This window comes from Oncorhynchus masou, chromosome 32, assembly GCF_036934945.1.
Source record: "Oncorhynchus masou masou isolate Uvic2021 chromosome 32, UVic_Omas_1.1, whole genome shotgun sequence".
Taxonomy (NCBI): domain Eukaryota; kingdom Metazoa; phylum Chordata; class Actinopteri; order Salmoniformes; family Salmonidae; genus Oncorhynchus; species Oncorhynchus masou.
The window spans coordinates 22,150,334-22,222,422 of NC_088243.1; the positions used below are offsets into that span (position 1 = coordinate 22,150,334).

General features: G+C 42.0%; 1 protein-coding gene across 1 annotated transcript; it reads left to right on the forward strand.

Moving 5' to 3' along the window:
- Nucleotides 1–14,475: 14,475 nt before the first annotated feature.
- On the forward strand, nt 14,476–34,733 carry LOC135526937 (protein TUNAR-like). Its single transcript, XM_064955604.1, has 2 exons — nt 14,476–14,530; nt 34,398–34,733. Exons 1-2 carry the CDS (start codon nt 14,495–14,497, stop codon nt 34,581–34,583), a joined length of 222 nt encoding a protein of 73 aa, XP_064811676.1. The 5' UTR covers nt 14,476–14,494; the 3' UTR covers nt 34,584–34,733.
- The last annotated feature ends 37,356 nt before the right edge of the window (nt 34,734–72,089 follow it).

Below are 72,089 nucleotides of genomic sequence, written 5' to 3' on the forward strand. Positions count from 1 at the left end.
AGCGCCGCCAGTCTGCCCAGCGCCGCCAGTCTGCCCAGCGCCGCCAGTGCCGCCAGTCTGCCCAGCGCCGCCAGATCCGCCATTCAGCCAGGATCTGCCAGAACTGCCAGTCAGCCAGGATCCACCAGTCTGCCAGGATCTGCCAGAACTGCCAGTCTGCCAGGATCCACCAGTCAGCCAGGATCTTCCAGATCCGCCATTCAGCCAGGATCCGCCAGTCAGCCAGGATCCGCCAGTCAGCCAGGATCCGCCATTCAGCCAGGATCTGCCGGAACCGCCATTCAGCCAGGATCTGCCGGAACCGCCAGTCAGTCAGGATCTGCCGGAACCGCCAGTCAGCCAGTCAGCCAGGATCTGCCGGAACCGCCAGTCAGCCAGGATCTGCTCGATTCATCAACCTGCCTGAGCTTCCTCTCAGTCCTGAGCTTCTTCTCAGTCCCGAGCTGCCCCTCAGTCCAGAGCTGCCCCTCAGTCCAGTGTGGCCCGTTTTTAGGGTTCCTAGGCCAAGGTTAGCGGCGAGGGTCGCCACTCAAGGGACGCTAAGGAGGGGGATTCAGACAATTATGGAGTGGGGTCCACGTCCAGCGCCAGAGCCGCCACCGCGGACAGATGCCCACCCAGACCCTCCCCTATAGGTTTAGGTTGTGCGTTCGGAGTCCGCACCTTGGGGGGGGGGGTACTGTCACGTTCTGACCATCATTCGTGTGTGTTTTCCTTGTTCTAGTGTTGGTCAGGACGTGAGCTGGGTGGGCATTCTATGTTGTGTGTCTGGTTTGTCCATTTCTATGTTAGGCCTGATATGGTTCTCAATCAGAGGCAGTGTTAGTCATCGTCTCTGATTGGGAACCATATTTAGGTAGCCTGTTTTGTGTTGGGTTTTGTGGGTGATTGTTCCTGTCTTTGTGTTTGTGGCACCAGATAGGACTGTTTTGGTTTTTGCACTTTTCTTATTTTGTAGATTGTAGTACTTTCATCTTAATTACAGATACACACAACTAACCACGCTGCATTTTGGTCCGCCTCTCTTTCCCCACAAGAAAACCATTACATAGAATGCATGAACAGAAATGACTGTAACCCAACAAACATTGTAGATGAGAAATTATGGTAATTAACGGTAAATTGTGTACTACTGGTGACACTGGTGTGCCATCCCCATGGCCTCCGGCAATGGATTAGTCCACTCAGGCAAGAGCGAATCAGACCAAACAATTGACCAGTCAACTAAATGGGGTCAGCCCTAATATGCATATACATTTTCTTGCACTACAAGATACTTTAGATCAGCTTTTGTCATTCTGATAGACCAATAGGAGCTGTAGTTTACAGCGGGGATGGAGTACTGCAGGTGCACCCATGACACAGACCATGTAAAACTCTTCTTTGACATCAGACTTAATGGCATATCCTCATGCATGAGCTATTATATTACCAGAGGAGAAATTCAGTGACATTTCGTTTTAGATGATTCCATTGATTCCATTGAAAACAGTAAGAGTTTCATTAACCAATGAGAAAGTGGTTGAAAATACTGTAGATTAACACTCCTAATGGGGCTCCAAAAATGAGTAGAGTAGGACATGACAGTCAATGTGACCCAAGGATCTTAATGAATTCTTAAAATCTGCTGATGAGAACTTTTAGCAGATAGAAAGTTGCGCTTCAAGACTGAGAAGCTCTGCACTGATAGGGAGAGAGAAGACGTGGGAAGAATTTCAACCTCCCAGTTTTTAATGCCACTGGAGATAATTCAAACTTTCTGGAAATATTAGAGATTAATTATATTTTAAGGGAGAATAAAGATATTTCCTCATCAATTAGCTGAAGCAATACATTATGCTGAGGCAATATAAACAATTCAAAATACAGTTTAGAATTATGTTTCAATTGTGCCGTCAAACAACACTGTTTGGGTAGGGACTGGTAAGGATTACAATGATAAGTAGTCAAAATATCACCATTTAAGTGCTCTCCCAACTTTGACAACTTGCTGAATATATTCAACACTGCATTTAACATATACAATATTAATCACTTTAAGCTTTTATAACAGTTTACTAACATGAGTACACTGGTAATAACTAGTTTATCATCTCAAAACGGACACATTCTATATCAGGCTTTGTTATGAAGCATCCTATAGATGGTGATTCCATTTCTGCCTTTCAGGGAGACCCCTAAAATCATTCTCAAGTTAGTGTCTATTAAAACAAATATGATAATGTACGAGTTCTCACATTTTTTAAACTCAAACAGTGAGGTGTTAATTACTGTGTATTTTTGAACATTTTCATAGAACTTGTTTTATTTCAGTTGCTGTAAATTCAGAGTGAACTGTAAAGGCAGAGTCTTCTCTCAATGGCAGGTCAATATTTTTATTCGCCATTTTTTAGAGATTTGATGAGGGATGACTCCATCTACCATGCAGTCTCAAACTACCAAATTATCCACCGGCTAAACACAAACAGCCACTCTCTAGTGCCAAAGTCGATACTCCACCTACAGAGGTATTGATGGGATGGAGATCTGGATGAGAGGCTTGAACTATTGCCAAACCTACAGTCTGTAATGAGAGAGAGAGAGAGAGAGAGAGAGAGAGAGAGAGAGAGAGAGAATATATATAATATGTGTATGTCTCTTTGTTAAACTCCCTAAATCATCTGCCATGGGCGGACCAGAGCAGTCCACTCACAGACATAGATATCTTATTTCATTTGTAATACTTAATTAATAACCCATCTAGGATGGTGTTGCTGTAACCCCACTGCTAGATATTCCCTATGCTCAATATGTTTATATCTCCCACCAGATGGATCATTCGTCTTGGGGTTTGCATCCATTTGTATCCAAGTCAGATGTACCAACACGTGTGTTCCCCTCCTCTGTGCATTTCAATGGTTGATTTGCCATGCATTTTGTTTGGAAAAAATATCTGTGTTAGATTATAAAAAGTTCATACGTAAATCCAATGAACATATATACTGAACAAAAACATAAATGCAACATGCAAGAATTTAAAAGATTTGACTGAGTTACAGTTTATATGAGGAAATCAGCCAATTTAAATAAATTCATTAGGCCCTAATCTATGGATTTCACATGACTGGGAAGACAGACACGCATATGTTGGTCACAGATACCTTAATAAAAGTTAAGGTGTCACAATGGGCATCGGGTACTCGTCACTGTATTTCTGTGCATTCAAATTGCCATCGGTAAAATGCAATCAAATTGTATTAGTCACATACACATGGTTAGCAGATGTTATTGCGTGTGTAGTGAAATGCTTGTGCTTCTAGTTCCGACAGTGCAGTAATATCTAACAAGTAATTTCACAATTCCACAACAACTACCTAATACACACAAATCTAAGTAAATGGATGGAATAAGAATCTATATATTGCATAGGCAATGATGTTATAAAATTGCATACAAATACAGTATATACATATGGGATGTGTAATGCAAGATATGTAAACAATATTAAAGTGACTAGTGATCTATAAATTGAAGTGGCCAATGATTTCAAGTCTGTATGTAGGCAGCAGCCTCTCTGTGTTAGTGACGGCTGTTTAAAAGCTTCTACCCCTAAGCCATATGACTCCTGAACAGCTAATCAAAGGGCTACCCAGACCACTCTTTTACTCTGCTGCTACTCTCTGTTTATAATCTATGCATATTCACTAACTCTTCCTACATGTTCATATTACCTCAATTACCTCGACTAACCGGTGCCCCCACACATTGACTCTGTACCTGTACCCCCTGTATATAGCCTCACTTGTTGTTATACTGCTGCTGTTAAATTATTTGTTACTTTTATTTTCTACTTAACACTTTTTTTCTTAAATGACACTGTAGTGAAACTTTTTAAAATTGTATTTGCTTACTCAGGTATAGAGTTGACTCAGGTATAGAGTTGACTCAGGTATAGAGTTGACTCAGGTATAGAGTTGACTCAGGTATAGAGTTCACTCAGGTATACAGTACAGTAGTTCTAAAGTAGTATATTTTCTCTGAAAAATGTTGTCTTAAAGTTGGAGGATGAGGATAAACATCAGGCATCGTCTCTCCCTAAAGGCCGACCTGGTATCCTCCCAGCCTAATCTCAGACTCTACCACTTACTTCAAAAGCCTGTCAGGCTGAGCACATAAAAAGTGTTTGCCGAGAGCCCCTTCCTGGCCGACGAGAACATTCAGAACAGCTTTCATTTTTATCCTGGAAACGTTCTGTGGAAGAGAGGACAGTCCCCATCTGAACATCCTCGGGTCAGCGCATAAACACTTAAAACATTTTAATCTCATGGAAATGCATTCAAATGTATTCCCCTCACTGCAGGTTGTTATTGTAAACAGCATATATTACACTGTTTAAGGGCGGGTTGCTGTGGTGTAAATAATACTCCATCTCCAACGTCATCAATCAGATCAGACTTGGGCAACGAAAGGAATTGGGCAACGAAACTTTGATAGTTATTCTCTTCAAGCGGTAGTCAAGTGTTGAGGAAGTTATCTACATTGCCTGTTGTATAGCTACAATCCCAAGCATATGTAATATATGTAATAAAAATAAACAACTACATCATCGTCAATGGATGGCGAGGGAAGTAATGCTTCATTACATTCAAGAGCCTCAGAACCATAAAAAAAATGTACAGAATGCATTAAAAACAACTATAGAAACAACAGATATTATTTATTATAGTTGATAAACGTTTCCTGGTCCTAGTGTTTGTTTGTTTATTTGTTTGTTTGGATGCATGTATGGCAGCGTGAATGACCCATATTGCCTAATAGTAAGGACGAATGTGTGGTACGGTATTGCATAACATAGAAAATGCAGTATTTACAGTGTTACACGTCGGCATGACAGAATCTGATTAAGCAGATTTTTGCAAACCAGTCCCTTTGCATAGTGTTGGCATTGTTTTGTGCAATATTCCTTAATAGTTGACTCCCGCTTTCCCTTGAGATGCAGCCTGGTCTCATAGACTAGACGTAACATAGTATTCTAAATCAGAGACACTAAATTAGTATGATATATTACGTTTGGTATGGTTACATAAGACAGATGGTTACAAAAACTAATGTATGGTGGCTGGTCGGGGTGGATGGATGGGTGGGCGGCTGGTCGGGGTGGATGAATGGGTGGGCGTCTAACGCGAACGTCTAGCAACCCAAAGGTTGCAAGTTTGAATCACATCATGGACAACTTTAGCGTTTTAGCTAATTAGCAACCTTTCAACTACTTAAATTCTTTTGTCTACTTTGCAAATACTTAGCATGTTAGCTAACCCTTCCCCTAACCATAACCTTAACCCTTTAACCTAACTCCTAAACTTAACCCTATCCCCTAGCCTAGCTAACGTTAGCAAGCAATTTAATATTAGCCACCGATCTAGAATTCATACCTTACGATTATTTAAAAACATAGCACAGTTGACAAATTATTACAAACAGTAACAAGCCAAGCAGAAGCGTTACAAAACTCAGAAATAGAGATAAAATTAATCCCTTACCTTTGATGACCTTCATATGGTTGAACTCAGAAGACATTAATTTACTCAATAAATGTTCCTTTTGTTCAATAAAGCCTCTTTATATCCAAAAACCTCTGTTTTGTTCGCGCGTTTTCCACAGGCTCAAACGCAGTCAAAACAGGCAGACAAAAAATCCTAATTGAGAGCATCCTGTCGGGCTGTATCACTGCCTGGTATGGCAACTGCACCGCCCACAACTGCAGGGCTCTCCAGTGGGTGGTGCGGTCTGCAAAACGCATCACAGGGGTCAAACTACCTGCTCTTACAGCACCAAAAAGATGATCAAGGACAACAACCACCCGAGCCACTGGCTGTTCACCCCGCTACCATCCAGAAGGCAAGGTCAGTACAAGTGCATCAAGACCATCTCAAGAACATCAAATCAAATGTTATTTGTCACGTGCACCGATTATCAAGGACAACATACAGTACACTTAGGTTGGAGTCATTAAAACTCGTTTTTCAACTACTCCACAAATTTCTTGTTAACAAACTATAGTTTTGGCAAGTCGGTTAGGACATCTACTTTGTGCATGACACAAGTCACTGTATCACAATTCCAGTGGGTCAGAAGTTTACTTACACTAAATTGACTGTGCCTTTAAACAGCTTGAAAAATTCCGGAAAATGATGTCATGGCTTTGGAAGCTTCTAATTTTATGGTTCTGAGACTCTTGAATGTAATGAAGCATTACTTCCCTTGCCATCCATTCACAGTGATGTAGTTGTTTCTTGTTGTGGCTGTTGTGATCAGTAAGGGAATAATTTATATTATATATTCTTGGGATTGTAACTATACAGCAGACAATGGAGATAACATCCTCATCCACAGGTACATTTGGAGGTTTACCTGTCACGGCTTCTACTGAAGGAAACTCCGCTCCCTGTTCTGGCAGGCGCTCGGGCGGTCGGGGGTCCGCCGGTTTACTAGCCGCCACCAATCCCTTTTTCAATTTTCTGTTTGTTTTGTCTGTGATCCTTTCACACCTGGTTTCATTTGTGTTTAATTCTGTGTTGTATAAGGGTAACCTGTTGCCTGCCGTAGTTCGTGTGGGATTAGACTTGTGGTTATTGCGTTCGTATTTTGGATGTTTGTTGTTTTCACAGTTACGCACGTGTATTTAGTGGCAGTACTGTGTTTTGTTCCTCCTTGCAGTTGCACGAGTTTCCGAGTATGTGGAGCTTAGTTTTTGGAATTTTTGTCTGTACCGTTTTGCATTGGTGGACTAAATTATTAAATTACACTTCTCAGACATACCTGCTCTCCTGCGCCTGACTCCTACACCTCTCACCGAGACGCACATCATCACAGAATCCCGCAACAGATATGGAGTCAGCAGGAGCGGATGCACTCCCAGGGTCCATGGAGGAGTGCGTTCAAAACCACACAGCAGTGTTACACCGGCTGCGGACCGCAATGGATCAGGTGATGGTGACGATGGAACGATGGGAGAGGGGTGGCCTTCCCACGCCTCCATCAGCCACACCCCAACCAGTACCACTACCCTCTCCTTCATTGCCTGGGCCCAGTGGGATTTGACTCGCACTCCCGAGGGAGTACGATGGGACGGCGGCTGGGTGCCAGGGGTTCTTACTCCAGATGGACTTATACCTGGCAACCGTTCATCCGGCTCCTTCGGGAGGTGAGAGCGTGAACACCCTCATCTCCTGCCTCTCAGCTAAAGCCCTGGAGTTTGTCAACGCGGTATGGAACGATCCTGACTCGGCGAGGGACCCCTACCCAGAGTTCACCCGTCGCTTTCGGCGAGCGTTCGATCACGCACCTGAGAGCCCAGCGGCGGGTGAACGGCTGTTCCATTTGAGGCTGCGCAGGATGGAACGACAGGGCCTTGATCGATCACTATAGGTACAGTTTGCGTGAGGACGTCCGTAGGGAGCTGGCCGGTAGAGACACCACCCTCTCCTTGGACCAGCTGATTGATATGTCCATTCGGTTGGACAACTTGCTGGCTGCCCGCGGACTTCCAGATCGGGTTCTGTCAGTTCCATCCCCCAGTTCCTCCACTCCAATGCCCATGGAGCTAGGAGGTGCTGCAGGGAGGGCGACCGGAGGAGGGGGCCTTTCCTGTGCCAGCTGTGGCTGCAGCCGGTGCTGGGGGGGTCCCCCAGGGAGTCGAGACGCCAGGTTGAGACGCCATACCCCGGGTGAGTCGGCACCAAGCTCACCCAGAGCCCCCTGCTGGTCACATGTATGTATTGATTGGTTTTCATGAATTTTCCCCTCTTTCCCGACATAAGGCGCTAGTAGATTCAGGCGCGGCGGGGAATTTTATTGACCGGTTTAGCATATAGGTTAGGGAACCCCCTTGTTCAGCTTGAAAAACCCTTCCCAGTGCACGCCTTAGATAGCCGACCATTAGTGTTGTATTCTCAATTCAACTTTTAGTTCAATCATTTCACAAAAGTAACACATTACAAAACAACAGAAAAAACATTATACAAATAACACAGCAAAATATCTTATTAACAACGCACATGTTCATTACCAATCGACATAAGATGGCAGCTACTCTCAGTACGATGCTATTTTTTGCTACAACCGAGCAGGACTAATATTACTCTCTGCAAACTTAACTCTACCTTCCTCAGCCTCCATCCGGATCGCCCTGCGCCTCGTCCTCCGGGTCGTCCTCGAGGCCGGCATCAGCGCGCTACGGCAGCCGCGCTACGGCAGCCGCGCTGTTGCCTGCCATAGTTTGTGCGGGATTAGACTTGTGGTTATTGTGCTCGTTCGTATTTTGGATGTGCATTTAGTGTCGGTAGGTCCCTCCGTCCCTTATTAAATTATGCTTCTCAGACATACCTGCTCTCCTGCGCCTGACTCCTAAACCTCTCACCGAGACGCACATCATCACAGTACCTGTGGCTGTATTTCAAGGCCTACCTTCAAACTCAGTGCCTCTTTGCTTGACATCATGGGAAAATCTAAAGAAATCAGCCAAGACCTCAGAAAACAATTGTAGACCTCCAGAGGTCTGGTTAATCCTTGGGAGCAATTTACAAATGCCTAACGATACCATGTTCATCTATACAAACAATAGTACGCAAGTATAAACACTATGGGACCACGCAGCCGTCATACCGCTGAGGAAGGAGACGTGTTCTGTCTCCTCGAGATGAACATTCTTTGGTGCGAAAAGTACGAATCAATTATAGAACAACAGCAAATGACCTTGTGAAGATGCTGGAGGAAAGAGGTACAGTAGTATCTATATCCACAGTAAAATGAGTCCTATACAGACATAACCTGAAAGGCCGCTCAGCAAGGAAGAAGCCACTGCTCCAAAACCGCCATAAAAAAAGCCAGACTACAGTTTGCAATTGCACATGGGGACAAAGATCATACTTTTTGGAGAAATGTCCTCTGGTCTGATGAAACAAAAATTGAACTGTTTGGCCATAATGACCATCGTTATGTTTGGAGGAAAAAGGGGGAGCTTGCAAGCCGAAGAACACCATGCCAACCGTGAAGCATGGGGGTGGCACCATCATGTTGTGGGGGTGCTTTGCTGCAGGAAGGACTGGTGCACTTCACAAAATAGATGGCGTCATGAGGAGGGCATTTATGTCGTTATATTGAAGCAACATCTCAAGACATCAATCAGGAAGTTAAAGCTTGGTTGCAAATGGGTCTTCCAAATGGACAATGACCCCAAGCATACTTCCAAAGTTGTGGCAAAATGGCTTAAGGACAACAAAGTCAAGGTATTGGAGTGACCATCACAAAGCCCTGACCTCAATCCTATAGACAATTTGTGGGCAGAACAGAAAAAGCATGTGCGAGCAAGGAGGCCTACAAACCTTACTCAGTTACACCAGCTCTGTCAGGAGGAATGGGCCAAAATTCACTCAACTTATTGTGGGAAGTTTGTGGAAGGCTACCCGAAGCGTTTGACCCAAGTAAAAAAAAATTAAAGGCAATGCGACCAAATACTAATTGAGTGTATGTAAACTTCTTACCCACTGGGAATGCGATGAAAGAAATAAAAGCTGAAATAAATCATTCTCTCTACTATTCTTCTGGCCTTTCACATTCTTAAAATAAAGTGGTGATCCTAACTGACCTAAGACAGGGAATTTTTACTAGGATGAATTAAATGTCAGAAATTGTGAAAAATTAGTTTAAATGTATTTGGCTAAGTTGTATGTAAACTTCAGATTTCTACATTACCTAGAACATTGTAGGATTGTAGGATTGAAGAACCACTAGTGACAGAATAAATAGTTCCTAATGGAGGCCTCCATTTGTAGACATTAATGTACAGACTTTAGGTTTTGGTCATAGCTTTTGAACACACAGTTTATCCGTAAATTACCAGTGATCAAGTACCACAACCAAGGACAGATTAGCTCTCCAGGTTCATCTACATCTCAGCACTCAAATGGTTAAATACATTACAAGTACATTAGAATGCACACACAGTACAGTACCCCTGACATTATATATATATATATATATATATATATATATATATATATATATATATATATATATATATATATATATATATATATATAGAGAGAGAGAGAGAGAGAGAGAGTACCAGGCTGATTAAGTAATTTATTTAATTTATTTAGTTAAGCCTGCAGTTGCATTCTGCCTCAAACATCAATGTTTTATGCATTTTTAAATTATATTTATGGTATTCATATTTTAAATGTGTGCATTAGAATTTCTATCATCGATTAGTTGAAAGGAGCTGCTATCCATGTCCATATAAAGTAGACAGATTCCTGATTTTGAGCTTGGACAGAGGATTACTTTACTGCTGTCTTCAAGGTAAAGTTATGTCTAATTGTATTACATAATTGAATATCCATGCCAATATGAAGCTAGGTTTTTGGTCGGAGAGCAGCAAACCTCCATCAATCAGTCTTAAGATGGATATTAGAAATCTTTCTAAAGACTTTTTGTAGGTCATGCGATACCTTGAAACTTTTACCTGCCCACAAACATGTGCTATCATGCACTTTAGTAACCGTTGTCTTGAAAACTCAACTTCCAGTCCCTGAATCTACAGTAGTGCTCCGATAGTGTCCTTTACTGTGATCAAAAGCCATCTGTCCTTCAGGGGAAAAAATCTTTGGAATTTGATATCGTCCTTTTCTTTGCCCTGGCATCTCAATTAGCAACAGGGGCAAGCAACAGAGACCATCTGGATGGGCTGGGTCTTTGGAAGGAAGGTTCCTCTCCAGCTTAGGGACGACCATATGGTCATGTCATATTCCTCCCTATGAGGATTAACGGCAGCCATGACCTTCTCTTCTTCCAGAGCCAGAGACAACCACACGTAAAGCCCACTTAACTTGGAACTCTGTCTGAACTACAGTAGATGCCAAAGTGCCTTAATCGCAATGTGAAAGTTCTGAGACCCCAGAAAGTCTCCCCTTTAGACCCTTGCTTTTGGCATTCCCATATTGTTTTATGATTTCTGCTGTCTTACTAAGACAATGCCAGACATTTCTTATCTCTGGTGTATTTTTCACTTTTCATATGTAATTCAGAATTGAAAAGAGGGTTTGAGTTTTTAAAGCAGTAAAGCAGCTGGTGTGTTAGAGTTTGTAGTGAACTTGTTGTGCAGGAAACAAGGTCCTGTCATTTCAATAAAAGATGAGTCTGCATTGCTGAAATTGTCTACAGTACAGCTATGTTCTCTGAGTGACGTATCAGAAGGCCAAAGTTGTGTCTGAACACAAGTGCTGAAAGAAACCAAATGAAAAGACAACTCATTAGTCCTACTAGCAATGTCTCTATAACTATTTTGCCCTTAATTTAAAACAAAATCTGAACATTTTATTTGTTTTCTAGCATCCTCAAGGTGAACGCCTAGGATATTCAATATAGCGGTCACATCAAGGCCATAATGTTTTTCACTCTGCACAATGAATTTTGTGCGGTCGTTGTAACACTAGTTTCTCCCCAGTCAAAACTGATGTCTGCAGTGTCCTATTCAACTTCCTCTAAAAGGGAGATACCTACTCACAGCTTTCAGGCTATGGCAAGGTCCCATTTTCTTTGTTCTGCAAACACATGCAAACTGCTTTGCATTCTGTCGTTCTGCCCCTGAGCAAGGCAGTTAACCCACAAAAGTTGTGGATGTCGATTAAGGCAGCCCCCCGCACCTCTCTGATTCAAAGGGGTTGGGTTAAATGCGTTGAAGGAATTCAATTGTACAACTGACTAGGTATCCACCTTTCCCTTTCAACACACAGGAGACAGACAGGTGACTGAGTTCCAGTGGGAAAGCATTGCTTACCTATTCACACTATGGGGGGACAACACTGTCAATTGAACAGTGGTCAACATATACTGTCAAAAATAATAATAATAATTTCAGACCGGTATACCCTATGTCTACATCATAGCACACATACTGTGTGGGGCCATCGGAAAGAGCAAAGAAATCAAGCATGGTGGTACAATTTCAGGATTAATTCTGTGATTTGGTTATCAGATGACAAAAATAAATGATATGTACTGTCTGATTAATCATTCTAAATGTCCCTGGATTGGGACACAAAATAAGCAACACAATTATGCACCCCAATGGTTTCCTTTACATTTCCATTTGTATTGCTGTCCAAAGCAACATTAAGCTTAAACCAATTTGTTTCCACTCAACATATTTGCATTAACATCGGCCCCTACGTAATGAAATGTTGTCCATGTAAAATGTTGGACGTACAGTTTGTGCAATATAAAAATCGAATCATGCCAGGGATCACTAAACATGGATCACTAAACTATGAAGTTATCTAATTTGTTTCAACTTTATGGAGCAGAAAGCTGATTTTGATCAGTAAGGTAGAGACAACAGTCATAAAAAAATGCTAACTTACATATACGGTATTAGAATTTTCACTACCGTAAAAACAATACCAGTCAACAGGAAAATGGCTTCCGAAATTGGAAGAAGAAAGATTTATGTAGGCAAAAGCAACTTTATCCTTTTGGGTTTTGATTTGAACATTTTTATGGATTTGTTTTGGGCTTGATGCTTTTTTCCACCTGTACTGTTTGTGTGTTGAAGTGTGGGAATGTGTAGCACAGCTTTTTTACAGTATGGTGATGAATGATGGCTGGGACTTTCAATTCCCTCTGATACTCACCATCCATCTGCACTCCTTTTGTTGTTACTCACACGCATTAAACAAGGTGAAACAACATACAGTATATGTTATTTTTGAAAACATTTTACATGTTATTGGTGATCAAAAACGAGAGAGATATGGACCTCAAAAGTCCAAAACCGGAGGCTTTTAATGAGCGATAGTTTACTTTCCTGTTTTACTGTAGGACAGATATATTAATCACTGAAGTAACTGTAATATGAATGAGTTATTGAGCAGATAAGTTCACAGTGTGAATCTGCGTTTTCCTTTTGGAAAGGGGGATACTGTCCAGCAGATTCACACTTAGTATCACAATGTATAAGAAACATAGCCAGAAATCCTTGGTCTTATCCTCCCATTATGAGCTCATGTTTATCTATCTGTCTCCAATTGGAGACGAAGTAGAAGAGTGGAGTAATGGGATTGTATGGGAGGGGGTGTTTGACTTTAGGAGGTGTTGTCCTGTGTTGGTTTTGGAACGTTACATCCTGCTGGATTTCATGTTCGATCAGCTGGCTCTGGCTTTGGTCCCTTATAGAGGATCCTATTGTGGGATTTGGACAGGAGGGCTAAGTGCTCTACCGTGATGTGCTCTACCGGGAGGCTCTGAGAGGACCGTACTCCTGTCTGTCCACACAACCATAGTTGTGAGACACATGCACACACACGCACACGCACACACGCACACATGCACATGTATGCTCCTGCTTTGGTCAGACTGACAGCTGATCCCAGAGTATGTAAATTATGCACACCAACACACACATGCATGTATGTAAGTACACACACATGCTAGAGTACACACACATGCATGCCGTAAGCACACACTCACTCCTCTCAAAAACAACAGGGAGGAAACCCTCACCTCTCATTCTGGCCCCTGTCACAAACACTTCTTGTCGTCAGGTGTTCATTGTCTCCACTGAGCTGGTTGCTAGGCAATCCAGGCTGCATTAATATGCACGGTAGAAGGAGCAGGGGAAGCCTCTTCTCTCTGGAGCGTGGCAACTGCTATGACAGCGTCAGCATGGGTAGAAGACTGAATCCCTCTCTCACAGCCCCTGCTCTTATAGCCATCCAGCGCACATACTGTTCAGTAGACAGCTAGGGAAACACAGCCACTGGAGCAGAGTAACAAGAAAAGGGTGGTTAGATTGCTAACAATTTACAGAGGGAAATCCACTGTCTGAAATCAGTTGAAGTTGATGCTTGTTTGAATTGGGGTTTTTTTTACCTTAAAATTGAAAAGCCAGCTGGAACTGTTGCAAATTTGCTAAGCCGTATGAGCCAAAGTTTGACAGTGTGAGTTAGTTTTTTAAAAAGGAGACTGTATGGTATAGTATGTATTTTATGGTTGACATGTACAGTACTCTGATATGAGAAAGAAGACTAAAGTCTTTGGTGGAATCAACAGGGGTTTGCAAAGCAAAAAGAGGGGAGGTTGAATTGTACACATGAAACCACTTCCCTCCTCATCTGCTCATCATCTGACTCCCCTCTTCAACCTGACATCTCCCCATCAGAAGAGGAGTGGAGAGGAGAGCAGTACTGTTCCAGCTCCGGCTCGTCAAGGCTGAGGAGGAGAAACTGACGACAGCGCGAACTTGGTCACCAGTGAGATGCAACTCAGGGAGGGAACGCTCTGCCGCGTGGTACGACATCTGATGAAAGAAGCCCTCGAATTGGACAGCCTGGAAGACGAGCCAGCCCTCTCCCTCAGATCCCGTGCCCCCCCACTGTCAAAGTATGATAGGAGACGACTTTTCCCTTAGTTGCCAGGGATGTCTGTGCACTACGGAAAGGCGAAAAATCCCTCCAGTATGTCCAATGCTATGTTCCTCCTGATGCTCTGCAAGGTAAGTCATCACCCTGGTTCGCATGCAGTCAGCTGGGGTTACCATATGTCAAACTTGTATCTTGTATCTGCTTGTTGACAACAACAGGGTTATATAGACCTATTATTATAACCTAGATTTTTTTATAATGGTTGTTTTGTCTTTTTGCAGTTCAACTAGAAATATTATTAGTTATTATTTTTAAATGTTCTTAATAATATATATTTTTGTCTAGAGGAAAATGTTGAGAAATAATAGGGTATACGTAAGGTGTTAACTTAGTCATGTCTAGCGGAAAAGAACAAAGCTTAGATTTGAGATTCATACAAATATATTTCCTCTTCTGTCTCCTGTACAAAAAACCTGTTTAATAGTGTTTCATGATTGCACCTCCCCTGTAAAATGACATTTTCAGCAAAATCAGATATTGAACTACTCATTTATCTTGAGGATATTGGGATATTGGTGCAGTGCTAGATGCAGAAGACAATGTATTACAAGCTCTTTATTTTTCTTTGTCACTAGATTTCAATTAGAAGAGGTAATATAAAATTGGTTCAAGATCAATATGTGTGATGTGGCTCTGTAAAAGAAAAAAAGTCTTAATAACTGGAAGTTCGCCTATAATGAGTAAATCAAGAAAATCTCATAAAAAGATGAAATGTACTTCATTTAGTGAAAGCGTGTGTGCGGGGTTGTGCAACTGTGAATTTGTGTGCATGAGGTTATTAATGTGTGTGTGTGTGTGTGTGTGTGCCTTGCAAAAGTATTCAGATCCCTTGGATTTGTTCACATTTTATTGTGTTACAAAGTGGGATTAACATTTATTTAATTGTAAATGTTTTGTCAACAATCTCCACAAAATACTCTAATGTCAAAGTGGAAGTAAAAAAAAAGAAAATTATACAAATTAAACGACAAAATAAAGTCGTTGCATTAGTATTCAGCTCCTTGGATACATTTCATTTGGAAAACACCTTTGGCATCGATTACAGCTTTGAGTCTTCTTGGGTAAATCTACAAAACATTAGGGACTCCTGCACTTTCCATGACATACTGACCAGGTGAATCCAGGTGAAAGCTACTGTATGATCGCTTATTGATGTCACCTGTTAAATCCACTTAATCAGTGGAGATGAAGGGGAGGAGACAGGTTAAAAGAAGGATTTTTAAGCCTTGAGACAATTGAGACATGGATTGTGTATGTGTGCCATTCAGAGGGTGAATGGGCAAGACAAAATATTTAAATGCCTTTGAACGTGGTATGGTAGTAGGTACCAGGTGCACCGGTTTGTGTCAAGAACTGCAATGCTGCTGGGTTTTTCACACTCAACAGTTTCCAGTGTGTATCAAGAATGATCCACCACACAAAGGACATCCAGCCAAGTTGAGCCATCTGTGGGAAGCATTGGAGTCAACATTGGCCAGCATCCCCGTAGAACGCTTTCGACACCTTGTAGAGTCGACGCCTCAAAGAATTGAGGCTGTTTTGTCCTTAATGTTTTGTACAATCAGTGTACATACTACCTAAATTGTCCCGACCAGCCAGTGCTCCCGCACATTGGCTAACCGGGCTATCTGCATTGTGTCCCACCACCTGCCAACCCCTCTTTTTACACTTCTGCTACTCTCTGTTCATCATATATGCATAGTCACTTTAACGATACCTACATGTACATACTACCTCAATAAGCCTGACTAACAGGTGTCTGTACATAGCCTTGTTACTCTTTTTTCAAATGTCTTTTTACTGTTGTTTTATTTCTTTACTTACCTACACACACACACACACACACACACACACACCTTTTTTTCCCACACGATTGGTTAGAGCCTGTAAGTAAGCATTTCACTGTAAAGTTTACACCTGTTGTATTCGGCGCACATGACAAATAAACTTTGATTTGATATAAGAGCTTTGTACACCTGGATTGTAGAATATTTGCCCATTATGATTTTTCCAAATTCTTCAAGCTCTGTCAAGATGTTGGGGATCATAGCTAGACAGCAATTTTCCAGTCTTGCCATAGCTTTTCAAGCAGCTTTAAGTCAAAACTGTAACTTGGCCTCTCAGGAACATTCACTGTCTTCTTGGTAAGCAACTCCAGTGTAGATTTGGCCTTGTTTTGTAGGTTATTGTCCTGCTGAAAGGTGAATTCCTCTCGGTCTCTTGTGTAAAGCAGACTGAAGCAGGTTTTCCTCTGGATTTTTTACTGTGCTGAGTTCATCCCATTTATTTTTATCCTGAAAAACTCTCCCGTATTTGCCGATGTCAAGCATACCCATACCATGAAGTAGCCACCACCATGCTTGAAAATAAGGAGGATGTTACTCAGTGATGTGTTTTGTTGGATTTTCCTTCTCAAACACTCAAACAAAGGCTTTTAATTTAGGCCAAAATGTGTATTCCTTTGGTGTGTTTTATTTGCAGTATTACTTTAGTGTGTTGTTACATACAAGATGCATGTTTTGGAATATTTTTATTCTGTATATTTGTATTCTTCTTTTCACCCTGTAATTTAGGTCATTATTGTGGAGTTACTACAATGTTGTTGATCCATCCTCTGTTTTCTCCAATCACAACCATTGAACTCTGTAGCTGTTTCTAAAATCACCAATGGCCTCATGGCAACGTTCCTGAGCAGTTTAATTCCTGTCCTGCAGCTCAGTTCAGAAGAATGGCTGTATCTTTGATGTACCTGGGTGGTTAAATACATCATCCACAGCATAATTATTAACTTGACCATGCTTAAAGAGATATTAAATGTCTGATTTGTTATTGTTATCCATCTACCAATCACTCCCCTTCTTTATGATTCTATTTTATTTGTTAAGCCAAATTTTACTCCTGAACTAATTTAGGATTGCCTAAACAAAGGGACGGAATAGTTATGCAGCGACAATACTTTAGTTATCCACTTTGACATTAGAGTATTTTGTGTAGATTGTAAAATAAAAAAAGACAATCAAATCCACTTTAAACCCACTTTGTAACACAACAACATGTGAAGAAATCCAAGGGTCCAAGGGGTCTGAATACGTTTGCAGTGTGCTGTACAGTACACTCTGAATGAGTGGGGGGTTGTTGTTTGTTTAAATTCCATTTTAAAACAGTGCCAAAAGCAACTCTGCCTGTCAGACCCAGTTAACATCTGGGAATATTTGACATGCTCAGAATTATTCAAGTGGCAAAAGGTTTTACTCTTCACTGATCTACAGACGCTGAACCCGACTAGGTGTAGCTGGAGAGCCTGGATGTGTTGTTCCAGGTATGAACGTTTCCTTGTTTCCATGGTGATGCTCTTTTTTTCTTAGACACACTTCCAGCTTTTGTTCTAAAACACAGGAACCAGGGTCTTCATTTAAAAACATTGCGTTTAAAAAAATACACTCTAAAACATGCTTGCGCCAGTTTTCCAACAAAAGTTGTCATTTATAAAAACTGAACTTGGCATAAGAATGTCCTTACTTCCATTCAAACTTCTTGGCTCTCCAACCCTGTTCCTGGAGAGCTACCGTCCTGTAGGTTTTCCACTCCAACCCCAGTTTTAACTACACTGATTCATCTTATAAATCAGCTCATTATTAGAATAAGGTGAGCTAGATTAGGGTTGGAATGAAAACCTACAGAATAGTAGCTCTCCAGGAACAGGGTTGGAATGAAAACCTACAGAATAGTAGCTCTCCAGGAACAGGGTTGGAATGAAAACCTACAGAATAGTAGCTCTCCAGGAACAGGGTTGGAATGAAAACCTACAGAATAGTAGCTCTCCAGGAACAGGGTTGAAAGGGAAACCTACAGAATAGTAGCTCTCCAGGAACAGGGTTGCAATGAAAACCTACAGAATAGTAGCTCTCCAGGAACAGGGTTGCAATGAAAAACCTACAGAATAGTAGCTCTCCAGGAACAGGGTTGAAAGGGAAACCTACAGAATAGTAGCTCTCCAGGAACAGGGTTGCAATGAAAACCTACAGAATAGTAGCTCTCCAGGAACAGGGTTGCAATGAAAAACCTACAGAATAGTAGCTCTCCAGGAACAGGGTTGGAATGAAAACCTACAGAATAGTAGCTCTCCAGGAACAGGGTTGAAAGGGAAACCTACAGAATAGTAGCTCTCCAGGAACAGGGTTGCAATGAAAACCTACAGAATAGTAGCTCTCCAGGAACAGGGTTGCAATGAAAAACCTACAGAATAGTAGCTCTCCAGGAACAGGGTTGAAAGGGAAACCTACAGAATAGTAGCTCTCCAGGAACAGGGTTGCAATGAAAACCTACAGAATAGTAGCTCTCCAGGAACAGGGTTGCAATGAAAACCTACAGAATAGTAGCTCTCCAGGAACAGGGTTTGAGAGCCCTGCTTTAGACCATGCGTAGGCACATTTTCTAGTGGTTGAAGTATTCTATTGCAAACAGGCAAGTATAGGCCTAAGTATTTTGTGCAAATGGGGGATATGATGACACGCTTATTCATGTAAAAAAAACTGAAAACATAATAACAAGTTGCAGCCTTTTGCCATTAGTGAGAAGAGCAAAAATCTATGTTTTGTTTTGGAATCTAAAGTAACTAGACATAGGAATGTATTTCCCATTTATTTTATTTTCACAACCATTGCAGAATAAATTCCTCACCTTTTCTGGCAGTGATTGGTTCATATTCCTGAAATAGCCGTATAACAAATTACCATGTGCATCTAATAATTTAACTGTGTAACGGCCTTCATGCGGTGAAAGAGAGTTGGACCAAAATGCAGCGTGTAGATTGCGATCCATGTTTAATGAACAAAAACGTAACACGAATCCAAATACAAACACTACAAACAAAGAACGTAACGAAAACCGAAACAGCCTATACTAGTGTAAACTAACACAGATACAGGAACAAGGACACTAAGGACAATCACCCACGAAACACACAAAGAATTTGGCTGCCTAAATATGGTTCCCAATCAGAGATAACGAATATCACCTGACTCTGATTGAGAACCGCCTCAGGCAGCCATAGACTAACACTAGACATCCCACAAAACCCCAAGACAAAAACACACCACAATAACCCATGTCACACCCTGGCCTGACCGAATAAATGAGGAATAAACATAATATATTTCGACCAGGGCATGACAAACTGGGCTTATTTGTCAAGTAAATAGATAGGTTATGTATTTCAAGTTTAGCTGAATGTGATTTTTTGGGGAAATAGCCTAGACAATGTTTCAGAATTCACAGGAAGTCCAGCATATTTAGGTTGGGTGAAAAGTCTAAGAAAAACATTGTTGAATTCAAACATTCTGCTGATAGGTTTTGCCATTATTCTTTTCTTTCAGGATCTGTCACAGTCCTTTGTCAACATAAGTTACTGCAAAATAATAATATTTAGTGCCAACACTTCCAAACACATTTGATCTCGCCATTGCTCTTTCTTTTAGGAAAGACCATATACAGTGTGTGCAAATGTAGTAAGATTAGGGAGGTAAGGCAATAAATAGGCCATAGTGGCGAAATAATTACAATTTAGCAATTAAACACTGGTATGATATATTTGCAGAAGATGAATGTGCAAGTAGAGATACTGGGGTGCAAAGGAGCAAAAAATAAATAACAATACGGGGATGAGGTAGTTGGGTGGGCTATTTACAGATGGGCTGTGTACAGGTGCAATGATTGCTTAAAGGGAGATATGAGACTCCAGCTTCAGTGATTTTTGCAATTTGTTTCAGTCATTGGCAGCAGAGAACTGAAATGAAAGGCGGCCAAACAAAGAGTTGGCTTTGGGGATGACCAATGAAATATACCTGCTGGAGTGCGTGCTACAGGTGGGTGCTGCTATGGTGACCAGTGAGCTGAGATAAGGCAGGGCTTTACCTAGGAAAGACTTAAAGAAGACCTAATGCCAGTGGGTTTGATGACGAATATGAAACAAGCGCCAGCCAACGTGAGTATACAGGTCGCAGTGGTGGGTAGTTTATGGGGCTTTGGTGACAAAACGGGTGGCACTGTGATAGACAACATCCAGTTTGCCGAATAGAGTGTTGGGGGCTCTTTTGTGAATGACATTGCCAAAGTCAAGGATTGGTAGGATAATCAGTTATATGAGGGTATGTTTGGCAGCATGAGTGAAGGATCCTTTGTTGCGAAGTAGGAAGCTGATTTGAGATTTAATTTTGGATTGGAGATGCTTAATGTGAGTCTGGAAGGAGAGTTTACAGTCTAACCAGACACCTAGGTATTTGTAGTTGTCCACATATTCGAAGTCAGAACCGTCCAGAGTAGAGATGCTAGATGGGCGGGCGGGAGAGGGCAGCAATCGGTTGAAGAGCATCGGTTGAAGAGTTTTACTTGTATTTAAGAGCAGTTGGAGACCACGGAGGGAGTGTTGTACGGCGTTGTAGCTTGTTGGGAGTTGTCTTAACACAGTGTCCAAAGAAGGACCAGAAGTACACAGAATGGTGTCATCTACGTAGAGGTGGATCAGAGAATCACCAGCGGCAAGAGCTGCTACATCATTGATGTATACAGCGAAAAGAGTCGGCCCGAGAATTGAACCCTGTGGCACCCCCATAGAGACTGCCAGAGGTCCGGACAACAGGCCCTCCGATCTGACACACTCTGTCTGAGCAGTAATAATGGACCACATTTGAAATAATCCTTTTAGTCTTTCTTTAAGGTTATGCACATAGGTTTTAATGCACTACTGCTGAGCAATTAGTGCTTTTTGAGGTCGGTTTGGTTTTAGGTTCGATTATATATATTTTTCCAAACATTAAATGTGCTATGCATTATATCGGATGAATGCTGTAACAACACAGAACAAAACAATGAATCCAAGTGCCGTGATGGTGGTGACTGCCCATTACTGCTTATGACTTTTTAACTATAATTTATTCACATTACTGAAATAAAACATTTCAGCTGTTGTGTATATTTGTTTTATTTGTTGACTTTATTATTTCATTCCAAGTCATCATCTCATCTATATAGAGCTGCTGCCTATGCTCTCTGACAAAATCACTATTGTATTAGTTCTTCAAAGTAAGGCATATTTTCACCCCCTTCAGCAACTTGTCCAAGCCCCCACAACTTCTCCTTCACCCAAATCCAGACAGCTGATGTTCTGAAAGAGCTACAAAATCTGGATCCCTACAAATCAGCTGTGCTGGACAGTCTGGACCCGCTCTTTCTAGAATGACCTCCCAAAATTGTTGCAACACCTATTATCAGCCTATTCAACCTCTTTCGTATCTTCTGAGATCCCCAAAGATTGGAAAGCTTCTGCGGTCATCCCCCTCTTCAAAGGGGGGGAGGCACTCTAGACCCACACTGTTATAGACCTATATCCATCCTGCCCTGCCTTTCTAAAATCTTCAAAATCCAAGTTAACAAACAGATCATCGACCAGTTAGAATCCCACCGTACCTGCATTCTGGTTTCAGAGCTGGTCATGGGTGCACCTCAGCCAAGCTCAAGGTCCTAAACAATGTCATAACCTCCATCGATGAAAGACAGTACTGTGCAGCCGTCTTCAACGACCTTGCCAAGGCTTTTGACTCTGTCAATCAACAAATTATTATCGGCAGACTCAACAGCCTTGATTTCTCAAATGACTGCCTCGCCTGGTTCACCAACTACATCTCAGATAAAGTTCAGTGTGTCAAATCGGAGGGCCTGTTGTCCGGACCTCTGGCAGTACCCACCACTGCGACCTGTATGCTCTCATTGGCTGGCCCTCACTACATATCCATCGCCAAACACACTGGCTCAAGGTCATCTATAAGTCTTTGCTCAGTAAAGCCCCGCCTTATCTCAACTCACTGGTCACCATATCAACACCCACCCATAGCACGCGCTCCAGCAGGTATATTGCACTGGTCATCCCCAAAGACAACACTTCCTTTGGCCTTCTTTCCTTACACTTCTCTGCTGCCAATGACTGGAACGAATTGCAAAATTCTCTGAAGCTGGAGTCTTAACTTTAAGCATCAGCTGTGAGAGCAGGTTACAGATTTGCTTTTACTCTTATTTTCAATGCAGCCCAGGAACAGTGGGTTAACTGCCTGTTCAGGGGCAGAACAACAGATTTGTAACTTGTCAGCTCAGAGGATTTGAACTTGCAACCTCTTGGTTACTAGTCCAACACTCTAACCACTAAGCTACCCTGCCACCCCTGAGAGCCTACTGAGAGCACTGTACCTGTACACAGACAATCTGTAAATAGCACACCCAACTACCTCATCCCCATATTATTACTTACCCTCTTGCTCTTGTTAAGGATACAGTTATCCTGTGTGTGTGTATCCTGTGTGTGTGTGTTTCTTTTCTCTCCTTCTCCCCTCACAGGTGAAAATCATCACTCCCCAATCAGTCAACAATCAATCATCAATCAGAAGACACACCTCCTCCTATTTCCTAACCTATCACAGTTCCTTCCCCATGGTTTAAAAACCCCATCATTTGTTTGTTCTAGAGATCAATCTCTCTGTAAATGCCATGTCTGTAGGTCTCTGTGTTTCACTCTCGCTTTGTGTCTTAACCTCTCTTTTGTTTAAGCACCTCATAGCACCTTGTCATCACCTGTGAGTATTGTTTTTGGTTATGGTGTTTGTTTGTTGCTGGTGGGAAAAGGGGGAAACTAAGACAAGTCGCCCATGGGCATACACTACCCGTAGGTGAACTTTGTTAAATACACTAGTTAGAACTGGGCGGACCACCCACTGTATTTTTGGTTAGTTAGTTAGCTGTTAAAGTAGGCTAGTCTAGCTTAGGGGTGTTTTTGAATACTTATTGTTTCTTTCCTTGGGTCCAGCTCAGCCCCTTTTCCTGCTCCCCCCATTACCGTGTGTTTATAAATAAGTAAGGTAACTGATAGTAAGGTAACTGATTTCAACTCTCTGCGGGAGTTAATCTTGTTGGAAGAGTTTAAAAATTGCTTACCCGAACGCATTGTAGTTTACCTAAATGAACAGAAAGTATCCTCCCTGGCAGAAGCGTCTGTGTTGGCAGACGAGTTTGTGTTGACGCACAAGAGTGTGTTTTCGGCTCAAACTGAGAGTAGAGCCATTGAGTTTCCTACCTTTAGCCCTAGTCGGCCAGCAGTAGTATGTCAAGCACGCCAGAAGAATGAGCGTCCATGTTTCTATTGTCATAAAGTAGGACATATGATTAATGATTGCTTCCTGCTTAAACGCAAACAAGGGATGCCTCTTCGTGCCAAGCCACCAACAGGTGTTGCTCTAATTCGTACGGTTGTGAGGTCTGCAACAAAACAGGTGCCTCAGGGTAACTGTAGTTTGAAAGTCTCAGTCCCCGACAGCAGTTATGAACCATTCATTTTCGATGGGTTTGTGTCCCTAACGAATGACGAAGCGTCTCAACGACCGGTTAAAATCCTTAGAGATACTGGTGCGGCGCAGTCGTTTATATTGTCTGATGTGTTGCCCTTATCTGACGATACATACTGTGGTTCCAGTGTGTTAGTGCAGGGTATTGAAATGGGTTTTGTCCCAGTGCCATTGCACTTTGTGAAAGTACACTCTGAGTTAATCAGTGGAATATTCAGAGTGGGGGTACGCCCTATGTTGCCAGTGAAAGTTGTGACCTTTATAATGGGTAACGATATTGCCGGAGGAAAGGTAGTACCCGTATTGGAAGTATTGGATAAAAGTGACCACTCTCTCTCGAATGAGCTGGCACAGAGTTATCCACATGTGTTCCCCGCTTGTGCTGTCACTCGTGCTCAGGCACGACAAGAGGGTGATGAGATAGATTTGTCGAACACTGTTCTGTTCAAAGAGGTTGATCAAGAGGATGGATTGTGTGATACCTCTGAGAAGCTGATCACCTCTGACAAACAGCCCAGGAAAGAATCAAAGAACGTTGAACTTATTGCTGATGCAATACAGTTACCAGTCACTCGTGAGCAGCTGATTGCTAACCAAAAGGTTGACAACAAGCTTGCTAAATGTTTTTCTAGTGTTGTCTCATTGGAAGATGTGAAGAAGAAGAACGTGGCTTACTTCATTGATGGTAATCTCCTCATGCGTAAATGGAAATCCCATGTTGACGCGGATAGAGATTGGAATGCTGTTTACCAAATAGTGATTCCTACACCCTTTCGACAAAATGTGTTATCCCTTGCTCATGATCACCAGTGGTCTGGTCATTTAGGAATCACAAAAACTTATGATCGGATCCTTCAACATTTCTTTTGGCCGGGTTTAAAACAAGATGTGGCTCAGTTCTGTCGGACATGCCACACGTCAGATAACAGGAAAACCAAATCAGATTATTCCTCCCGCTCCTCTTTGTCCCATACCTGTCATAGGTGAACCATTCGAGCATGTGGTGATTGATTGTGTCTGACCGTTACCGAAGACAAAATCGGGTAACCAGTTTTTGTTAACGATAATGTGTATGGCTACAAGATACCCCGAGGCCATTCCTCTGAGAAGGATTACAGCCCCGGTAGTGGGTAAAGCCTTAATAAAATTCTTCACGACATTTGGGTTACCTAGGGTGGTACAAAGCGATCAAGGTACCAATTTCCTATCCAAGCTCTTCAGGCAGGTGTTAAAATCCTTGTCAATTACGCACCGTGTGTCAAGCGCCTATCACCCAGAGTCTCAGGGTGTGCTTGAAAGATGGCATCAGACACTGAAGTCTATGCTACGTAAATATTGTTTGGAATCTGAGAAAGATTGGGATGAGGGAGTTCCTCTAGTTTTGTTTGCTGCTCGTGAAACTGTGCAGGAGTCCCTAGGTTTCAGCCCGGCTGAACTGGTGTTTGGCCACACAGTGAGAGGACCAATGAAAGTCCTTAAAGAACAGTTCTTGTCCCAAGAGTTGTGTACCAGAGATGAGAATGTGTTGGACTACGTTAGTCGCTTTCGTGAGCGCCTACACCAAGCTTGTGCTCTCGCAAAGGAAGCTCTGTCTTCCTCACAGAGGAGCATGAAAAGACACTATGATAAAGAGGCTGTTTCTCGTCCACTATTTTATTTTATTGTTATTTTTTTTCCACCTTTATTTAACCAGGTAGGCTAGTTGAGAACAAGTTCTCATTTACAACTGCGACCTGGCCAAGATAAAGCATAGCAGTGTGAACAGACAACACAGAGTTACACATGGAGTAAACCATTAACAAGTCAATAACACAGTAGAAAAAAAGGGGAGTCTATATACAATGTGTGCAAAAGGCATGAGGAGGTAGGCGAATAATTACAATATTGCAGATTAACACTGGAGTGATAAATGATCAGATGATCATGTACAGGTAGAGATATTGGTGTGCAAAAGAGCAGAAAAGTAAATAAATAAAAACTGTGGGGATGAGGTAGGTGAAATGGGTGGGCTATTTACCAATAGATTATGTACAGCTGCAGCGATCGGTTAGCTGCTCAGATAGCTGATGTTTGAAGTTGGTGAGGGAGATAAAGGTCTCCAACTTCAGCGATTTTTGCAATTCGTTCCAGTCACAGGCAGCAGAGTACTGGAACGAAAGGCGGCCGAATGAGTTGTTGGCTTTAGGGATGATCAGTGAGATACACCTGCTGGAGCGCGTGCTACGGATGGGTGTTGCCATCGTGACCAGTGAACTGAGATAAGGTGGAGCTTTACCTAGCATGGCCTTGTAGATGACCTGGAGCCAGTGGGTCTTGCGACGGATATGTAGCGAGGGCCAGCCGACTAGAGCATACAAGTCGCAGTGGTGGGTAGTATAAGGTGCTTTAGTGACAAAACGGATGGCACTGTGATAAACTGCATCCAGTTTGCTGAGAAGAGTGTTGGAAGCAATTTTGTAGATGACATCGCCGAAGTCGAGGATCGGTAGGATAGTCAGTTTTACTAGGGTAAGCTTGGCAGCGTGAGTGAAGGAGGCTTTGTTACGGAATAGAAAGCCGACTCTTGATTTGATTTTCGATTGGAGATGTTTGATATGGGTCTGGAAGGAGAGTTTGCAGTCTAGCCAGACACCTAGGTACTTATAGGTGTCCACATATTCAAGGTCGGAACCATCCAGTGTGGTGATGCTAGTCGGGCATGCGGGTGCAGGCAGCGATCGGTTGAAAAGCATGCATTTGGTTTTACTAGCGTTTAAGAGCAGTTGGAGGCCACGGAAGGAGTGTTGTATGGCATTGAAGCTCGTTTGGAGGTTAGATAGCACAGTGTCCAATTACGGGCCGAAAGTATATAGAATGGTGTCGTCTGTGTAGAGGTGGATCAGGGAATCGCCCGCAGCAAGAGCAACATCATTGATATATACAGAGAAAAGAGTCGGCCCGAGAATTGAACCCTGTGGCACCCCCATAGAGACTGCCAGAGGACCGGACAGCATGCCTTCCGATTTGACACACTGAACTCTGTCTGCAAAGTAATTGGTGAACCAGGCAAGGCGGTCATCCGAAAAACCGAGGCTACTGAGTCTGCCGATAAGAATATGGTGATTGACAGAGTCGAAAGCCTTGGCAAGGTCGATGAAGACGGCTGCACAGTACTGTCTTTTATCGATGGCGGTTATGATGTCGTTTAGTACCTTGAGTGTGGCTGAGGTGCACCCGTGACCGGCTCGGAAACCAGATTGCATAGCGGAGAAGGTACGGTGGGATTCGAGATGGTCAGTGACCTGTTTGTTGACTTGGCTTTCGAAGACCTTAGATAGGCAAGGCAGAATGGATATACACTACAGCCAGGTGACCAAGTACTGGTGTTATTACTTGTTCCAGGATCTTCACTGTCAGCTCGTTTCTCGGGTCCTTATTTAATTGAAAAGAAAATAAGTGAAACTGACTATGTGCTTCAAACTCCTGATAGACAACGCCAATCTTGTGTGTGTCACATTAACATGTTGAAAGCTTACGACACCCGACCCATCACACAGTTAGAGAGTTCAAAAACAGAGGAAGGTACTGCTGTCTCCTCTGCTACTACTGCTATGATAGTGGACTGTCATATTGATGATGTTGATGGCTTGGAGTTGCGCAATACTCAGCAGCAGTGTGTTAGATTGCCCAACTCAGAAATGCTGCTGTCTATCCAATCCGGTCTGGTTCATTTAACAGATGAACAGGCCAATGATATTGTGAGGCTACTACACAGTTTTTCATGTCTCTTTAATGACGTTCCTACTCGCACAAATGTGTTGGAACATGACATTAATGTTGGAAATGCTACACCTATCAAGCAACACCCATATCGTATCAACGCTTCCAAGAGGAAGATAATGAGGGATGAGGTGAGATATTTGTTGGAGAATGACCTGGCTGAGCCAAGTTCAAGCCCTTGGAGTTCTCCTTGCATTTTGGTTCCTAAACCTGATGGTACGTCCAGGTTATGTACGGATTATCGAAAGGTAAATTCTGTCACAATGCCAGATTCGTTCCCGTTACCCCGACTGGACGACTGTATCGACACTATTGGTGCTGCTAAGTATGTAACTAAGTTAGACCTCTTAAAAGGTTACTGGCAGGTTCCGTTAACTTCACGTGCTTCTGAGATTTCTGCCTTTGTGACCCCAGACAACTTCCTACAGTACTCAGTCATGGCTTTTGGGATGCGAAATGCACCAGCCACCTTCCAACGACTGGTTAACTACGTATTAGCTGGCGTTCCTAATTGTAGTGCATACCTTGATGACCTAGTGATTTATTCGTCTGAGTGGTCAGATCATGTTGACTCGCTAAGGGTAGTATGTGAACGGTTGGCAGCTGCTTCTCTAACCGTGAACTTGGCAAAGTGCGAATTTGGGAAGGCTACTGTTACCTATCTCGGTAAAGAGGTTGGCCATGGACAGGTGCGCCCTGTTGATGCCAAGGTCTTGGCTATAACTGCATTCCCTGCACCTACCACCAGACGAGAGCTACGCCGCTTTTTAGGGATGGTTGGCTACTACCGTAGCTTCTGTAAAAAATTTCTCTGCGGTAGTTGCTCCATTGACCGATTTGCTTAGTCCGGCTAGATCATTTGTGTGGTCCCCTGATTGTAAGAGAGCTTTTGAATCAGCGAAAGCACTCTTATGTAGTACACCTGTACTTGCTGCTCCAGATTTTGAACAACCGTTCAAACTTGAGGTAGATGCTAGTGCCAGAGGTGCTGGTGCTGTTCTACTGCAGCAGGACAAGAGTGGAGTGGATCATCCCGTTTGTTATTTTTAAATTTAATAAATGTCAAACAAACTATGCGACAATAGAACAAGAAGCTCTTGCTTTGTTGTTGGCTCTGCAATACTTTGAAGTATATATTGGTTCCAGTGCCCTACCCGTGATTGTATATACTGACCATAACCCATTAGTTTTTCTCCACCGAATGTACAACCAGAACCAGCGCCTTATGCGTTGGGCGCTGATTGTACAAAATTATAATTTGGAGATCCGCCACAAAAAGGGTTCTGATAATGTGTTGGCAGATGCTTTGTCTCGTGTGTAAATGTTACGAATCCCTTTTGGCCCGACAGTCTAAGGGGGATGGTAATGAGACCCGTAACATAACTCATGCAAACTCATGACGCTCAACACTGAACTATACCACTACAACAATCTACATGAGCGGCATGGGTGTCAGTTATGACAGATCCCGGATGAGCCTCCACTTATGTTACGAATCCCTTTTGGCCCGACAGTCTAGGGGGGATGGTAATGAGACCCGTAACATAACTCATGCAAATTATTATTGTGACAAAGTAAAAGTGTGAACGAAATAACCACGACAACAGAAATCTACCGTCAAACTCCAGGTTTATTTATAAACACGTAATGGGGGGAGCAGGAAAAGGGGCTGAGCTGGACCCAAGGAAAGAAACAATAAGTATTCAAAAACACCCCTAAGCTAGACTAGCCTACTTTAACAACAGCTAACTAACTAACCAAAATACAGTGGGTGGTCCGCCCAGTTCTAACTAGTGTATTTAACAAAGTTCACCTACGGGTAGTGTATGCCCATGGGCGACTTGTCTTGGTTTCCCCCTTTTCCCACCAGCAACAAACAAACACCATAACCAAAAACAATACTCACAGGTGATGACAAAGTGCTATGAGGTGCTTAAACAAAAGAGAGGTTAAGACACAGAGCGAGAGTGAAACACAGAGACCTACAGACATGGCATTTACAGAGAGATTGAGCTCTAGAACAAACAAATTATGGGGTTTTTTAAACCATGGGGAAGGAACTGTGATAGGTTAGGAAATAGGAGGAGGTGTGTCTTCTGATTGATGATTGATTGTTGACTGATTGGGGAGTGATGATTTTCACCTGTGAGGGGAGAAGGAGAGAAAAGAAACACACACACAGGATACACACACACAGGATAACTGTATCCGTAACACTCTTTTGCACCCCAACATCTCTACTTGCACATCATTATCTGCACATCTATCACACCAGTATTTATACTAAATTGTAATTATTTCACCTCTATGGCCTATTTATTGCCTTACCTCCATACTCTTCAGCATGTGCACACAATGTACATAGATTTTTCTATTTTTCTTTTCTATTGTGTTATTGACTGTACGTTTATTTATGTGAACAGAGACACCAGAGACGCGACCCAGTCTTTCAGTCTTTTTGTTCTGTATTTATGGACAATCATTCATTCTAAATGTTATATTACCATATTGGCAGGCATTGTTGTTATTACTTATTCTAGCTAGCCAACTACGGCTGACTTACAGTTACATCAAAAAGTGCAGCTAAAATAACAGCAAAGTAGCTGCATTTGTATTTGTTTCAGCTTTTTTCTAATGACATTTATTTGGATACATCCATAACAATGAGCTAATGATGTGCAACTTCGCCAGGCATAGAAAATGTGCTCACTCGTTAGGACACTGTTGATCAGAGGAGCTAGACAACAACACAGCTAACACAATCACTTCAAACTGAAGCTGGAAAGACTGCAAACTAGCTGAACTTCGTTTTTGTTATACTTTTTTTGAACTGACATTTCTTTGTATATATCCATATATACCAGCTGATATACCAGCTGATTCATGATTTCAAATGGCTGCCTGCCTGTCTGTTTAGTCCCAACTCTCAACACGTTCAATACTATGGGACAGCTGGAGATCGAATTTGAATATTGAAAAAAATCTCCTCTGTTGAAAACAAAATGTTTGTCTAAAATGCATGTGAGATAATGCCTAAATGCTTTTTAAAGTGGAGATCAGGTTTATAAATGGCCTGGCTGGGCTGATTGTGGATTGCGTAGTCAGATGGAACAGAGTAAATAGGCATTTTAATGTCATAGATTTAGCCAGTTGTAACTTGTGGAATAGACACCGGCTGGATTACAGTTTTAACCAATCAGAATTTGGATTTTGACCCACCTAATTCCCTATAACACACAGTATATCGCCACGGTAGAATCCAATGGCTATAGTTCATTCTTAAATGTTTTGTTAGAGCTGCTTTTTAAAGCAAAAAGAAAACTTTATTATTCGTATTGTTGATTTTGATTTTCATAATAACAAGCTTGGACAGATGATTTGGTTAGCTAAACTAGCTAGTCTGTTTGTTTGCTTACCACAACAACTACTGTAGCTAATAAACTTGCTAGCTTCTTCAGTGGATGTTGAACACATTTCTACCGGCAAGTGTTAAATGTGTTAAATTATATCAATGGTATAAAAGGGAAAATCAGCTTTGGGGCTCTATGCATTCTCTGGAAAATAATGCTCCATGGACCAAAGATTTACCAATACTGTTTGCCAGAAGCCTGATTTTTGGCAAGGGTGTTCACAATGAACTAGCAGAGAAGTTTGAATGGCAAGGGCTTCTCTGGTGTGATGTGATCACATTGGCTGGTGGTAACAATGGAAATAAAGGGAATCCTCTGTTCTCCCCACGTCCATTGTTTATATTTACATTAAAATGTATTACCTCAGAATGCCCAATGTTAGAATGCTTCCAATCAAATTCATGAATTAACTCAAATGTTTTCCTAACAGTCTAATTTGTATAAACTTTGTGATTGGATGATAGATGTGAGGGTTATCAAATCAGGACAAAATCCTTTGATCTCCTCGAGCTCATGAATTATAGAATGTTTATGAGATTGCCGAATGGTCATCCTCGCACACTAAGAAACAAGAACGCTTCAAAATAATGCATTTTTGATTGGTTGTCAGTGTTAATTGTTGGAGGGACAGAGAAAAAAACACTCTGAAAGTGATCCAAATGATAACTCTCGTTATCGTTCTCCAATCGTTTTGTAGTTATTGTTCAGCGAGTTCACTTGAACTGTTATAGTTATTGCCCTTGGTGTGGACGGTCCTTAAGACTGTGGTGTGTTTTCACACAATCTCACTGGAAAACTCCCAGAGAACTGAAAGGAAATATTTGTCCTGTCATTAACCTATCCTTCAATTAATTAGATGTTGTTTTAATTATTGATAATGTGAGCCAAAGAAAGGGTGTCACGCCCTCGCCATAGAGAGGGTTTGTATTCTCTGTTTTGGTTAGGCCAGGGTGTGACTAGGTTGGGCATTCTATGTTCTTTTTTCTATGTTTTTGTTCTATGTTTTGTATTTCTGGTTTTGGCCTGGTATCGTTCCCAATCAATCGTTGTCTCTGATTGAGAACCATACTTAGGCAGCCTGGGTAGTTATTTTCTGTTTATTGTTTTTTACACCTGACGGAGCTGTTTCGGTTGTTTCTTTTGTTCCTTGTTGTATTCAGTGTTCAGTTTATTAAAATAATGATGAACACTTACCACGCTGCATCTTGGTCCTCACCTTCTTCCACCAACGGTCGTTACAAAGGGATGATACTGTAGGCCAAACAATGGGTTCAAACTTACAATGCGTTACACTAGCTGTTCTCCATACGACTCATCTTTCCATTTGAATTATACTTTTTGAGGTTATTATCAATATAACACCAGTTTCACATTCAAGACACCATCTCCAGGTTAAAACTATACGACACACCAACCAAGGCTTGAAGCAGGTGGTATTTCTATTTTTTATGTACATGAGTTTTCATGCTTTTACAGTCACAAGTGTACACATCAAAACCACTGACCCGTTAGAGGAGCTAGCTTTGTCCTCTGGGTCATGTTCAGATACCAAACTGCCCAGGCTGCTCCTCCTGTGGGCTGACAACATGCACCACAGACCCAGCTAATGTACCCCTCATAAACCATAAGCTATATAGAGCTATAAGTGCAAGCGTGGAGAGTGATTTCATCCCATGAGCCATTCGCACGATGACCAGTGTGTCAATCAAGATGGTCTCTTAGCTGCTCCTTGACAGTGTTTTCCACTATTGGGGAGGCAACTAGTTTGTCAGGTCAATCATCTTGGGCAATCCACTAAGCTATGCTTCTTTGCTCCCCTTCATCCCCTTACTTCAGTGAGTCAAACAACAACTGGAATGAGAATATCTCATTAAGAAATCTAAGAAAGTTGGAAAAAATAACCTATGAATGAGTAACACATTTTCCTCATCTAAAGTACTAGTGTGATCTTTCCAATAAAATACAACTAGATACTTGACATTAAGATATTTTTTAAATACCTACAGTTAATATATATTTATAAAAGCTGGACATGCGGCAGATGAATGAAAAATCAACCATGTGGAATAGTATTTGACTACAAATGTACAGCAGATTACTGTATTTTATTCAGTGGATGGAAATTAATATATTTTTGATAACTCTTTTCCATGCACTTAAATAAAGACTATTCTGTAAAAGCTTGAAGAAAAGGAATGCAACATTCAGAAGCAACTGTGGTGTGTGTGACCCAGTGGTGTAAAGTATTTAGGTAAAATAACTTGAGAGTACTACTTGAGTTGTTTTTTGGGGTATCTGTACTTTACTTTACTATTCATATTTTTGACAACTTTTACTTTTAGTTCACTACATTTCTAAAAAAAAAGATGTACTTTTTACTCCATACATTTTCCCTGATACCCAAAAATACTTGTTACATTTTGAATGCTTAGCAGGACAGGAAAATTTCCTAATTCAAGAGAACATCCTTGGTCATCTCTACTGCCCCTGATCTGGCAGACTCACTAAACACATGCTTTGTTTGTAAATTATGTCTGAGTGTTGGAGCATGCCTCTGGCTATCTGTAAATAAAATACAATTATAGCATCTTGTTTGCTTTATATAAGGAATTTGAAATTATTAATAGTTTTACTTTTGATACTTAAGTATATTTTAGCAATTACATTTACATTTGATAAGTATATATATAACCAAACACTTTTAGACTTTTACTCAAGTAGTATTTTACTGGGTGACTTTCACTTTTACTTCTATTACTTCTATTAAGGTATCTTTACTCTTACTCAAGTATGACAATTGGGTACTTTTTCCACCACTGGTGTGACCCTACATCCCTACAGTTTGTGTGTGTGTGTGTATGTGCACGTGTGTGTATGCTTGCATTTCTGTGTGTGTGTGAGAGAGAGGGGGTTGTTGTTGCAGGGTCTGTGTCTATCAATCAGAGCTTGCCTAGCACATCTTGTCATGAAAATGAGACAACTCAGCATACAGTACATTATGTTTTATTTGAACTGTATTGAGTATTAAGGAAGACACAATCTCCTACATCAAAATCAGGTAATTCAGTAAATGTCTAATAAAACAGTGACTAGGGTGCAGTGATCATTACTGACTCTATATGACATGTTTTTACCCACCCCTTCACACTGTGAAGCAGACAATCAGCTATGGTACATGCATCACACAAAATACAAATCATTTTGAAGCTGTTGAACAATATAAAGCCCATGAAGCTATTAATTTATTTTCAACTCTTGCCTTTACAAAAGTCAGTTTGATTTATTTATTTATATTCCTTATCGTTTGTTACGAATGTTTCTCAATATACAAGCAGAACAGTTGATTTATACATTGATTTATTTTGTGTTTCTATTCTTTCCAGACTGGTCTGAAAGGGAAACTGCAGACCTTTCCTGGAAAAATGGTAAACACTGCCATCTGTGATGAAGAAAGAGGAATTCAAGACAAGGAAGGTACAGAGGAGTCCATTCTGGCCATGCTTGGGATCATCGGCACCATTCTCAACATGGTAGTCATCATCTTTGTCTACATCTACACCACGCTGTGACTGATAAAAATCAACTATTTTGCATTGAACGGGCCTATTGGGCCTACTGGATGCAGCCATGTTGTTTGGCTGGGAGTTGAGACTGTGCCAAGATGGCACTGTGTCGTCGATCGACTTTCCCAACTATCAAAGGGATCTAAGGCTGTGTGATTACCGCATTAAATGTAACATACAGCAGCGTCATAGAGTGGCGCTGAAACTATGTCTATGGGAGACTGGCCCGTTCTTATGGGGCCTTTGTCCTGGGGTGTCAGTATCATACCTACTCTCTGATGCTACTTTGACCTTTTAACCTGTAAATATGCATGAGGCTAGCACGAGCCACGCTCTCACGATCCAGCATTCTTTCAAGGGTGCCAAGCCGAGGAGAAAGTAAAGAGACTGCAATCTGGTGTAAAAGGAGCTTAAAGCACTGCAGCAGTCTTTTGAAAAAGCCTGATAAACATTTTGATATTAAAAGGGATGATACAGCATACCCAGAGAATGGATAGATGATATTCTGGAGAAACGGCATGGTTAGTGCGATCCGGGATACTTTGTACCTTAAACCCTAACCTTAACCTTAATCCCTACCCTTACACTTACCTTAATCATAACCCTTACCTAACCCTAACCATAACACTTAACCATTTTCATTTCAACTTCAACGAGGTAGGGACGTCCCAAGGATCTCAGATTGCAATGACCGAAAAAGCATGTACAGTATGAGTAAAAGGATCATTTAGCCAAAACTGTTTTTACACGAGTACTATCATATTGTAAAGAAAAAGGTTTTTACAGAAAAATACTTTGAACTGAGTGTGTTTAGTGGGTAGGCAGTAGCAATGTGTAAGTCAAGTTTATGCTATTTATTGTCGTGTTCTGATTTCTATTTTCAGGGAAAAATATTTTGAACCATGTTACTTTACATAATTTGTTTACTGTAAGTACAGTGATAGAAAGGAAGGGAATATCTCTATTTTGGCAGTAGCAAAATGAGGAGGAAATGTTCCATTTCTAAGAGTTCTTGTTAGTGTTGTTGGGATGCATTTTTTCATGAGTATCAGGAAACGAAGTGAATGAAATGTTAAGTTTAGCTTTCTGGAGGTAGGTAGGTATTTGCTGAAGTAGGGCATAGCATCAAATATGATCACAAACAGGCGATCTTTACAAGACATGATAGAGTGTCAAAATTTGCATATAAAATGGTGATATGGGAAATTATATTATTACAGTGTAATCAATCACTTTATCTAAATGTATAAAGCTTTTACTGAGCTTCTGCGCTTCGATTGAATAGACTACATTTTGTGTTGTCCCCTCCTTCAGGACTGTGTCAAGTAATCAAAGGTAAACTTCTGCTTATTGATTGTGCTGCCATGAGATTATATGTACAGTGAATTTAAAAGCACAATTTAGACATGACTATTCACAGTATGTACGAATGTATGGGCAAATGTGTGTAAAGTGTGAATGCTGCAGCCTACAACCTCATGTGAATTTAAGAAAGTGCCTAAATTCAAGTTCAGTATCTCAATCCCATCATTCAGATCTCAAAGCAGAAGAGGACAACATACAAGGGGATCGGCAAGACATACCACACAGAGCAAAGTCTGTGAACGTGCTTCATGGCTGTTTAACCTGCCCTAATGGCTATCTACAGTACAGCATCTCTAGAACGCTGGTAACTAATTACAGATAATCCTTGCTCAATGTATTATGAGACCCTCCTTCATCTTTATATCTACTCTTGATTTTCATTAGGAGCCATTAGAAAAGGTTCAAAATTAGTCCCAAAGTAGGCGTGTTCCTATTCCATTTACACCAGAATTAGCAGATACTTGAATGGGAACAGTAGTGGAGTAAGTACATGGGCAGTGTTGAGAATGTACACCACCATTCAAAAGTGTGGGGTCAGTTTGGGGAAATGTCCTTATTTTTGAAAGAAAGGCAACTTTTTTGTACATTAAAATAATATCAAATTGATCAGAAATACGGTGTAAACATTTAATGTTATTTCTTCTGAAACTCGTCATTCTATTCTTGTTCTGAGAAATGATGGCTATTCCATGTGAGAAATTGCCAAGAAATTGAAGATCTCGTACAACGCTGTGTACTACTCCCTTAACAGACAGCGCAAACTGTCTCTAATCAGAATAGAAAGAGGAGTGGCAGGGCTCAGTGAACAACTGAGCAAAATGACATGTACATTACAGTGTCTATTTTGAGAAACAGACGCCTCACAAGTCCTCAACTGGCAGCTTCATGAAATAGTACCTGCAAAACACCATTCCCAACATCAACAGTGAAGAGGTGACTCCGGAATGCTGGCCTTCTAGGCAGAGTTTCAAAGAAAAAGCCATATCTCAGACTGGCCAATAAAAAGACAAGATTAAGACGAGCAAAAGAACACAGACACTGGAGAGAGGAACTCTGCCTATAAGGCCAGCATCCCGGAGTCGCCTCTTCATTGTTGATATTGAGACTGGTGTTTGCGGGTACTATTTAATGAAGCTGCTCAATGTACACAGTAAAGTGCATGTTAGTCCAGGATGAGTCTTAATCTGCGCCTGGGAAACTGTCCCGCAAAGCCCATTTGTAACGGCAGATGTCCTCTTCGTCTGAAGAGGAGTAGGGATTGGACCAAGATGCAGCGTAGTAAGTGTCCATAACTTTAATCAAAGAAAGCACTGAACACTGAATACCAAAAGAAACGTGAAGAAACTAAACCAAAACAGTACCGTGTGGCGACAAACACTGACACAGAAACAAACACCCACAATCCAAAAGTGAAACCCAGGCTACCTAAGTATGATTCTCAATCAGAGACAACTAATGACACCTGCCTCTGATTGAGAACCATACTAGGCCGAAACAGGAACCACACATAGAAAAACAAACATAGACTGCCCACCCCAACTCACGCCCTGACCATACTAAATAAAGACAAAACAAAGGAAATTAAGGTCAGAACGTGACACCATTACACATTGTTTAATGGGTAATATTGGAAGAAGTACTTTCAATACTGGAAAATTCCCAAACATTCTCAGATCTTATCTTCCTTGTTTTTCATGTCTAAGATGCAAGAGTTTTTTGCGTGCCATTTTGTTAAATATAATTAAATAAAACCTTAACAAAATATGACATGACACACAGTGTTCCCTTTGATTATCTTTAAGGATCTTGGCCTAAGGTATAAAAATATATTCACTCAGACTTACATTTGGAATCTTTCATAAGTGGTACTGTATGTCTTTTTTTTAAACGCAACTTTCGAAAGAATATCTGGAGTTTCTGACATTGTTTGAAGTTGAGAGATCATTTAGTGATGTTTGGGAAATGATTTACAACTGAAAGTGAAAGGCACTCACAATCACTCTCAACAGAGAGCTCTGAAGAAATAACTTATTCCCTACTGACAGTCAGACAGAGATAAATACGCTTATTTCAAGTGCGAGAGAAAATTGAATTTAGAGCGGACAGCGTTACACACAACAAGACAGACCTCTCTGTCAAATTCCAAATCAAACTGAAAGACAGGAAAAAAAAGAAAAGAACACAAAGCACGGTGGATAAAGAGACCAAAAACAAGTTTCTTTTTTATTTTGTCTACTCGTTGTATGAATCATTTATGTCATATATGTGTCAAAATAATTTCTCCCTCTATTGGGAATACACTGGAATTCCAAACAGACTGGGATAATCCTATTCTGGAAAAAAGAAAGCAAAGAAAAACAGTTTAACACATTTTTGGAATATATTGTATTTGGCAGCAAACCAAGTAAACAATGTTGTTCAAAGATGCACAGCTGCTTAAATTCAACCAAGCCCAGGAGCCTTCTTTCAGCTATGGTTTCACCTGGATACAACATCCAACAGCCGCAGTTCATCTCCCTTTGAAGCAGAGAGATGCTACCTGAACAATGGGTGGAAGACTGCAACGTACCAAAGAGAGATGATTCAGGTTCAGTCAAACTCATTGTGCTGAGCATTTTTTAAATGTTTTACTATGGATGTTAAAAGGGGCAGTGTAGCTAAAACATGATTATGTTGTTTCTTTCCACACTATGAGGTCGAAATAACACTCTGATATTATGAAAATTATGATCATGCTCTTTTTGTGTAAAAGCTGTTGATCCACATCATGATGTCACAATGTGATCTGATTATAATAGACCAATGACTGTTGATCTGGGTCGGTAAGGTTATGGGCTCTAGACCACCATATCAGAGATTCAGGGCTGTGTATGTAAATATTTTCAGAGTTGTCTTCATAACACCCACACAACAAGATTGAGAATTTCAAGGACAATCGGAGGCTCAGGGAAATAAGTGATAAAATGTATATTTGGTTATTTTCCTAAAAAACACACACACAGTGATTTATTAGACATACAGTGTAGATATATATTTTTTTTACAAAGACTACATAGGTGCTTTAAATGTTAGATTGGATAATGTATTCAACAAATAAACATCACAACAACAAGATACAGTATGCACAACAGTAATATTTATCAAATTCATCTCATATTCACTCAAAGTTCAACCCAAATTTTAGAGCTGCTTAAAAAACGGATTCTTCCAACAGTGAAAAGGGGACAAAATGCAATTTTGCATAGTATACACATTTGCCTTTGCCAAATTGTAAAAACTACATAACAGTGCAGGCATATACAAATTCAGGATCCATACTTCAACAAGAAATATTACACTATGGACAGCATCAGCGTGTACTCTGTCCCTCAAATGAAATAACAGATAAGGCATCATGTCGTAACCAAAAAAAGTGTTCAACAAATCAATATATATTTTATGTTTTAGATTCTTCAAAGTAGCCACCCTTTGCCTTGATGACAGCTTTGCCCACTCTTGGCATTCTCTCAACCAGCTTCATGAGATAGTCAGCTGGAATGCTTTTCCAACAGTCTTGAAGGAGTTCCCAAATATGCTGAGCACTTGTTGGCTGCTTTTCCTTCACTCTGCGGTCCAACTCATCCCAAACAATCTCAATTGGGTTGAGGTCAGGTCATCTGATGCAGCACTCCATCACTCTCTTTCTTGGTAAAATAGCCCTTACACAGCCTGGAGGTGTGTTTTAGATCATTGTCCTGTTGAAAACGTAATGATAGTCCACTAAGTGCAAACCAGATGGGATGGCGTATCGCTGCAGAATGTTGTGGTAGCCATGCTGGTTAAGTGTGCCTTGAATTATAAAAAAAATCAAAGTGTCACCAGCAAAGCACCCATCACACCTCCTCCTCCATGCTTCACGGTGGGAACCACAAATGTGGAAATCATCCATTCACTAACTGTGTCTCACAAAGACACAGCATTTGGAACCAAAAATCTCAAATTTGGACTCATCAGACCAAAGGATTTCCACCGGTCTAATGTCCATTGCTAGTGTTTCTTGGCCAAAGCAAGTCTCTTCTTCTTATTGGTGTCCTTTAGTAGTGGTTTCTTTGCAGCAATGAAGGCCTGATTCACGCAGTCGCCTCTGTTATGACTTTATTTTCATTAATCTGATGACTGTTATTTATTTAATCCACTAACTATGCTTAATTGTTACCCAAATTAATCATGTAACAATTTACAAATTAGGAGGATTTGGGGCACTACAGAAGAAGTTATTTAGAGAGTTACCATCTCCCAAATTAAACTCTATAAGGTCTTTACCTATTTAGGTATCAGGAGTGGACCGATCACCTCTGCTAAGGCGGGGGACCCTGTCAATTCGGCTGAGGCGCGGGAACATAATGACCTAGATCGCCGAAAAGAGAGCATATGTGACAGTACCCCCTCCCCGGCGCATTCTGCTCCAGCCACAGGAAGCCTACCAACGGGATGATCTGCTGAGGCACAGAAACCTGACAAACCGGCTGAGGCGTGAGAGCCTGATGAGCCGGAAACCCAGGCAGGTAATCAAGGAGGTGATGGAGTTCAGGTGAGTGTCAATATGTGCCATAACGAGCAGCCTGATGACCTAGAGGCCGGAGACGGAGCACACGTGGAAGTTACTGCATGATTCCATATGTGTTATTTCATAGTTTTGATGTCTTCGCTATTATTCTACAATGTAGAAAATAGTAAAAATCAAGAAAAACCCCTGAATGAGTAGGTGTGTCCAAACTTTTGACTGGTACTCAGGGTTTTACTTGATTTTTTCTGTATATTGAAAAGTAGCCAGAGTGAATCAGTTGTGATGTGACAAGGCAGGGGTGGTATACAGAAGATAGCCCTAGTAAAAGACCATGTCCATATTATGGCAAAAGCTTGATGACAAAATTTGCCCACAAGTAGGACAGCCGTGCCACCTTCCTGTTCAAGTGAGCACAGCACAACAAGGTGAGTCCAAAAATGTCTTGTATGCTACTGCATAAATGATGTAATATGCCAGGGAGATATGCATACCGTAGCTAAGAAAGTAATACTAAGTGTATGTCGTGTAGTAAGCTGTTAGTAGTCCATGTGCCTCACTTTAATAACTTAGTCCCTTTCCCCCTCGTAATTTAGGCTACTGTTCTGACTTGGTGGTGCACATGTAGACTTTAGTCTGTTTCCGACAAATGTCATCATCAAATATTGTAAGAACTTTAATTGTCTGCTTATAGTCTCCCTTTATTTATCCTACGGCTCTGACTTGGTGTACTGGGAGAATACTGTTCTGAATTTTGTTGATGTAAATTTCAAAAGTGCTGAACAAATAGTTATATTGACTATGTCCGTCTTAGTTTGCTCATTAATATCTTTAAACAAAATTACAGATTGCCTCTTATCTGTTCATCGTTCTCTTATGCCTTAGTTTGTACATCTCAATTGTCAGTAGAAACCACACCAGTTTAAGCAAGTCAGCCATATCAGCTATGTTTTTAAAAAGGCAGTAATTGAGGCTGAATGAACTGTTTTGCTGCCAGACAAGGCTCCGCTGATAGCCATGTGTAGCAGTGGTAAGGATTCACTCCATGGTGCTGAAAAGAAAGCTCTGCTGTTGGTGCAGCTTTATGTAGGCCCTAACAGTTTGTGGGTGTCGCACCCTAACCTTAGAGATCCTTTTTATTCTCTATTTTGGTTAGGTCAGGGTGCGATTAGGGTGGGTAGTCTAGTTTTTAATTTCTATGTTGGCCTGGTATGGTTCCCAATCAGAGGCAGCTGTCTATCGTTGTCTCTGATTGGGGATCATATTTAGGCAGCCTTTTCCCACTGGGTTTTTGTGGGATCTTGTCTATGTCTAGTTGCCTGTGTGTCTAGTTGTTTCACGGTTCTTTTTGCGCTTTATTGTTTTCTGTGAGTTTCATCCAATAAACATGTGGAATTCTATGCGCGCTGCGCCTTGGTCCATTAATTCAACAAATGATCGTGACAGTGGGCACTATTTGTCACCGTTATAGTGCAATTAATGTATTGTTTAGTGTTGTGTTGTATAGTGGCTTTGTTGGCATGCGTCTAAAAACATTTTGGGGAGTTTGCCCTACCAAGATTTGCATGCTTAAATAGCCACTGGTTTTCATTAAACCAGTATTTATTTATATTTTTTTATTTCACCTTTATTTAACCAGGTAGGCTAGTTGAGAACAAGTTCTCATTTACAACTGCGACCTGGCCAAGATAAAGCAAAGCAGTGCGACACAAGCAACAACACAGAGTTACACATGGAATAAACAAACAGAGTCAATAACACAAGAGAAAAGAAAGTCTATATACAGTGTGTGCAAATGGTTTGAGGAGGTAAGGTAATAAATAGTAGCGGAGTAATTCCAATTTATAAAATGAACACTGGAGTGATAGATGAGCAGATGATGATATGCAAGTAGAAATACTGGTGTGCAAAAGAGCAGAAAATTAAATAAAAACAATATGGGGATGAGGTAGGTAGATTGGGTGGGCTATTTACAGGTGGGCTATGTACATCTGCAGGATCAGTTAGCTCCTCAGAAAGTCAATGTTTAAAGTTAGTGAGAGAAATACAAGTCTCCAGCTTCAGCAATTTTTGCAATTCGTTCCATTCATTGGCAGCTGAGAACTGGAAGGAAAGGCGTCCAAAGGAGGTGTTGGCTTTGGGGATGACCAGTGAGATATACCTGCTGGAGCGCGTTCTACGGGTGGGTGTTGTTATTGTGACCAGTGAGCTGAGATAAGGCGCAGCTTTACCTAGCATAGACTTATAGATGACCTGGAGCCAGTGGGTCTGGTGACGAATATGTAGCGAGGGCCAGCCATCGAGAGCATACAGGTCGCAGTGGTGGGTCGTATAAGGGGCTTTGGTGACCAAACGGATGGCACTGTGATAGACTGCATCCAGTTTACTGATTAGAGTATTGAAAGCTATTTTGTGAATGACATCGCCGAAGTCAAGGATTGGTAGGATAGGCAGTTTTACGAGGGTATGGTTAGCAGTATGAGTGAAGGAGGCTTTGTTGCGAAAAAGGAAGCCGATTCTAGATTTAATTTTGGATTGGAGGTGTTCAAGATTAGAATGGAAGGAGAGTTTACAATCTAGCCAGACACCTAGCTATTTGTAGTTGTCCACATATTCTAAGTCAGAACCGTCCAGAGTAATGATGCTAGTCGGGCGAACGGGTGCGGGCAGCGAACGGTTGAAAAGCATGCATTTGGTTTTACTAGTGTTTAAGAGCAGTTGGAGGCCACGGAAGGAGTGTTGTATGGCATTGAAGCTCGTTTGGAGGTTAGTTAACACAGTGTCCAAAGAAGGGACAGATGAATACAGAATGGTGTTGTCTGAATAGAGGTGGATCAGGGAATCACCCGCAGCAAGAGCAACATCATTGATATATACAGTGGGGAGAACAAGTATTTGATAACCTGCAAAATTAGCAGGGTTTCCTACTTCCAAAGCATGTAGAGGTCTGTATTTTTTATCATAGGTACACTTCAACTGTGAGAGATGGAATCTAAAACAAAAATCCAGAAAATCACATTGTATGATTTTTAAGTAATTAATTAGCATTTTATTGCATGACATAAGTATTTGATACATCAGAAAAGCCAAACTTAATATTTGGTACAGAAATCTTTGTTTGCAATTACAGAGATCATACGTTTCCTGTAGTTCTTGACCAGGTTTGCACACAGTGCAGCAGGGACTTTGGCCCACTCCTCCATACAGACCTTCTCCAGATCCTTCAGGTTTCGTGGCTGTCACTGGGCAATATGGACTTTCAGCTCCCTCCAAAGATGTTCTATTGGGTTCAGGTCTGGAGACTGGCTAGGCCACTCCAGGACCTTGAGATGCTTCTTACGGAGCCACGCCTTAGTTACCCTGGCCGTGTGTTTCGGGTCGTTGTCATGCTGGAAGACCCAGCCACGACCCATCTTCAATGCTCTTACTGGGGGAAGGAGGTTGTTGGCCAAGATCTCGCGATACATGTCCCCATCCATCCTCCCCGCAATACGGTGCAGTCGTCCTGTCCCCTTTGCAGAAAAGCATCCCCAAAGAATGATGTTTCCACCTCCATGCTTCACGGTTCGGATGGTGTTCTTGGGGTTGTACTCATCCTTCTTCTTTCTCCAAACATGGCGAGTGGAGTTTAGACCAAAAAGCTCTATTTTTGTCTCATCAGACCACATGACCTTCTCCCATTCCTCCTCTGGATCATCCAGATGGTCATTGGCAAACTTCACACGGGCCTGGACATGCTCTGGCTTGAGTAGGGGGACCTTACGTGCGCTGCAGAATTTTAATCCATGACGGCGTAGTGTGTTACTAATGGTTTTCTTTGAGACTGTGGTCCCAGCTCTCTACAGGTCATTGACCAGGTCTTGCCATGTAGTTCTGGGCTGGTCCCTCGCCTTCCTCATGATCATTGATGCCCCACGACGTGAGATCTTGCATGGAGCTCCAGACCGAGGGTGACTGACCGTCATCTTGAACTTCTTCCATTCACTAATAATTGTGCAAACAGTTGTTGCCTTCTCACCAAGCTGCTTGCCTATTGTCCTGTAGCCCATCCCAGCCTTGTGCATAACTACAATTTTATCCCTGATGTCCTTACACAGCTCTCTGGTCTTGGCCATTGTGGAGAGGTTGGAGTCTATTTGATTGAGTGTGTGGACAGGTGTCTTTCATACAGGTAACAAGTTCAAACAGGTGCAGTTAATACAGGTAATGAGTGGAGAACAGGAGGGCTTCTTAAAGAAAAACTAACAGGTCTGTGAGAGCCGTAATTCTTACTGGTTGGTAGGTGATCAAATACTTATGTCATGCAAGAAAATGCAAATTAATTACTTAAAAATAATACAATGTTATTTTCTGGATCTTTATTTTCGATTCCGTCTCCCACAGTTGAAGTGTACCTATGATAAAAATGACAGACCTCGACATCCTTTGTAAATAGGAAACACTGCCGATTTTGCAGGTTATCAAATACTTGTTCTCCCCACTGTACAGAGAGAAGAGTCGGCCCGAGAATTAAACCCTTCGGTACCACGATAGAGACTGCCAGATGTCCGGACAACAGGCCCTCCGATTTGACACACTGAACTCTGTCTGAGAAGTAGTTGGTGAACCAGGTGAGGCAGTCATTTGAGAGTCTGCTGATAAGAATATGGTGATTGACAGAGTCGAAAGCCTTGGCCAGGTCGATGAAGGCGGCTGCACAGTACTGTCTTTTATCAATGGCAGTTATGATGTAGTTTAGTACCTTGAGCATGGCTGAGGTGCACCCGTGACCAGCTCGGAAACCGGGATGCACAGCGGAGAAGGTACGGATTCAAAATGGTGTCACACTCTGACCATGATTTGCGTTGTTTGTTTCTATGTTTTGTTTGGCCAGGGTGTGATATGAGTGGGCATTCTATGTTGTATGTCTAGTTTGTCTATTTCTATGTGTTTTGGCCTGATATGGTTCTCAATCAGTGGCAGGTGTTTGTCGTTGTCTCTGATTGGGAACCATATTTAGGTAGCCGGTTTTGTATTGTGGTTCGTGGGTTATTGTCTATGTGATGTTGCATGTTTGCACTCAGTTTTGATAGCGGTCGTCTTGTTATTTTGTTTGTTTAGTATACTTCGTGTTTTTTCGTCTTTTATTAAAAAGATGTATTCACATCACGCTGCGCTTTGGTCTCACTACGACGATCATAACAAATGGTCAGTGATCTGTTTATTAGCTTGGCTTTTGAAGACTTTAGAAAGTCAGGGCAGGATGGATATAGGTCTACAACAGTTTGGGTCTTAGAGGGTCACCCCCTTTGAAAAGGGGGATGACTGTGGTAGCGTTCCAATCTTTAGGGATCTCGGATGATACGAAAGAGAGGTTGAACAGACTGGTAATAGGGTTTGCAAGAATGGCAGCGGATAATTTTAGAATGAGGTTCCAGATTTTCTAGCCCAGATTTGTAATGGTCCAGGTTTTGCAGCTCTTTCAGAACATCTGCTATCTGTATTTGTGTGAAGGAGAAGCTGGGGAGGCTTGCGGGGGATTCGGAGCTGTTGGCTGGAGTTGGGGTAGCCAGGAGGAAAGCATGGCCAGCCGTAGGGAAATGCTTATTGAAATTCTCGATTATTGTGGATTTATCAGTGGTGACAGTGTTACCTTGCCTCAGTGCAGTGGGCAGCTGGGAGGACGTGCTCTTATTCTCCATGGACTTTACAGTGTCTCAACTTTTTGGAGTTACAGCTACAGGATGCACATTTTTATAGAAGTGCTACTTGTGTATTTTTCTCTAAAATCATTACACTAATTGTAAATTGTAGACATAGTCATTCAAATCCATATTTTGATATTTCAGAAGTTTAGAAGTTAAACGTTTTGCTTTTCTGCATAGAAGCCTGTAAAGCAAATAAAAATCTGCCAGAGAAGGTCATTCAAAAAACATGCATGCAGGTGTAAATAAAATATGTCAGTGTTATTCCCAGATCCTTAGGACGTCCCTACCCTAAACCATAACCCTAACTTTAACCCCTACCCTAACCATAGCCACAACCATACCCTTACCTAACCTTTACCATAACCATTTAACATTTAAACTTCAGTGGAGGAGGGACTTCCCAAGAATCCCGGATAGCATAGACCAAATAAAATATGACTTAGATTTCAGATTATGACATTCAGCTTAGAATACCTAAACTGGCAAGATGCTGTACATCAAAGTGGTGCCTACTTTTCCATTGCAGGAAGGAAATGCTAAAACGAAGAGAAATGACCTTTATTAAATTACATTCTGGCGCTGCAACAAGGCTGATAGAGGGTGTTGAAAGCACTGAACGAAAACTGCTTGGATAATTTCAGGATGGCTCTTTTAAAGATGAGTGAGTCTTGAGTATGATTTATTATGCTAATATTTACTTAGGGTCTGGTGTTACAGAAGAGCATGATTAAATAGCCTTCTTGTCAGCCTAGTTTTGCCTTTAATCCTAGATCTTCCCAAATGCTGTGTTAGCCAACTGGAAAGTTTTAAGATGGATGATTTTCACTTGGACTACATGTCGGCATGGAATAAGTCGCAATCCCTCAGCTATAGCTGCTTTGGAGTGTTCCAGAATTGTCCTCCATCTACATATGCTTGCAGTACACTCAGGTTTGCTTGCATCATTGTGTCCCGCCACCCCCCACCCCCTCTTTTACTCTGCTGCTGATTTCTGTTGATCATCTACGGATAGTCACTTTAACTCTACCTACATGTACATATTACCTCAATTAGTCCGACTCACTGGTACTCCCGCACATTGACTCTGTACCAGTACTGTATATAGCCTCACTACTGTTATTTTCACTGTCATTTTACTATTGTTTACCTAATACCTATTTTTAAATCAAAATTGCACTGTTGGTTAGGGTTTGTAAGTAAGAATTTCACAGTAAGGTCTACTCCTGTTGAATTCAGTGCATGTGACAAATAAACCTCGATTTGATGTCTGCATTGCTGTATTTCAGCATATCTCTAATGTGAGTTTATTCTTGGATGGATCGTAGTCATGTGTCTCTGGTGCATTCTCTAATTGATTTACCTGTAATTTACCTGTCAAATATATTTTTGACCTTATATTCATTGGTAAGCAGAAAACAAACAATCTTTTTGAACTGTTTTGGAAAAGATTGGAGCAAGAAATGAAAAGGACAGATCTCAGCAACTTGTTTTTTTTAATGAGGAGGAGTGACATCTGTGCTGTGATACTGCTTTGACTCTATCTGTCACTGTTGCATCTCCCTGAAGTTGTGCCCACAAAACAAACACACATCAAACCGGGACAAAACTCATCAATAAAAGAGGCAACTGCATTTCCGACTCAGGAATATGTTACATGTTGTTTGGCAAATGCAGTTTTGTGTTTATACATGCATGGAGAGCCTCATCATTCTGGTCAGGGAAAATAAGGGCTTAATTGTTAAGATACTCTATTTTACATTCAGCAAGAGTAAGCTTGAGTTTATTCCAAAACAAATCAGTGGTGGTTATCTGCATGCACAGGCCTGCAGGTTTAAGTTTACCGTTCAATTAGCGTTTTACACTGGAAAAGGGGAGGATGATGCAACTTTCTGACCAAATCATTAGGAGTAGTAGACCTGAGGTAGTGTGAAAAAGTTGCAGACACTGTGGTCCTCAAAGGCTGAAACACTCCAATTAACGTAATAAATCTGCCACTATGTTACTGAGTGCTGAGATAGCATCTTAGCCTTTGAGCTGCTGAACATACAGTAGACAGACAGAACCTTTTATTTCACTCAGTGAAGCATGATATGGACAGAGACACAACGGCTGTCTGAAGCATAATTGTAGGGCAGTGCTGTTAAAACAGGTCAAGCCATTAACAAAGTCTACTTTAGCATGCCCAGTGTCTTGTTTGTGTGTACAGTGAGAACATAATCTCATACGAAGTATCCATTTCTAAGAATATCGAAATAATAGGAACATCATTTTTGTTAAACTGCACAAAACCATGAAATCATTCTGTGTAGTTATTTTGGGTCACTCAGGGTTTGTGTGAGAGAGTAAAGGTCATTCCTCTCAGTTCGGGGGACCACTGGTCAACAGTTCACTGTCATTGGAGAGAGCAGAAGTCCCGCTCGGTCAGTGAGCAACATCAGTCACAAAGCTCAGAGTGGACCACAAGTCTCAATGAACCTCGTTAAGATGTTGCCACAGCGACTCCGTCTGGGCATTTGGCTGAGGCCCATGTCATAATGGGGTTGCTGTCCACACAGTCGGATTCTGTCACGGTAGGGCGATACAATACGTACAGCTGTCAGGCCCTGTAGGCGAGAAGCATTCTGTTTGGACTGTAGCCACCCGTTTAGGGGGCTATGTGGGATGGAGTTGGAGACACTAACAGAACAGACATTGCGAGAGGAGGATGAGTGCCAAGGAACAGCGGGGATGTCTCTCTTTGAGCCGCCAGAATGATTTCACAGCCCCACAGACAAGTCTGTTTTCAAAGGGAGGATGAGCAGAACGGTCCAACGAAACACACGGATGGATAATACTTTAGAGTATGATGATCTGGTTAGCATGCTGTGTTGTGTTGCACACTGCCCTCTGCTGATGGCCGCTTGCTTTTGGGAATGGATGTGATTGTTTTGATTGACTTAATTCATCCACATAACTTTTAAATTCGTCCTAATTCATGTGAGATTTAGAATAAAATTCAAACTTCAAAATGGTATCAGTGTACTGTAAAGAGTGTGTTCACAATGGGCATTTTGTGACCTTTCACCCTGTGTGCTGTGTAGGTTGTCTCTTCATGGCTGTAAAGCAAACACACACACAAACACAAGGATGAGTCATTCATCTATCTTATAGTGTTTTCAACATCATATAAAACACTACTGAATCATTGATATCATTGAATATTCTATTTTGTCTGTTTTTAAGCAGCTTTAACTTTCAGGTTTTGAAGTCTGCAAACATATCACATCACAGATAAAGGTTAAATATATATATATATATATATATATATGTATATTTTAAACATATGTATATTTTAAACATATGTATATTTTAAACATATGTGAGATCAAGCGTACCCAACCAAGCCATAACAAATTAGGGTAAGAGTGTAACGAATGAATCATTGTTACTGTATATTCACCAGTGGAGGATGCTGATGGGAGGACGGCTCATCAACCGCAGGGCTCTCCAGAGAGTGGTGTGGTCTGCACAACGTATCACCGGGGGCAAATTACCTGCCCTGCAGGACACCTACAGCACCCAATGCCACAGGAAGGCCAAAAAGATCCCCAAGTACAACAACCAACCGAGCCACTGCCTGTTCATCCCGTTAACATCTAGAAGGTGAGGTCAGTACAGGTGCATTAAAGCTGGGACAGAGAGACTGAAAAATAGCTTCTATCTCAAGGCCATCAGACTGTTCAACAGTCATGTCTAACACAGAGAGGCTGCTGCCGACATACAGACTTGATATCATTGGCCACTTTAATAAATGGATCACGAGTCACTTTAATAATGCCACTTTTTAATAATGTTTTCATATCTTGCATTACTCATCCCATATGTATATACCATCTATTGCATCTTGCCTATGCCGCTCGGTCATTGCTCATCAATATATTTATATGTATATATTCTTATTGCATCCCTACTTAGATATGTGTGTATTAGGTAGTTGTTGTGGAATTGTTAGATTACTTGTTAGATTTTGCTGCACTGTCAGAATTAGAAGCACACACATTTTGCTACACTCGCAACAACATCTGCTAACCATGCGTATGTGACCAATACAATTTGATTTGATCATAATGGATGGAACAGAGCAAATAGAATGCAATCAAACACATGGAAACTATATGTTTTGATGTATTTCATACCACTCCACTTATTCCGCTCCAGCTATTCCCACAAGCCCGTCCTCCCCAATTAAGATGCCACCAACCTCCTGTGATATTCACCCATCCCTTTTCCTTTTCACTGAAAACTAGTCAAAAACCTGCTGTACATGCTCAACAAAATGTGAGATTTGCTGACCTCTAGTGAGAGACAAGGTAATAGCAGATCTTTGAAACAAAATAGAATGGATAGACGGTTATGATGACCAGTAAAAGTGAGGGAGGATTGTGCTCCTGAATTCTAATCTTGGGAGTTCTTCAGGTTATATGTATGTGTAACCGATGTGAAATGGCTAGCTAGTTAGTGGGGTGCGCGTTAATAGCGTTTCAATCAGTGTTGTCAGTTGTTGATGTGTGCAGAGGGTCCCTGGTTTGAGCCCAGGTAGGGGCGAGGAGAGGAACGGAAGCTATACTGTTACATTGATGCTGTTGACCCGGATTACCGGTTGCTGAAAAGGAGGAGGTCAAAAGGGGTGTGAGTGTAACTGATGTGAAAAGGCTAGCTGGTTAGAGACATTGAAGTAGTTGTTCCCCTGCAAGGGCCGCGACTTTTATGGCACGATGGGTTACAATGCTTCGAGGGTGGCTGTTTCGAGCCCAGGTAGGGGCGAGGAGAAGGATGGAAGCTAAACTGTTACATATTCTCATGCCAAAGGGAAATATGGTAATACATGTCAGCCAATAAAATACCAAAATACAAATATGAATAATATAAATAGCAATACAAAAAAATATGTCATCCTGTTCACAAGGTCAGTGTACACTATCCAGTTTTGTAGATTTGCCTATGTTATTTCAAAATAGTGAGACTGATATTCCTCTCAGCCAAATGCTGCAACTATGTTCACTAGCAACACTATTTCACATTTCTTTCAAGTTCAGTATTGAGACTAACTATTGTGTGAGGATACATATTATATATCAATGTGGGGAAAACCCATGTTTTCTATACCTCTTATTGTGTGCTAAGGTACTTCCATTTCTTAGACTCTCCCTGCAAGGAATTGCATCCCCAAACTAACAAGCCTGTCTGTCTGGAGTGGTTTGATTGTACTGTCTGTGTCTAGCGAGAAAGTGGGTCAACATGAGCACTTATCTCAGAGACATAGGCCGTGTACAAGATTATCAAAACCGCAATGTATCATGTGTAAGTTGTGACTGACTGATCTACAAATAATAATGAGTAGTTATTTATCATACAAGGTTCTTTGTAGATCATTCAGTCAGTAGTCGCCTGCACTACTCAATCCAAGATGGTGTAGCAGTCAGGCGTCTTTGTCTTGTTGTGTCCCGTGTATATATCTTTTTATATTTTTTTAATTAGCAGAAATATTTTATATTTGTCTTAGCCTCAACTTCAACACATTCTCCTGCAACCCGCCTCACCCAATGTGGTATGGATCTGCTATTTTCTTTACTTTAGAACCGGAACCTCCAACAGAAGCTAGCCAGCTAACTTGCTACTAGATAGAAGTCAGCTAGCCACTGCTAGCGGTCATCAGCTAACCTTTAGCCTGGACAACTCCTGCCAGTCTGCTCAGCGCGATCCAAACCAGAGCATATCGGACTTCTTTTTCTCCATATCTCCGGATTCCTACTGTAAGCTCTGAACCTTTTCACCTGGATCATTCCAGCTAGCTAGCTGATATCCGAGAGGCAACTCCTGTCTAACGTCAACGTCCCAAAGCAAGCATCAATTAGCCTGGAGCTAGCCTATGCTAGGTCCATCTCCCTGCAAGCTGAAGAGGTCCATCAGCCACTACTTGGGCTGCAATACCTATTTTGCCATTTGGCCTGGACCCCTTCTACTGCCGATACGGAGACCCGCTGATCATCAAGACTGGACTACCAATGTAATCCGCCCAAGGTTTTTTTTCAACATGCTCCTACGTTGTGACGCCCCCTGAATGCTCATCTGCTAGCCTGCTAGCCGCGGACGGATAGCTGTCTAGAGCATATCGGACTGTTAGCAGAAGAGGACCATCAGTCAATTTCTTGGAATACTATATCTATTTTGCCAATTGGCCTGGACCCTTTTACTACACGGAACGCTGCTGATCCATCACTACTGGTCTGCTGATGTAACTGCACAAGGGGGCTACAACAGACTTATTCCGTCACGACGTCCCTCTAAGGCCCTTATGCTAGCCTGCTAGCCCCGGCCTGCTAGCTGTCTGAATCGCCGTGTCTACTCACTGGACCCTATGATCACTCGGCTACGCATGCCTCTCTCTAATGTCAATATGCATTGTCCATTGCTGTTTGGGTTAGGGATTATTGTCTTATTTCACTGTAGAGCCTCCGGCCCTGCTCAATATGCCTTACCTAACCCTTTGGTTCCACCTCCCACACATGCAGTGACCTCACCTGGTTTAAATGATGTCTCAAGAGACAATACCTCTCTCACTCAATGTCTAGGTTTACCTCCACTGTATTCACATCCTACCATACCTTTGTCTGTACAGTATGCCTTCAATCTATTCTACAGAACCCAGAAACCTACTCTTTTTACTCTCTGTTACGAACGTACTAGATGACCAGTTTTTATAGCCTTTAGCTGTACCTTTATCCTACTCCTCCTCTTCAGAGCTTGTGCTGTTAGGTGACCTAAACTGGGACATGCTTAACACCCCGACCATCCTACAATCTAAGCTTGATGCCCTCAATCTCACACAAATTATCAATGAACCTACCAGGTACAACCCCAAATCCGTAAACCCGGGCACCCTCATAGATATCATCCTAGCCAACATGCCCTCCAAATACACCTCTGCTGTCTTCATCCAGGATCTCAGGGATCACTGCCTCATTGCCTGCGTCTGTCATGGGTCTGCGGTCAAACGAGCACTCCTCATCACTGTGAAACCCTTCAGCAAGCAGGCCTTTCTAATCGACCTTGCCCGGGTATCCTGGAAAGGATATTGACCTCATTCCGTCAGTAAGAGGATGCCTCTTTTTAATTTAAAAGTGCTTATCTCACCATCTTAAATAAGCATGCCCCATTCAAAAAAATTATAACCAGAAACAGATATAGCCCTTGGTTCACTCTCGATCTGACTGCCCTTGACCAGCACAAAAACATCCTGTGGCATACTGCATTAGCATCGAATATTTCACTAATCACCCCCAAAGCCAATTCCTACTTTGGCCGCCTTTTCTTCCAGTTTTCTGCTGCCAATGACGGAAACGATTTGCAAAAAATTCTGAAGCTGGAGACTCATATCACCCTTACTAACTTTAATCACCAGCTGTCAGAGCAGCTCACAGATAACTGCACCTATACATAGCCCATCTGTAAATAGCCCATTCAACTACGTCATCCCCATACTGTTATTATTATTTATTTATTTTTTGCTCCTTTGCACCCCAGTATCTCTACTTGCACATTCATCTTCTGCACATCTATCACTCCAGTGTTTAATTGCTAAATTGTAATTATTTTGCCTCTATGGCCTTTTTATTGCCTTACCCCCCTTATCTTACCTCATTTACACACAATATATATAGACTTTTTCTATTGTGTTATTGACTGTATGTTTGTTTATTCCAAGTGTAACTCTGTGTTGTTGTTTGTGTCGCACTGCTTTGCTTTAACTTGGCCAGGTCGCAGTTGTAAATGAGAACTTGTTCTCAACTAGCCTACCTGGTTAAATAAAGGTAAAATGTAAAATAAAATAAAAAACTGTCTGCTGCAATGTTGAACAAGCCATAACCTTACCCAGATGTCACAGCCCACAGAGAATCAGAATCTTTCACAGGAAACTAGCCATGAGATTTAGATAGAGCAGTGTCTACATGGTAATTAGACAGTGCAGTATTATATACTACCACACTGATGTTTCCGAGTAGTTTGAGGAGCTCTACCTCTTTTGAGGCAATTAAAGATACTTCAATTCTAGAGATGTAGAAAATAGTATAGTGTAGCAATCAGCCAGGGGGCCCTGGACCTCTAGAGGGCTTCAGTGAGTTTTCAGGGATTCCCAGCCGAGTGGAGCAGCGGTCTAAGGAACTGCATCTCAAAGCTATAGGCGTCACTACAAACATCCTGGTTTGAATCCAGGCTGTATCCCATAGGGCGGCACAAAATTGGCCCTGCGTCGTCTGAGTTTGGCCGGTGTTGGCCGTCATTGTAAATAAGAATTTGTTCTTAACTGATTTGCCTTGTTAAATAAAGGTAAAAATACAACATTTCACCTGGAAGATCAAAATTATTGGTGACATTTAGAGCAACTACTGTGTATTTTGACCAAACAGTTAAAAATACACAAAAGTTATCTGATTTCAGGTCCTTGGATTTTTTATAGACTTTATTTTTTAGATTGGGCCTCAAAGGTCAATCTTTAGAACGATTAGTATTGTGAACGGAAGTACAGTATTTCTGCATCTCTTTAGCTCAAAAGTGATGCTCAGCAACTTAAATAATTTGCCACACGTCTCTTTGTAGTCCAGCAGTCCACAGGCTTGAAAACCGATGTATACACAACGGATACTTTGCTATGGTAATGAGGTTTGCCTTGACGCTACGGGGTTGAAAAACATTTTAAAAAAGGAAAAACAATTTCCACAATTCTTGAGCTTCAAGGTCTAATATTGCTCAGACAATAACCATGTCATGAATATTGCTTGTGTCCGCCTGACCAATTCTGTAATGAGTTTGCGACTGTGCTTGCATGACTCTGTGTAATGGCTCCTCTGCATGACTCTGACTGCTGGTACAAGACTTTAGCACCGTGAAATAAGGACTCACAATAAAGAGCCTGTTGACTCTCCTGACAAAATAGAGCAGACAATTTATTCAATTAGCTGGGTCTTAGACTTTGTCCCCTTCCTAGGATAAAACCCTTATGTATTGTACACATGGATAATTAATTGTCTTTAATCACACTCATTGCATGAACTCGATACGAGGTCTATTACCTTCCTGATTCTCTGACTCTAGCTGTGGCTTTGGTTTATTGCACGACCATCTGGGATTTGGAGAGAAAAGTAAGCGCACCTGAAAACAAAAGTTCTTAGAGGAATGACTCACTCTGAATAGAATGTGACCAGAAGAGACAAACATGATTAGTGTTGACAGGTTCTATAGTCCTCTGAAATCATCACATTGCTAAATGGACCTTAGGAAGTTAAGACACCGGACAAAGTTCCCTCTTAATTTGCTCCTAATTAAATTCAATATAATGCAATATACTGTATACCTTACATTGTACTTTGTGGTAAGAATAACCAGCACTTCATCAAAGGTCCTCTTTTCATGAGTGCTGGTACTGTTATGGTCTCTTTTCTCCTAAATGGAGAATTTCTCTTTTGCCCCTCTTATCTGTCCATCTCCTCATTTGAATTCCATGCTGTCACTGTCACTTGTCAAGCTTAACATTGTTGACATCTATCGCCTACCAGGTGCCCTTGGGAAGTTCCTCAATGAGCTTTGACACCTTGATATACTAATTTCTCAACAATGGCTCACCACTCATTGTACTGGGCAACTGCAACCCCCCCGACAAATGACTTGGACTAATTTCGTTCCACCTCTTTTTTTCCCTCTTATTGACCTCACCCTTTCACAGTCCCTTCCCACTCACAAGGCAGGCAATACACTTGACCTCATCTTTACTAGAGGCTGTTCGCTGACGAATCTCCCTGAACCCCCCCTACAGGTCTCTGTTCACTACTTTGTTTATTTTGCTCTCCCTCTCTCCTCCAACCCTTCCCAGATGGTCACAGAATCTTCACTCTCTCTCTCCCGCTATTCTCCCCTCTTATATCCTATCATCTCTTCCTTCTGCTAAATCATTCTCCCTCCTGTCTCCCGAATCTGCCTCTTCGACCCTACTCTTCTCCCTATCTGCCTCCTTTGACTTCCACTGTCCCCTTTCCTCCAGGCTGGCTCAATCCTCCCTCCTGCTCCATGGCTATGTGACTCAGTGCATGCTCAGAGAACAGGGCTGTGGGCAGCTAAGCAAAAATTGAGGAAAACTAAACTTCCAGGGGACATACAGTATCATCCTTCCACTCCCTCCTCTTCTTCTGTATCCGCTGCTAAAGCCACTTTCTTTCACTCTAAATTCAAAGCCTCTGCCTCCAACCCTGGGAAACTCTGCCAACTTCTCCTCTCTCCTTAATCCTTCACCTCCTCCCCCTCCCTCCTCTCACTCTGCAGACAACTTTGAAGAAAAAGTTGATGACATCCACTCCATTCACTCAGCCTACTGAGTCCACTGGTCCCACTCACACAGAACTACCCTATGCCTTGACCTCTTTCTCCCCTCTCTCTCCAGACAAACATGTGACTTGTGATGTCCAGCCACCCGACAAACTGCCCACTCAACTCCATCCCCTCTTCCCTTCTCCAAACTATTTCTGGGGACCTTCGCCCATTCCTGACTTCCCACATCAACTCATCCTGACCACTGGCTGTGTCCCCTCTGACTTTAAAAACTCCTCAAGAAACCAACACTCAATCCTCTGATGTCAAAAACTACAGACTGGTATCCCTTATTTATTTTCTTTCTAAAACACTTGAGTGTGCTGTCTCTGGCCAACTCTTTCGTTATCTCTGTCAGAACATTCTTCTTGACCCTAACCAGTCAGGCTTCAAGCCGGGTCACTCAACTGAGACTGCTTTCCTCCCTGTCACAGAGGCTCTCTGCTCTGCCAAAGCTGACACTCTCTCTCTTTTGTTCTCATTCTCCTAGATCTATCCTCTGCTTTTGATACTGTGAACCATCAGATCCTCCTCTGCACCCTCTCAGGGCTGGGAGTCTTAACCTAGGATTGCATCCTACCTGGCAGGTCGCTCCTACCAGGTTGCATGGAGAGCATCTGTCTGCACCACATGCTCTCACTACTGGTGTCCCCCAGTGCTCGGTTCTAAGCCCTCTCCACTTTCCTCTATACGCCTAGTCACTCGTCTCCATCAAAGCCTCTCGTGGTCTCTCCTATAATTGAGATGCAGATGACACTCAACTTCTTTTCTGACTACCCCTTCTGACACCCAGGTGGCGACATGCGTCTCTGCATGCCTGGCAGATACCTCAGCTTGGATGTCGGCCCACCACCTCAAGCTCAATCTCAGTGTCCCTGTTCCCTGTTCTTTGCAAACATCAAAGCAGTGACTTGCAGGTTCATGCTCTACATCCTTAGAGTACGACCTCACATCGTACGACCTCACATAGGAAGCAGCGCAGGTGCTAATACAGGCTTGTGCCATCAAACCCCAGCAACTATCCAGAATGGCGAAGCATGTCTGGTGTTCAACCTTCCCAAGTTCTCTCATGTCAACCCGCTCCTCCATTGCGACACCCCCCCCCCATGACAGGTCAGCTCCCAATCAGCCCAATCAAAGCTATTCGCTGTCCTGGCACCCCATTGATAGAATCAGCTTCCCGCTGATGCTAAGACAGCAGATTCCCTGGCCATCTTCCAAAAACATCTGACACTCTATCTCTTCAACGAGTATATTAAATAAGACATCTACAGATGGGACATTATTTGAATTGTCCGTGAATGCTTAGTAGGTTAACTGCAGTGGATGTAATTGGCCCCCATGTTTTCTCTCTCCATTACTGTGTCTCTGTGTGCATACCCTATCGGTCCTGGTCAAAAGTAGTATCCTATATATAGTGAATAGGGTGCCATCTGGAAGGCAGCCCCTGTCATCATGCGTTGCTGAATGCCTGGAGGGGCTTGTGGCCCTGACAGCCTTTTAGAGACTGCTTACCATTCATCTGGCCAACCAAATTAGGATACCCAACAAACTACACCACAAACACCAATCGAATGACTGGCTCCATCCAGCATTGGAACAATAAGAACAACACAAAATCAATATTTAACTTTTAAGGATTATCCATTTCATTTTTATTTAACTAGGCAAGTCAGCTAAGAACAAATTCTTATTTACAATGACGGCCTACCCTGGACGACACTGTGAATTGTGTGCCGCCCTATGGTACTCCCAATTCCAGTCGGATGTGATTCAGTCTGGATTTGAACCAGGGACGTTAGTGTCCCCTCTTGTGTTGATATGCAGTGCCTTAGACCACTGTGCCACTCAGGAGCACTGAATCCTAGCAAAAACATACCAAAGACACCAAATATTGCATATTTTTGCCGATTTCAAAGTTATAACACTTCCGATACTTCCAATGACATTGACAGTACCTTTGGCCAGTGGACAATATGTAGCAGGGCTCTTACATGAGTTGGTTTCTCCCCCTGGCGACCGCAAATGTGACAAGGATTGTTTCCTGAGGTGCTGTATTAGTACATTTGCTGAGAGTGCTTGGCCACAAGTTTTATGCACCAGTGCAGCAAACAAGAGAAGTGCATACCGGAAACAGCCCAATGAAGATAAAAGCAGGAGTACTAGGCAGCACGGGGCACGCAACCGCTCCTCCACTCGTCTGTGGCAAGCTCTCACCAACCTTGCCTCATGTTCATCATATTAAATATGAAGCAATTACACAGCCCTATACTCAACCACACCACTACTTATCCTTTACATTTGAGCTAAAAAAGATCCCCATGTTGTTTCCTTGTTTTCCTCAGCTGGGAGAGAACTTCAGCACAAACTTGTCATCTTGGTGGTGAGGTGTACATTCCTGTGTCTTTCTCCAATCTCGTTTGAGAATTATGTTGATAAGAAAAGATGAGGGATAAATTCTTGAAGTTGCATTTGGATGAATAAATTAGAAGCTAAACTGGAATACATTTGTATGCAGATGAGATTAAGATCCTGACACAAGCTTATTATTGGTCTCTCTCTCCTCCCATTCCTGAGAATATCATCAGCAGGGTTTTAATTCATTCAAGGGTTGGTGTTGATGCTAAAAACAACGCTCACTGGCAGGCTTCTGTGATGAATCACATTAACACCCAGATGAGACTGGAATAGATGATTAGCTAGTGATTAGGTTATGCTTTAGTTGTTAAAACATTACGTTTCTGTTGTCTTGATAAACTGTTCATGTGTCCCCTGGACTCTAAAGCAGTCTTATTTACGGGCTAAACACTGTCCTCGGCCCCATTTTACCACTGGGAAATATTACTACAATTTACACATTATATAGCAAACACTATCCACATATCCTAGCGTGGATGACTCGCCTTTGGGAAGCCATTAATGTCCAGTGATAAATAAAACTGCAGTTTAGCAGCTTTCAGAGGTCGTACTGTACTTTATTTTATGCATCTTTTTATAGGGGTGTCTGCCTGGTGAACATGTGGTCTACGCTCCTGCTTTTCCCTTTGGGACACCATCATCATAAGTTACAGTGAAGCTGCTAAAAACTTTACATCCAGCTCTTGCTAAGCAGGTGGGTGTCTAACCTGGATTCTCTGCACTGGTTCATTGGAGGGCATGTTTTGTCTGTGGCACACAATCTAGTCTCTCCACTAATCCAATTAATTAACTCTGCTGCAACGTAAATCTTCGTGCAGCAAAATGTCAATTAAGTCAAAGTGTGTCGTGCAGCTTCCGATTTCCAACTGTCCTTTCGCTGCCGTGGAAACGAACACAGCAAGCATACCAAGTGCTTCTAAAGAAGGGGAGGATATGGCCTGTCATAAGCTGCTGCCTGAACATAAATGGAATGAAAAACCAGGTGGGGGTGGGAGTGAGGGGTAGGAGGGGTGTCCGTGAGGAAATCTAGTGAAAAACAGAGTGAGGCTCAGTCCCTCCATCCCCTTGCCATCAGTTACCTGAGTATATCCTCCTCTCCCCCCCAGACACACCCATGTAATCTCTGCTGTTTGAGAAGGAGGCTACATGATTGAAACCCTGATGTCCTACTGTGTATGTGGGACTAACAGAGGCCAGAAGCTGATAACTGACTCTCACTGACAAACATGCTCTAGGTAAGACCTCATTTTAGGATATCATCACTGCAGTTTGACATCAGTTACTGCAAGCAGTAACATTTGACATTAACTGCAAAAAGTTGTGATCACACTCAAATTTACAAGCGTTAGATAAAGGTTATGAGATGATTACATCATTGTATGAGCATCTATGATTTGGCAGATCCAGGGGTATTGACAAAACACTGAAAACTTCAACAGAAAAACAACTTTCCTTGAGAAGGGAGCTTCACCTGTCATATCCACCTTCAGGATGCTTGACAGATGTCTTTTGGCATTCTGCTTTACATCTACCTCTCCATGCAAATTCATAATACACTGAGTGTACAAAACATTAGGAACACATTCCCAATATTGAGTTGCACCCCCCTTTGCCTTTCGAACAGCCTCAATTCTTCAGGGCATGGACTCCACAAGATGTCGAAAGCGTTCCACAGGGATTCTGGCCCATGTTGATTTCAGTGCTTCCCACCGTTGTGTCAAATTGGCTGGTAGTGGATCTCTACTCCGAATAGCTCGTTTCATCTCATCCCACAGATGCTCAGTTGGATTGAGATCTGGTGACTGGGAAGGCCACTTCAGTAAGCTGAATTCACTGTCATGTTCGTGGAACCATTCCTGGAAAATCCTAGCCTTGCGGCATGGGGCATTATCCTGCTGAAATAATCCACTGCTGCCATGAAGGGATGTACCTGATTGGCAATTATGTTCAGATATCCTAATAAGCGCACAGGGCGAGACCCAGATGCAGACACGGGAGGCAGATGGTTCGAGTCTCTGATATTTATTGTAATCCAAGAGGCAGGCAAGAGAATGGTCGTCGACAGGCAAAAGATCATAAACAAGGTCAGAGTCCAGGAGGTACAGTGTGGCAGGCAGGCTCGAGGTCAGGGCAAGCAGTACGGTCAGGCAGGTCGGTTCAGAGTCAAGGCAGGCAAGAGGAAAAACCAGGATGACTAGCAAAACAGATAAGAAAAAGCAGGAGCAAAGAAAACCATGCTGGTTGACTTGACAAGACGAATTGGCAACAGACAAACAGGGACTAATGGGGAAAATGGGTGACCTGGAGGTGGGTGGAGACAATCACAAAGACAGGTGAAACAGATCAGGGCGTGACAATCCTGTGGTATTCAAACGTTCCTCCACTTTTATCAAGGGGCCAAATTTGTGCCTTGAAAACACACCCCACACCATCACCACCAGCCTGCAATGTTGACACGCGGCATGATGGACGCATGTACTCATGTGGTTTTCTCCATACCCTAGTCCTTGCATCAGTGTGAAACAGGAGGAGCCTGGGATTCATCAGACAAGGCAATGGCTTTCCAGTGTCTAGTGTTTTCCTTCCTTAGCCCACTGCAACTGCAGTTTCTTGTTTTTTTGCTGAAAGTAGTGGAACTATGTAAGTCGTTGTCTGCAATACCCCATTCGTGTCAAGGTCAAGGTACAACGAGTTGTGCATTATTTTATGGGTTTTTGGGCACCAATGTTGTACTGGACTGTCAGTTGACAAACTCTGTGTGATATGCCTTTTTGCTTACAGGATAGGGCCTGTAAATATATGACAATAAATATTTTTTAAATTGTAAAGTATATTTATACCAGCCCAAAAGCACTCAGAGGCTGTTGTCTGAGGCTGACACATTGATGATGACACAAGATGCAATATAAGTCCTGAACAAGATTAGCTATTCACTCCGAGTCCCCAACAGCAGCCTGCTTTCTGTGTCTGAATGGTTTGGTCCCTATGACATTGGAGGACTGAGAGTAATACAAATGCTCACTCAGATGATTTCATTTTATAAAATGATCCTGAAGCTATTCAATAATTATTACAACAAACACCTATTCAACAAGTTGTACATTCAAAACATGCATTATTCCTTTACATCGAGGAGGAAATAAATATTAAAAGAGGCTTCTATACAATATTTATCCAATAAGGCAACCCAATGAACTCATGAGGTTTGTGGGGTGAGAGGGGTTGGATGAGCTGACTACATAATGTAAGTGTCAGAAATGTACTATACTTTACTTGTTCTTCAGAGTGCAAAGACAGGTTAGATTTTTTTTTAACATGGAAAATACACTTTCTTGTCCTGGTAGTGTACTTTGGTAAGCATATTGTTAAACTGATTAAGAGAGTGGAAATAATCCCTTCAAGTAATTTGAGATAAAATAATAAACAGAGAGAGGTTAACCCTGACCTGAGGCAACAACAGTGGTATAACTTAGGATAATGTGAAGTACTTAATTAATAGTGAAAACTAAAATGGGAAATAACGCTATCACTGTCCCTTGTCAAAACTATGACACCATGGAAGATCACTTTTAAATATTAATATTTTGTTTTTAATTAGAAAGAGTTATATTGTTCCTCCTTCCGGGCCAAACACGCTGCGGTAATATTCTCATTTACACAACTGAAATTGAATCTCATTTGCAAAGATATTTGCATTCTACAAGGAAATACATTGTTATGTTGTCATGAAGAGTGTCGGATTGGAAAGGTTAGACATGTAATACCAAGAGAGATTGTTACATATGTATTGGCTTGATGGTTCACACAGAAAGTTTCAAGATGTGACCGAAGAACTTCTGAACCGTAAATCGGTGACAAGAGCGTGTTAAACATGTTTGTTAGGTTTTAAAAGAATCTATATGCTCTCTTAGATAATGATTCATATTAAAATGTCTCCATATCCATACAGGGAAGAGTAAACACAATGGTAAAACATTTATATTTCAGCTAGGTCGCCAGAGTGTTATTTTCAAGGGCCAATACATGTTCTATAATACAGTACCGAGAAAACATTAGCTATTACTCACACAGATGTACACACATCTGCTATACAGAACGAACACAAACAGTCATTATTTCTACTTTAATGTGTGTGTCTTCTTAATGTAAGTGACTCAACATGATTTCTATGCTAGTGTGCTCACTGTTTAACATTCTTAAGCTGTCCTTGGACTGTACAGTAGGTGTTGTGGAAAATACATAATTCAAATAACGTTCCAAAGTAGTTGAGGAACTGCTTGAAGAAAATGCTTGCAGTGTTTTATTCAAATGCATACATATCAATTACTGAAAAATATTTTCAGAAGGTTCACTCCAACTAAGATGATGTACAGTGTGATGTGATTTCATATCCATTAAGCTTTGTTCCAAAGACAACATCAGAGCTTTGAACAAGCCCTATATAGCTTACAGGAATACATAACATGAGCCAAGAGAGTTTAGATATTAGGCTTCGATAAAATTTCATACAGTAGACATTATGTACAGCTTCTACAGTTGAAGCCAAACTGGGTTTCTGTAACCTTTTCTAGATCTGTCGACAAAACAAACATCCCATGACTCCGTATTGCTGACTGTGGATGGTTGGAGGTGACCCTTGACCTTGGGGTGGTGTGGAGATCATTGCTCCTAGCTGTCCTGAAACTACGGAAGTCATGGTAACAAACCAAGCAGAGTGTAAAGTCAGAGCCATGCATTAGCATCAAATCAAATCAAAGTTTATTTGTCACGTGTGCTGAATACAACAGGTGTAAAAGTTAGTGAAATGCTTACTTACAGGCTCTAACCAATAGTGCAAAAAAGGTGTTAGGTGAACAATAGGTAAGTAAAGAAATAAAACAACAGTAAAAAGACAGGCTATCTACAGTAGCGAGGCTATAAAAGTACCGAGGCTACATACAGACACCGGTTAGTCAGGCTGATTGAGGTAGTTTGTACATGTACAGTGCCTTGCGAAAGTATTCGGCCCCCTTGAACTTTGCGACCTTTTGCCACATTTCAGGCTTCAAACAAAGATATAAAACTGTATTTTTTTGTGAAGAATCAACAACAAGTGGGACACAATCATGAAGTGGAACGACATTTATTGGATATTTCAAACTTTTTTAACAAATCAAAAACTGAAAAATTGTGCGTGCAAAATTATTCAGCCCCTTTACTTTCAGTGCAGCAAACTCTCTCCAGAAGTTCAGTGAGGATCTCTGAATGATCCAATGTTGACCTAAATGACTAATGATGATAAATACAATCCACCTGTGTGTAATCAAGTCTCCGTTTAAATGCACCTGCACTGTGATAGTCTCAGAGGTCCGTTAAAAGCGCAGAGAGCATCATGAAGAACAAGGAACACACCAGGCAGGTCCGAGATACTGTTGTGAAGAAGTTTAAAGCCGGATTTGGATACAAAAAGATTTCCCAAGCTTTAAACATCCCAAGGAGCACTGTGCAAGCGATAATATTGAAATGGAGGAGTATCAGACCATTTGACTATTTAGTCAGCCAGCAATTGTGCAAGTTCTCCCACTTAAAAATATGAGAGAGGCCTGTAATGATCATCATAGGTACACTTCAACTATGACAGACAAAATAAGAAAAAAGAATCCAGAAAATCACATTGTAGGATTTTTAATGAATTTATTTGCAAATTATGGTGGAAAATAAGTATTTGGTCACCTACAAACAAGCAAGATTTCTGGCTCTCACAGACCTGTAACTTCTTCTTTAAGAGGCTCCTCTGTCCTCCACTCGTTACCTGTATTAATGGCACCTGTTGGAACTTGTTATCAGTATAAAAGACACCTGTCCACAACCTCAAATAGTCACACTCCAAACTCCACTATGGCCAAGACCAAAGATCTGTCAAAGGACACCAGAAACAAAATTGTAGAACTGCACCAGGCTGGGAAGACTGAATCTGCAATAGGTAAGCAGCTTGGTTTGAAGAAATCAACTGTGGGAGCAATTCATTAGGAAATGGAAGACATACAAGACCACTGATAATCTCCCTCGATCTGGGGCTCCACGCAAGATCTCACCCCGTGGGTTCAAAATGATCACAAGAACGGTGAGCAAAAAACCCAGAACCACACGGGGGGACCTAGTGAATGACCTGCAGAGAGGGACCAAAGTAACAAAGCCTACCATCAGCAACACACCACGCCGCCAGGGACTCAAATCCTGCCGTGCCAGGCGTGTCCCCCTGCTTAAGCCAGTACATATCCAGGCCCGTCTGAAGTTTGCTAGAGAGCATTTGGATGATCCAGAAGAAGATTGGGAGAATGTCATATGGTCAGATGAAACCAAATAGAACTTTTTGGTAAAAACTCAACTCGTCGTGTTTGGAGGACAAAGAATGCTGAGTTGCATCCAAAGAACACCATACCTACGGTGAAGCATGGGGGTGGAAACATCTGTTTTTCTGCAAAGGGACCAGGACGACTGATCCGTGTCAAGGAAAGAATGAATGGGGCCATGTATCGTGAGATTTTGAGTGAAAACCTCCTTCCATCAGCAAGAGCATTGAAGACGAAACGTGGCTGGGTCTTTCAGCATGACAATGATCCCAAACATATTGCCCGGGCAACGAAGGAGTGGCGTCGTAAGAAGCATTTCATGGTCCTAGAGTGGCCTAGCCAGTCTCCAGATCTCAACCCCATAGAAAATGTTTGGAGGGAGTTGAAAGTCCGTGTTGCCCAGCAACAGCCCCAAAACATCACTGATCTAGAGGAGATCTGCATGGAGGAATGGGCCAAAATACCAGCAACAGTGTGTGAAAACCTTGTGAAGACTTACAGAAAACATTTGACAGCTCTGTCATTGCCAACAAAGGGTATATAACAAAGTATTGAGATACACTTTTGTTATTGACCAAATACTTATTTTCCACCATAATTGGCAAATAAATTCATTAAAAATCCTACAATGTGATTTTCTGGATTTTTTTTTCTCATTTTGTCTGTCATAGTTGAAGTGTACCTATGATGAAAATTACAGGCCTCTCTCATCTTTTTAAGTGGGAGAACTTGCACAATTGGTGGCTGACTAAATACTTTTTTGCCCCACTGTATATGATAAACAGAGAGTAGCAGCAGCGTAAAAGGAGGGTTTGGGGGGGCAAACAATGCAAATAGTCCGGGTAGCCATTTGATTACCTGTTCAGGGGTCTTATGGCTTGGGGGTAAAAACTGTTGAGAAGCCTTTTTGTCCTAGACTTGGCACTTTGGTACAGCTTGCCATGCGGTAGTAGAGAGAACAGTCTATGACTGGGGTGGCTGGGGTCTTTGACAATTTTTAGGGGCTTCCTCTGACATCGCCTGGTGTAGAAGTCCTGGATGGCAGGCAGCTTAGCCCCAGTGATGTACTGGGCCGTACGCACTACCCTCTGTAGTGCCTTGCGGTCAGAGGCCGAGCAATTGCCGTACCAGGCAGTGATGCAACCAGTCAGGATGCTCTCAATGTTGCAGCGGTAGAACCTTTTGAGGATCTCAGGACCCATGCCAAATCTTTTAGTAAACTGGACTGTGTGATGTCAGCAACGGTAAGTTGTGGGTCATCATCAATCACTGAGGACAGAGAGATGTAAATGGAATAATTACATTAAGACCTTGGTCAGATGTCTCTAAGGATGAGGTTGAACGCCACTAAGTGATGGAGATGGAGAAATGCTTGCATGCTAGGCAATCGGCATTAGCGTCACATGTGATGTGCACTCTGGTTGAGAGAAAGGACATGGACCAACCAAGGGGTCTCCAGGGACTCCATTTGCTGAACGTCAACCGCCTGCACGGCTTCTTTCGCACATTGACAAACAGCAACAAATGGAGTGTCCATGTGCTGTGACTCAGGGGAGCAAGAGAGTGATTCAGCCTCCAGGCATGATGGCTGCCACACGGAGTAGTATACTGCTGTGTTTGCCTTTTTTTCTCTGTTGGAGGAAAAGGAGGAAGAAGAATACAAGGGTTATATGTGGCACATGTGTGTTCCAGCTTGAAACTGCAAAGCCAGCTCCCTAACAGGCACACATGAATCACTCTGATGCCTGCCATTGGCTGACGGAGGGTCTGGTAAATAAGAGCTGAAGGTTGGATGACAGGGCATAATCCTGACATCCCAACGCCTACGTGCCCTCTCCAGCTGCTCACAGATGGGTACTCCATACCAACTCCCCACCCTATCCCCATTACCCAACCCCAATACCACCACTCACCCTGGGCACTGTGTGGAGCATGGAGCCAGTGAGCCAGCTACTGCCTGTCTGGGAATGGCTATAGAATGAACCACAATTGCATCAGTGACTGGTGCCACTTTGCCTTCTCCCATCTGACAAGGCAGTAACAGCTGTGCTGTGGGCTCTGAGAAACACAATGTAACAACAGCCGACTACAATTTGGATTGTAATAGTGAAGAAATGCTTTAATTTAGCCGGCCCAGATGTGGTGTGCAGGTGCTGTGGGGAACCTATCACATAACCTACCGTCTTCATTTGCTGTTGCCATAGCTGCCTGATTCTGGAGCTCTGGATTCTAGTGAAACTGAAAATGGCACTAGATTATGATTTCACTGTGTGGTAATAAACAGATTGAGAGCATCACAAGCTACAACAATGTAGAAATCATTCTTCTTCACATTGGAATTATTCTGATAAATCTAAAGAGAAGAGCTACAGGCTTTCTGTGCACGATTACCAAACCGTTTGATGTTCTCATACATTCCTGTCAGGACCAATACTTAAGCGAGCAATTTCAAGTGTACAGACAGATAAGAGGCAAATGATGCTATGTGTATATTATAGCTACTCTAGTGCAATTCTTCTGCAGGATTATTAGCGTTGAAAATAGCAAAAGGTGCATCAACAGCTGCTAGCTATAAGGAGATGGTTAGCAGTGTTTTTTGACAGAAGGTTAGTACTGTATATGAGCACTTGAAAGAGGTCTTTTGAATACAAAATGTTATGGATGTTGTGTAGAGCTTAATCCTGCTGTGTTGCTCATGGTAAAACACATGATGAATTGCAATATATTCAGCTAAGCATTAATAATGAATAATGTACCTCTTTGGGTATGCATCAATTGACATGAAGCAAGCAAAGACAGAGGAAACAGATACACAGGGGCCATGTTGATGCATGTTTTTGTGCACCGCTATGTGTGTCTAGGTTTGTGTGGGTGTTGCGAGAGGACCATCAATTTTCCAATCCCGCCATCTGCTTTGACAAATACTAAGCCAAGGTGGCTGATTGTTCCCATAAAACCTAATTTCCCTCATGGTTTTGGTCCAAAAGCCCTGTCTGGCAGCTTCATATTGCATTTTGATTTATTGGTCTTCAATTTCGATACTCGTAATGCTATTCATAAGGATCCTACCCACACAGCTGCCTCAGTCAAATTAAGGAAACAACAACAAAAGTCCCAAAAGATTAAGGAAGTTTAGGAGTGCTCAGAGAGTGTGACTGCCCACTGAGCAAGAGAGACACACATACATAACACCAATGACTGTGCACTGGGCTTCTTATCACTGCTCTGTGACAGCAACAACAGAATCAGTCAGCCACAGGCAGCAGGCATTCATAAATGTTTATCAGGTAGCATCCCAGCTCATTACAATGCGCAGACTGATACAACCTAGGCTGACGTATTTTGTTTGTTTCCTAAGTAGTCTAGTCTTGCATACATTGTTTTGTCATGATTTTATTTTTTCAAAAAGGGCAAATTCACCCCCATTGTTTTCAATATTCTATAAGATGCTGACTATAATAACTTCCAGCTTATCTATAATAACCACAGCTATAACCTTCTGTACGTCAGATACATGAACATCTTGAGTGCAGTACCGCCAGCACATGAGTGGATTAACAAAAGTATTTATCCTCCCTACAAAAGGATGTCTGTGGAGCATGGTACACCTGAAACTCCTGGTATGGTAACTTCCTAACCAAACCATACATCCAAACCAACAACTGGGACCAGAACTTATGAGTAAAAAGTCTCAAAACGAGACATTCAACTGCTGGATCTCCTGTTCTCCTGTGAGAACTGAACTGAAGCTAAATCCCACTCACTCACTGAGGGATTGGATGTGTGGATGTCTTTTTGCTCAGCAAAAAGAGTAGCACAAGAGACTGAGGAACCAAACTGCTGATCCGGTATGTCTGCCTCATCTCCTCCATAGCAAAACACATTTTAAGATGAAATCAAGGCCATAAACATTCTCCCACAGGTCGGTTCCCTCGCATTCATCTCTGTCCTTTCCCATCCTTTTCCTCCACCCTTTAATTTGCTCTATTCAAAATGTTTCCCTTCCCGCCACTGAAAGTACAGTAATAGGCCAAAGAATGCTTGAGGTTTACTAAACATTTTGTATTCCATCATCCATTTGCATCAAACTTACAGCGCTAAAGAGCTATATGTTTTTTATTTCTCTTTCTTTCATTTTTTCCTCTCTTTCTCTACGGTCAACAACGGGTCATAGCTACTTGAGTAACCCTTTGGGGTCATGGCTACAGTAGGTATTACTGTTCTTTTCTGATTACCTGCATTTAGTGACCCCCCATACTGGAAGAAGTCATGTGAAACGTGCTGTATCAAAGCCAATGGCGATGAGCTCAGTAATGTCTGAAAGACACTGGCGTAACGGACACCCCCGCAGCCCCCATGAGCGCTGGGGTTCCATGTGCATGTCATCAATGTCTATTTTTTCATATAAATAATCTTAGGGTCCTCCAGTCTGGCACAGCAGTCTAAGGCACTGCATCGTAGTGGTAGAGGCTACACTACAGATCAGCGCCGTCTGGGTTAGGAAAGGGTTTGTCCTTGTTCCATAGCGCTCTAGCGACTCCTGTGGTAGGCCGGGCGCATGCACGCTGACACGGTCACCAGTTGGACAATGTTTCCTCTGACACATTGGTGCGGCTGGCTTCCGGGTTTAGCGAGCAGTGTGTCAAGAAAAAGTGTGGCTTGGCAGTTCATGTTTCAGAGGACGCATGGCTCTCGATCTTCGCCCGCACATATCAGACTGAGAGCCTAATGATTCTTAGGTAGCCTAGTTCTTTATGAGTTTTTGTTTAGAAAACAATCTCTCAGCAGAAGCAACATTTATAAGGATGGTAAAAACAGCTTGAATGCCGTAGTAACATCAGGGAAACTTCAAATACAGCAGTTCTGAAACATCTTTAATTGAGGCTCTCATTAAAAAAGGAGAACTTCAGTAGACCAGGGGAGTCTTTCAAGTTGAATTTAATTTAATTGACCTTGAATATTGCAGCCCATTTGTGTAGGCTATTAGCCAGACAAAACCCATTGACTTCAACAATAAATAGTGGCTGAATTTATCCTCAAGCAGACTTATTTTTTCCTCAGTGTTAGGCTATTTTATGTGTAATTTTTATAAAAATTCATAAATAGCAGCTTAATCAGTTAGTAGCTGATTAGTATGCTGTTGCATCAAAAAAAATTAAACAATCTGTAATGTTTGAATTTCCAACTTCAAATACGAAACAAGTAATGACATTATTGCCACGAGCCTCGACTTTGCAGGGGGTCCAGAGAAACTGCATTACGCCAGTTGTGAAAGAGGAAATCTTGTGCACAATGAGTATGCCTCCCAGTCAAAGGTAGTGCCATTGTTTCTTTTACTCCTTGATTACCAGAGCCATGGATTTTCTGCAGGTTATCATACGTGTCTCACCTTTATTTAACTAGGCAAGTCAGTTAAGAACAAATTCTTATTTACAATGACGGCCTACCCCAGCCAATTGTGCACCGCCCTATGGGACTCCCAATCACGGCTTGATGTGATTCAGCCTGGATTTGAACCAGGTACTGTAGTGATACCTCTTGCACTGAGATGCAGTGACTTAGACCACTGCACCACTCAGGGTGCCCATTAAAATAAATATATTCTAGAATTCTGATGGATGACACTTGAAATCCATTGCAAATTATTATCCAAAACTAAGGTTTCTAGTTAATGAGTATTTGCAGATACCGGTCACATTGAAATTCTAAATATCAACAGTGACAGTGAGTAGGCTACTGTTCAAACTTGTATTGTATACATTTCAACGTGGTCACAGAGCAAAATGCATTATATTTTACAAACATCTGCGCCACTCCATTCAGTATAATATGTTACTTTACATTAGGTTATAGTTGGGCTCCTGAGTGGTCTAAAGCACTGCATCTCAATGCAAGAGTTATCACTACAGTCCCTGGTTCAATTCCAGGCTGTTTCACATCAAGCAGTGATTGGGAGTGCCATAGGGTGGCACCCAATTGGCCCAGTGTCATCCAGATTTGGCCAGGGTAGGCTGTGATTGTAAATAAGAATTTGTTCTTAACTGACTTGCCAAGCTAAATATATATATATATTTTTAAATATATAAACTCAGTATAAAAAGAAACATCGCAATTTCAGGACCCTGTCTTTCAAAGATAATTCGTAAAAATCCAAATAACTTCACAGATCTTCACTGTAAAGGGTTAAAACATTGTTTCCCATGCTTGTTCAATGAACCATAAACAATTCATGAACATGCAACTGCAGATGTGGCCAGGGCAATAAATTGCAATGTCCATACTGTGAGACGCCTAAGACAGCGCTACAGAGCTCCAACAACACCTGCACAGGATTGGTTAATCCGAACATCACACCAGCAGGACATGTACACAGTGGCAACAACTGCCCGAGTTACACCAGGAAAGTGTAATCACTCCATCAGTGCTCAGACTGTCCGCAATAGGCTCAGAGAGGCTGGACTGAGGGCTTGTAGGCCTGTTGTAAGGCAGGTCTCACCAGGCATCAACGGCAACAACGTCACTGGACCAGACAGGACTGGTCAAAAATGCCGATGAGTCACGGTTTTGTATCACCAGGGGTGATGGTCGGATTTGCGTTTATCGTCGAATGAATGGCAAAGGCTAGCTTTTTCAAGCAGAAATTCGCATCCTGTAGCTCTAACTCCAAAAGGTTTTGGGACACTGTAAAGTCCATGAAGAACAAGAGCACCTCCTCCCAGCTGCCCACTGCACTGATGCTAGGTAACACGGTCACCACTGATAAATCCAT

Coding starts and splice junctions, on each gene's coding strand:
- LOC135526937 (XM_064955604.1), top strand. CDS start 14,495: ATGTCCAATGCTATGTTCCTCCTGATGCTCTGCAAG. Junction 14,531..34,397: donor TCCTCCTGATGCTCTGCAAG/GTAAGTCATCAC, acceptor TATTCTTTCCAG/ACTGGTCTGAAAGGGAAACT.